The 72,089-nt window shown below is 39.8% G+C and overlaps 2 protein-coding genes across 8 annotated transcripts; one reads left to right on the top strand and one right to left on the bottom strand.

Moving 5' to 3' along the window:
* Positions 1-6,378: 6,378 nt before the first annotated feature.
* On the bottom strand, positions 6,379-19,999 carry LOC121641450 (B-cell receptor CD22-like). 5 transcript variants are annotated; one of them, XM_041987577.1, is made up of 11 exons: positions 19,985-19,999; positions 14,932-15,001; positions 14,410-14,769; positions 13,033-13,323; positions 11,205-11,456; positions 8,824-9,075; positions 8,446-8,715; positions 8,268-8,352; positions 6,971-7,060; positions 6,808-6,871; positions 6,379-6,729 (listed from the first exon to the last, which is right to left on the bottom strand). In XM_041987577.1, the coding sequence occupies exons 2-11, from the start codon at positions 14,978-14,980 to the stop codon at positions 6,694-6,696; spliced, it is 1,749 nt and encodes a 582-aa protein (XP_041843511.1). In that variant the 5' UTR covers positions 14,981-15,001; positions 19,985-19,999; the 3' UTR covers positions 6,379-6,693. The 5 variants fall into 5 exon arrangements, with proteins under 5 accessions (XP_041843511.1, XP_041843512.1, XP_041843510.1 ...); XM_041987578.1 differs by lacking the exon at positions 19,985-19,999 and adding an exon at positions 16,742-16,824 and having other exon boundaries at positions 6,971-7,057; XM_041987576.1 differs by lacking the exon at positions 19,985-19,999 and adding an exon at positions 16,742-16,824.
* An 11,303-nt stretch (positions 20,000-31,302) lies between these two features.
* LOC121641451 (sialic acid-binding Ig-like lectin 16) lies at positions 31,303-36,911 on the top strand. Of its 3 annotated transcripts, XM_041987584.1 has the most exons (15): positions 31,303-31,480; positions 31,917-31,972; positions 33,295-33,365; positions 33,513-33,586; positions 33,667-34,062; positions 34,139-34,435; positions 34,524-34,623; positions 34,765-34,800; positions 34,903-34,935; positions 35,046-35,087; positions 35,801-35,827; positions 35,980-36,015; positions 36,094-36,165; positions 36,278-36,305; positions 36,391-36,911. In XM_041987584.1, the coding sequence occupies exons 4-15, from the start codon at positions 33,541-33,543 to the stop codon at positions 36,451-36,453; spliced, it is 1,176 nt and encodes a 391-aa protein (XP_041843518.1). In that variant the 5' UTR covers positions 31,303-31,480; positions 31,917-31,972; positions 33,295-33,365; positions 33,513-33,540; the 3' UTR covers positions 36,454-36,911. The 3 variants fall into 3 exon arrangements, with proteins under 3 accessions (XP_041843518.1, XP_041843516.1, XP_041843517.1); XM_041987582.1 differs by lacking the exons at positions 31,303-31,480; positions 31,917-31,972 and having other exon boundaries at positions 33,319-33,414; XM_041987583.1 differs by lacking the exons at positions 31,303-31,480; positions 31,917-31,972; positions 35,801-35,827 and having other exon boundaries at positions 33,319-33,414.
* The last annotated feature ends 35,178 nt before the right edge of the window (positions 36,912-72,089 follow it).

A 72,089-nucleotide genomic window follows, 5' to 3' on the forward strand; every position in this document is an offset into this window, starting at 1 on the left:
CTCCATTTAAATAAAGGGAGGCCAGTGATGGAGGGGATCCAGGGAGGGACAATAACTGACTCTGTCCCAGCCACAGAAACTGTCCGCTTCATACAAGGTACATCACGTACTGCAATTCTACTGCACATGGAACACAATCAAATATAATATAGTGTCTGACTTTGGATAACCTTGCAGTGTCTGGGAACACAATTACACTTTTGGAGCCACCAGAAGATGATCCGGTTAGTACAGTGTCTCGAAATCACAGGCTTGGTATGTTCTGTGAAATCTTAATCCGAGTCCTCTCGCTGCATGTATACGGCAGGGGGAAGGCACATCTGCAGCTGCAGAATGCACGTCTGCAGATGAGGAGACTGTGTCAGTGGAGTCCAGAAGGCTTGAGGCATGTCAGTTTTATGGGATTGGCCTGCTTATTTATTCCATGAAGGATATGAAGTCAGTGATGTGGTGCTAATAGAAAATGTGTAGCAGGACCCGGATGCTGCACAGTCTCCTAAGCGGCCTGATAACATTGTGAGTATTGGCTAAAGTACATCTACGTTATGCACAAATCCTGCTGTGCTAACTGACATTTCCTTTACAGACTTCACAAACTGTCAGAACGCTTTATTCAGGGCACCTGGAGAGAGAGATGGAGCTGGCAGATGTTAAAAGCTGACTCAAAAAGAGCAAGCGCCAAGGAATGGAGCTGGATCTTGAGATTAAACGCCGGACACTCAGAAAACTGGACCTGGAAATCCAGTAACCGAAAATCTGTATCTCTCAATGACATAGTCATCTCCAAAGGCCAGGGGATGTGAGCTGTCCCTGAAGACTCGTTCACGTCTGAATGCTCTTCTGAGGATGCGGGCTTCCTCGTCCAGCACATCCTCCGAAAAAGGGCAAGCCATTATGAAGAGGGAACAGGTGAAGAGGAGTTGGACCTGAATATTCTACGTTGCCCTCGTCACGGATTTCTTTGAATACACCTTTGTAACCTCATCCGCTGTGTTTTGTAATCTCAATTAATGCAATAAAACACATATTTATAAAACCTCTGACAGCAATTTGACGAGCAGTCTTCATTAGCATAGCAATATAACACTTGGCCTGATGAAATCATGCACTTATGACCAAGTTGATATTGTGTGATGAAATCGTGATCCTGTATTTAAATAAAATGACTAAAAAAAAAAAAAAATTATATGCACTGCACTAGCACTACACGACAGCACCTGGGTCTAACTGGACTCAAAAGCGGTCTGACTAACACTTAATTATGACGTCCCATCTTGTTTGAATCCATGCTTGTGTTGTTCTTACTCTCAAATGTAAGTCGCTTTGGATAAAAGCGTCTGCTAAAGGACTGTAGAATAGAATAGAATAATAATACTACAACTCGAATCCATATAAAAAGGCTGTTGCGATTACGAACAGATTTCGATTAAATATACAGTGACTGTATATGTAATATTTTAATACTGGATAATTAAAATGACGCGCCATACTTAGGAAGACCATGGACATGCTGTAAAACACATTAATTCCTCATAGAATTGACGTTGGACATGCAGGTGACTCGCTAGGGTTAATCTTAGCCTGAGCAGTTAGCCTGGTCTGGAGCAGGCTAGCTGCAGCGGATAAATCACCACAGTAACTTGGCCGGGATTAGTTTGAGCTGCTTTCATGCAACCGACTTAGGGCTAAATTCAGCCAGGATAACCAACATATCCCGGCGTAATCCCTTATCTTGGTTTCGTGCAATACCCCTCTGGTCTGGGTATGACAAAGACTGATGCTTCTGGAGAAAAAGGCAAGCATCTTGTTTTTATATGTTTTGACTTTGACTTTGGCTCAAGTAGCCTGATGAAGCCCCATTTCGTCAAGGGATAGATGGCAGAGGAGCCTACTGAAAAAGAGAAAACAAAGATTTCTCTTAATGGACTGAGTACTTTTAAATAATACACACACAAACTTTGGACATTACAACATTTACTCAGTTAAGGATTAGGAAATGCATTCTTGGTTCACTTCACTTTTCTTTGTGACGTGACGGCAGTGATAGCGATAAATTTGCCCTGGACGTTAGCTACAGCTAAGTAGCTAGCTAACAGTAAAAGTCCGCAAAATGTTGTTTAGAAAGTTAAAAATAAATATATGCATCTTACCATTAATGGTGTGAGAGGTTGGTTGGAAGTGTATTTTAAAGTGCAGCTCGTAAATGCAGAAAGACATTCACAGTAAAGACCTGTGTTTGTGTGTGTGTGCGTGCAAGCGAGAGTTTCCCTACTAGCGTATTGGTTGAGGTTAAAAGGGGCGGGGTTAATTAGGATATATTCGAAACATTTAGATTAAACATTTAGATTTAGATTTAACATTTAACATTTAGATATAAGATTTAACATTTAGATATAAGATTTAACATTTAGATATAACATATAACATTTAGATTTAGATTTAAACATTTAGATTTAACATATAACATTTAGATTTAGATTTAAACATTTAGATTTAGATTTAACATTTAGATATAACATATAACATTTAGATTTAGATTTAAACATTTAGATTTAACATATAACATTTAGATTTAGATTTAAACATTTAGATTTAGATTTAACATTTAGATATAACATATAACATTTAGATTTAACATATAGCATTTAGATTTAGATTTAAAATTTAGATTTAGATGTTCTATTTGACCATTATACATGTGGTTAAAAGTTATGTTAAATGTAGGAAAATGTAAGAAAAATGTGCTAAATGTGAGAAAAGTGAGATAAATAGTGAAAATGTGTCAGCTACAACTTTTATACTGAATTTTTACACTTGGCGCCCCATATTCTGCACCATCATGCAAAAGCAGAACGAAGTGACATCAATGCTTGTGCAGCAGCATGTAACAGTTGTAATTGTGGAATGGCCCTTTAAGACTTCTCTTGGTCGTCTTCTAATGATGACGTCATCAAGATACTTCGAGAAGACAGGAGATCGTCTTGCGAACGCTTGGACTGCAGACGGACATTTTAGGGAGCTCGGCTCTTTTCCTTTCTTTTTCCCATTTGTTGTGACGGACGTGTTGTGTGGCGCTGTTTCATTTATGTATAATGAGACAGTAGCCGTCCAACCGGGCTTTATATGGTTGACGAATGTCCTTTTATTAAAGAGCACGCACTGTGGAAGCTTCAGTACCAGTGTCGCTGTGAGTTTGTCAACTTTGTGGCAGCTTTATCCGGCTAACTGAGCTAATTCCCGTACCACAACACGCTCTTCCCGTTACAAGCAGTTAGCATCCACTTTGCCTCAGCGTGATATCCCAGTGTTTGCTGGGGATCCGTTGCAGTGCATTTCTTTAACGACAGCATTTCAGCACTGTGTGGAGGAAAAAACTAACAGCTATCTGGATTGTTTATATTTTTTGGAACAATACACCAGAGGGCAGCCAAGGGAACTGGTGAGGAGCTGTATGCACATGCCACCACAGCAGGGTTACCAGAGAGCTAAAGGACTTTTATTTGAGCATTTTGGAAATGAACATAACATTGCCACTGCATACATGGACAAGGTTTTTGCCTGGCCAGTTATAAAATCAGAGGATGACAAGCACTGCAGGACTTAGCCTTGTTCTTACGTGGATGCTGTAATGCAGTGACTGAGCTGCAGTACTTGGAGGTGCTGAATGTTTCATCTCACATGCGGCAGATCATTATGAAGTGGCCTTATAAGCTGCGTGAAAGATGGAGAACAAAGGCTAAACAGTAATATTTCTGCATTTACTTTAGGAATGAAAACTAGAAAACCCATTTTTGGGAAAAGTTACAGAATATATAAAGAAGTAGCTGGGTGTGGTACACTTAAATCTACTGTTGTTTGTGTCTACTGTGACAAATTTCATAAACCTTTGCAGATCATGTTTATTGTTTGTCTTTCTTTTGCTGCTGCAGGAACAAACCAAGATAATTCCAATAAAAGTGAGTTAAAAAATACCTGAGAGTCTGAGTAGGAGAGGGGAACGGAGGAGGTGCTGAGTAGCTGTCATCTGCATACTGCTGATCAGTGGGACGTGTGTTGTTTATGGGTGTGTGTGTTTGACAGTATAATTACACAGGAAGATGAGGAGAAAGAAGGGAATTTCTGGGTCGAGAGATGACACACACACACATTACCAAGTCATTCTGTATGTTGAGTTTTAGTTGTCTAAATATTGATTTAACATAAGTACCTTGTGCGTGTGTATTTTCATTAAACCTATCTGTTTTCTTTTAATGAAAGTCCATGGTTAAAGCTCTAGAATCTGTGGCTATAATTATTCATCGTCATTATTCATAAATAAGTATGCAAATCAGAGCTACATCTCTGGTGTTTATAACAAACTTAACCCCCAAAAAATCACTTTAAAAGCAAGTTATGATTATTTATAAAGTACATGCACCATTAAAACAATGTTATGAGTGAGCTGACTGAGGCAAGATGGCCGCCAGCGCGCTACTAACAAAAAAACTAATAAAACAGAATGGACAACAGCTAGTCTAATTAACATTCAAACCAACACAAATGAAAACCTAGCTGACTGTACTGACTGCAAAACAAACAAAAAGCAACCGGAAACAGCACCGCTAACTAAAAGTATAACAAAAACCTAGTAGAGGGGGGCTTGCTTTTTTCGGTGTGCACCCCTGCCAAGAAACGCACCTCCCCTCAAGGAGCGTAGTGACAGCCAGTCACCTGTAGATGGCGTAGGTTCACTGTAGATTCACACCGTTTCTTACCATGAAAACTGATCAGCAGCATCTACAAGCTTGTTGATATAAATTTTTAAAAAATGAAAATAAAATTGTCTAACAGTAATATTTAGATGGTATTACATGGTCTGACTGTACTCCTAAAAGTAAATAATGCTGGGACCAACAGGGTCTGATTTATTGTCTGACAGACTGTGCACCCCCTTCTATTTCTGGGTGCATGGGTATAGGACTACTGTCTCCTTGCTATTTACAGCTTGTTTTATTAAAAAATAGAATATCAAGGCAAATTTAACCTGGCGAATTACTACCATAGTCCCTTCTCTTCTTACAAATTGCATGTCACAACATAAACACTGTTTTATTTTTTCTTTTTTTCTGCCAAAAATTAGGGTGGATCTATCCGTCCGCCCGCCCGCCCGTCCGTCCGTCCGTCCGCCCGCCCGCCCTATTTTTTAATTACACAAAACTCCCCTAAGCACCCTGTGTTGGACATTGATCCACCTTTAACATCCTGTTTTGAACATTTTTCACAATTCTAGTGACTTCTGGTAACTTCTGATGCATGCAGTACTTTTTCCACGTCTAACTATAAACAAATGGTTCACACAAAGTTCAGTATCCTCACATTTGCTTAACAGGAAAGTGGAAAGATGTTGTCACAGAGCTTTACACAAATTGCTGCTAAAGTGTTGGCATTGTCTATTCTTTTTCTAAACATTTCCTATCCTTTAGTTCTGTTTGAGGATACAGTTTGTGATACTCTGTGTGGAATGGTTATGGGAGTTTGTAGATTTTAAAATAATTTATATAAATAGGGAGTGCACAATAAACATGAAACTTATACAAGTAGGGGGCTTTATAGTTCGGTGACATGCTGAATCGTTGAGGTCTGATATTTACCCAAAGTTTAGCTAAATTTAGCCAAATGTGGTTTTCTGCTTCTCTTTGTCTTCCTGTCAGTTTTCGGTGAACACACTTTAAAGCACACATGTCCGTGGGGTTTTTCACTTCTGACTTAAACACCCACACAGTTTCAGTTACACTTCTATCACTAACTGCTAAGAAAATAAGACCACCGATGGGAAATATTGCGGGTCACCAACTTTAATCTTAACCTTAAAACGCTGCGACAGGCTGATACTTGAGGTTTTATCAAAAACGCGTCAGGCTAAAAGTGCACATGTCATAATGCTTTATTGTTTTACATCCATATCTCAATCTCAAGAAGCATACACTACTTTGTTTAATGAGCTTCAGGATGCATAAGGTTGTATGAAAATAATGCATTTAAGTGATGTTAATATTATACAATGATGGTTAATAGAAAGTTTCAGCTCAAGCTCACCCTGTCTCCATGCTCCAGGCACCAAACTAACACAGGTGAGCACACTCATTAATAACCTCAACACACCCACAGTGCCACTCACAACCACCGGTGGTGTCACTGCTTAAGTGCACACATACTTCAAGTGGGAAATAAATAACCCAACATATGGCTCCTACAGGAAATCTAAGACTTTATTCATAAATACATATATATTAATATTTAGATATAGTTTTAAAGTTTTACTCTAAAAGTTTTGAAGTATTAAAAAAATTGTCTTGATGATAACACAATCTTAAAAAAAAGAAAATTCAAAAGGCAGTGCAAGTTTTGTATTATTTGTTGTAACTTGGCGATACTATATAACAAACAATGACAAACATATATCCAGATTAAAGATTGTAATAGTATAATGGTCATTTTTCCATTGAATACTGTTCAAAAGAATAACAGCTACAAACAAATGTGTACAATAAAGATAGAATTGGGCATGAACAACATTTTATAAGATGAAGCAAATGTCATTTACAGGATAAGAAAAAATGTTTTACTGATATATTTGAAAATACAAGGATTCATTAAAACTGCCCTTACAAACACAGAAAACCCACAGAGGGACTGCAGATGGTCTTCCACGTCCTACACATTGCCGTATATAGCATCATCCCAATCACCCTGCAGAGAAAACAAGATGAACTCACTGTCTTCTTTAATGTTTGCATCCAAAGCCAGAGGAAAAAAAATTATCCTTACGTTGTCATAGGGATCAACATTGGCGTAAATTCCAGAACAAGGATCATCATCAGACATCTCTTTCCTGAGAACAAAAGGCAGACAGAAAACATAATTTATCTCCAATCATTTTCAGCCATGAAGAAAGTTTTGTTTATTCCAAAGTGAGGTGATTCTCTCAAACCTAGTTGTTGTTTCATAGCGAGGAAGCTCCAGAGCTCTTTCTGTCATCTTGGTGCTATTTAGTTCTTGCGTATCTGCTGACTTCCTCCTGCTGGCAGGATAAATGTGAATACCGATCAAGACTGAACTTTTCACAAAAACCCTGGTAATGCAAACTGTTCATCATGGTTAAGCATAGAAGCTAGCATTGAGCTCCACTATTCTCTTAGTATGATGTGGGCCCTGTAGATGATCTAACATTATCTTTAAAGTTTAGAAATTCATAAAAGAATACCTTCAGCTTTATGTCATACAACAACATTTGTACAGTTGTACAAAATATATGATATACCTACAATATATCAAAGTTAAAGGTCAGTTCATGTGACTTCATGAATTCAAAAATGCGTTCAGTAAATGTCTCATTCTTCTTCTGAACACATTATTCTGAAGATTATTGTAGTACAAAGGCAGTAACAAGATAACATTTACACAGCTGTGGCACTAAGCTTGTTGCTAAAAAAGATGCTAACTGTGATATCTTGCCATTGCAGGTGTCACTTCACACTAAAATGAAGCTTGCACTTTACATACACTAACCTCTCCAAGTGTGTTTTAAGGTCGTTGTTGTGGAACCAGTCTGTCCATTTAATCTGTGTGTGTGTGTGTGTGTGTGTGTGCAAGAGAAAAAGTTTAGGTTTGTTTGTGATTTGATTTGTTTCTGTGATAAACTTCGGTTGTGACCACTGGTGTTTTTAAGATGCAAAGAAAAGTAGTTTTTTTATTATGTGAAGAACATTTTGCTGCAGTCCTGCATGAACGTGCAATACAAATATTGATTGATTGATTGATTGATTGATTGATTGATTGATTGATTGATTATGCATCTGTGTAACGTTACGTCAGTGTTAAGTCTGGGGAAGTGACAGCAGACAGAAGATCATACAGGGAGGAAATCATGAGGGAAGAAAATTAATAATATAAGATTGTTCATGAGTCTTAAATCAAGAATCCCAGTTAACACTAAAGTCTTTTGAGTGCGAGTCCAAGTTGAGTTTCAAGTCACTGGAAATGTGATAAATACAACTCGAGTTCAAGTCCTAGACTCGAGTCCCCATCTCGACACCCCCATACTGTTCTTCTCTGTATTCATGACTTAAATGCACATATATGCTTATTATGATATTTTGCATTTACAAGCAATTTGTTTTTTTTTTAAATCATTCTTTTGTATTAAGGTTTGACTGTTCTTTAATGTCACTAAAAAGAGACAATTACTTTTTCCTTACCCCCAGTTGACAGATGTATTTTTCACTTACCATTTTATAACAATCCCCACTGCTACCAAAAGTATCACTACAATCATGCCTGCTCCAGTGGAGATGAAAATAATCAGCATCATTCCTGTTCAAACAGAAATCACACGATGCTTTCATTGTGTCTCTATGTAGATTTTAGAGGTGCCTCTGTTTTGCGTTCTTTAATTTTTGTTCATACCGTCAGTAGGTAAACGTAGGGTGAGATTGGCTCTGCCTTGAGTGTTGTTGGCCACACACTGCACAAACGTAGAGGACTGCAATTCTGCCACCGGGACACTGATGGTAAAATAACCATTTTTCTCTTCTTTGGCACCCAGCAGAACTTTGTCAGCAAGTAAAAAACGGACCTCACTTGAAGGCTTGGAGTCCACAATACACTCACATTTTATGAGTGTAGAGTCTTTGTGCTCTAAGGAGCACAAAGACTCAGTTTTAATCTCAGGGACATCTGCAAGGACAAGGACAGTTATTCCAGAAGGCTGCATTGAGCTAGCCATTTATTTATTTATAATTATTATTAATGCCAATGTCTTTGTCATTATGTCTGTTTACTTACATAACACATTAAGCTGCACAGGGCTTGATTTGGCTTGTCCCTCTTCATTGATGGCAATACAATACATGGGTCCTGTGTGTCGGGAGACATTTGGCAGTATGCAGAGATTTCCCTGACAGTGCTTCCCATTGTTTTCATTATGCCACTCATAGCTGTTGACAGGAGGGTTAGCATCACCAGTGCAGGTCAGATTTACAGTTTCTCCTTCCTTTATATCTGACTTGTACTCAATCTTCACATTGACAGGGGCATCTGCACAAAAAAAAAACATTTATTAATGTTATGGTTTTTTCGCAAGGAGACTATCAGTTTTTTTTTAACATATTTTGACATGCTAACATTTGATCATCTTTAAAAGAAAGAAAAAAGATGAATATGGTTTACTTAAACAAGATTGCAGGGTATTTTTCAGTCTTTAATCAAAATAAAATATCATTCTTATTATGACTCCCTACTTCCATGAATTGTCACTTTTTGTGGTGGAAAGTTTGATGTACACAAGGATAGATAGATTTAATCTACACAAAATATTTTTTCAACAAAAAAATTACAGTCTGATAACCTTAATCAGTTAATGCTGAAATAACTACTGCTGTTGATGCATTTTCAAGAACAAAAGCAACAAATACAACGAATAATAAAAATCTGACTAACAGTGTGAATTTTAGTTGATCTATAGCCAGCAATGTATGATGCATGTTTCAGTGGACAGATAATTCATCACAATTTCCTTCCAATGTAAAATCAATGCTGCACTTTTTCTTCTTTTAACTTTTTCTTTAAACAATGATATGAATCCTTAGATATTAATTGATGTAAGATATTCTCAAAGTACTCAGCATGGTTGTCTGTCTGGTAGCCATACTGTCTTGCGCTTACACTGGCTGGCCAGCTAGTAGCAGTGTATGGAACAACTCTTTAGAGTCTAATGTACTAATTCATGTGCAAGTAGTCTATACTGTCAACAACCACAAATAATAATAATAATAATAATAATAATAATAATAATATTAATAAAAAGAAAATAGAAAGAAATACTTTTAAGTAGCTGTCCCCTAGGGCAGGGGGACAATTACTTAGAGAAGAAAGATTCAAGACTTGTGCAGTAGGGGGAGAGATTCCAGTTAGATATAGTTGTGCTCACCTCCACACATTGCAAAGGGTCTGGAACTAATCTCTTGAAAGGGGAATGGACTTAAAGTTAAAGGTCAGTTCATGTGAAATGTTTTTCTCACCCTAAAATTTCACTGTTTAATTAAACTTTGATATTACCTTTACTTTCATTCTCATAACAAAATGCTACCACTCAGTTTAGAATTTTAAAGTTAATTTTAAGAATTACTAATATTTATTAAAAGCCTTATCAATTGATAATTTCTGATATCTGATACTGGCTCAAATTTACTCAAAATACACAAAGAATTTGTTCCCTAAGGATACAGTAATCATTAAAAACATTTCTAAAAAATCTTTATCCATAATGAATTTCATCATTTTCAAAATTAAAAATGCTTAATTTTTGTTGCACCAATACCTGCCTATTAACTAAAACACTGCATATATTTAGTGCAATTTTCTTTAAAATAAATAAATAAACAAATAAGTAAGTATAAAATACCTTTCAGATTATTTTCCAAAGAAGAACAACAGTTTTTCTATACCTAGTGTCAAGGAATTTAAAGAACTCCTTCTTAGCAAAATGGTCAAAAATCCAAAATACCCAAGAGAGGAAGGTTTTCAGACATGTATCTTTTGCATTTAGCAAGACCTGTTAGGGATCAATATCATCTTGTAGCAATTGAAATAAAACATGATTGCAGTGGAGTAAATCAAGAGTGTGAAGTGGAGCTGTAGATACTGGCATGGCTCCAAAGTCTTGGGTCCTTCAAGGATACATTTAGGTCCGCCACTGTTAACCCTCTACATTATGCTTCCGGGGTCTAAATGTTTCTTGATAATGTTTGCAGATGACATACAGATTTATGCCCCTTTAGGTCAGGTCAGGTTTATTTATATAGCTCATTTCCAACAGGTCATGCTGCCCTAAGTGCTTTACAAACTGCAACACACCTTTAATGAAAAGGTAATTCTGTAACCAAACTGCTTAATTGTTTAAAGGTTTTAAAAAGCTTGGATGGAGTTGAACTGAAAATGAAGTGTGCACTCACAGTGGCTGTGTGCAAAACTTCAGCTTGACCTTCAGACTTTTTTTTTTTTTGTCAAAATTAATGATTCCCACTGAGGGGGCTGCAATAGGGGAGTTAAACTTCAAGAAATAGTAAATAGAAACTGCAAGTAATCATTCATCTAGTCGTTGAAAGTGATGTAGTTTCACTACAGATGTTCACAAGCTATTTTTTCCATTATGTCTGTTTACTTACATAACACATTAAGCTGCACAGGGCTTGATTTGGTTTGTCCCTCTTCATTGATGGCAATACAATACATGGGTCCTGTGTGTCGGGAGACATTTGGCAGTATGCAGAGATTTCCCTGACAGTGCTTCCCATTGTTTTCATTATGCCACTCATAGCTGTTGACAGGAGGGTTAGCATCACCAGTGCAGGTCAGATTTACAGTTTCTCCTTCCTTTATATCTGACTTATACTCAACCTTCAAATTGACAGGGGCATCTGCACAAAAAAAAAACATTTATTATTAATGTTATGGTTTCTGTAGGAGGTACACAACCATGGAAAGTACTTTGGGCTGCATTTATGTATGAAAAGTGCTCTATAAATAAAGACTGATTGATTGACAAGGAGACTATCAGTTTTTTTAAACATATTTTGACATGCTAACATTTGATCCTCTTTCAAAGAGAAAAAAAGATCAATATGGTTTACTTAAACAAGATTGCAGGGTATTTTTCAGTCTTTAATTAAAATAAAATATCATACTTAATATGTATCCCTACTTCCATGAATTGACACTTTTTGTAGTGGAAAGTTTGATGTACACAAGGATAGATAGATTTAATCTACACAAAATATTTTTATAACAAAAAAATTAAAGTCTGATAATCTTAATCAGTTAATGCTGAAATAACTACTGCTGTTGATGCATTTTCAAGAACAAAAGCAACAAATACAACGAATAATAAAAATCTGACTAACAGTGTGAATTTTAGTTGATCTATAGCCAGCAATGTATGATGCCTGTTTCAGTGGACAGATAATTCATTACAATTTCCTTCCAATATAAAATCAATGCTGTACTTTTTTTTCTTTTAACTTCTTTTAAACAATGATATGAATCCTTAGACGTTAATTGATGTAAGATATTCTCAAAGTACTCAGCATGGTTGTCTGTCTGGTAGCCACATTGTCTTGCGCTTACATTGGCTGGCCAGCTAGTAGCAGTGTATGGAACAACTCTTTAGAGTCTAATGTACTAATTCATGTGCAAGTAGTCTATACTGTCAACAACCACACACACACACACACACACACACACAAACACACACACACAAATGTCTGTCCCCTAGGGCAGGGGGACAATTACTTGGAGAAGAAAGATTCAAGACTTGTGCAGTAGGGGGAGAGATTCCAGTTAGATATAGTTGTGCTCACCTCCACACATTGCAAAGGGTCTGGAACTAATCTCTTGAAAGGGGAATGGACTTTATTCTGCTCCATAGTTGCCCTGGGTAACAGGTAGCAGGCAGGGTAGGCTCAACAACAAACTTTTGTTTTTCCTGCTTAAAGAGAGGGTGGCTTCTCTTCACATTAGTTCAGGGAACGGGCTTTGTCAGTTGTTTCTGTATATTTAAGTAATTGTCAGGGAGTGGCTGCCTTCATCCCAGACTGAGTTGACAGACAACATACAAATAACATAAAGCTGTTTCCCAGAGTGATGCAGATGGAAACATGATGACATTTAATCCTGTGACTGTGAATGAGCCTAGCTCAAGAAGCTGCCATGGTTTTGCTGTATTTAAATATTGGTTTGTGGGTAAATTAAAAGAACTAAAATCAGCATATACTCTATATGTTGCCTCGTTTTTTTTTTTTTGTGTTTGTTTGTTTGTTTTTTGCCTCAATGTGGTTCAGGCTTACATTTTGCTTTCTTTGTCCTTGTTTATGCTTCCTTGGTTTAACGTGTTGTATTGTAGCTCTGATTTTGATAGATGAATTTATGACAATTGATTAATCTCAATACTGAGACTCTGTGAAGCACAAATTTTTAACATCATTGACAAACACTTACACTTTACTTTAAGGGTCTTGGACTCATGCTCCTTATATCCTCCGTTGTATGTCACGTTACATTGTAAAGGCTTGTTGTTGTCAGTGTGGGTCGGGCGAAATGTCAGAGTCGATGTGTTGTTCCACTGGCCATCACCAACCTGCTGTGACTGGAAATGCAGCTCTCCGGTGTGACTCCAGTTGAAAAGAGGAGGAGAGGCAGGGCAGGAGTGAAGGACAGAGCAGGAAGCAGACACACTTTGACCCACCTTTAGCTCCTCTTTCACAGAAAAACTGATGGGGTTTGGCTTATCTGTGTCCACAAGAGAGATCACAATAAGCAGTCAGAATGAGAAAGAGTCTACTTGCAACACATATGAGGGAGAGCACTTTGCACCAGAAGATGATAATATTGTATGCAACCATGGATTCACATTTGTAAAAAAAAGAATATGAGAAATACATTTAAAGAACTATTAGTTACTGATAAGAACACATTTGATATCTCATGCTCATTTGTGCCATTGTTTTAGATCACTAACTAAACTAAATGCAAAGCTAGTACCGTAGTTTAAAGATTCCTAATTTTGTTTTTGTAAAATTTTAGTCATTCAGCTTCTATTAATCCTGTGTGCTTGATGGTAGCTGGATGTCTTTACTTAGTTTTTCAAGATGTTTCACCTTTCAGGTTTATAAGTTTCAGACTAAAAAAAAAAACTGGGACATTTAAGTCATCACAGTTGTTGAAGGAACAGAACACACTGATGACCAACCCTTGAATCAGTCGTCATTGACATGTTGAGTGTTGTAATAAAAATATGTTTATTGGATAGATGACCGGCGACAATGACCTAAGTGGCCCACAACTGGGTGATTGGGTCAGTGATACTTTAACTACTCTCAAAGTGTAAATGTCCCAGCAACAGCTTATGTGCCTGAAACTCCCCACCAGTCAGACAGAACTGAATCAGCCTTTTTGAGGTTTGAAACATCTTCAAGAACCACAGAAGGCATCCAGTTGCCTTTTATTTAGGTGTTTATTTAGGTTTACCATTACATGAATGATAGAGAATCTACATAGCCATTTTTAAGAATATTCAAACTGAGAGGCATTTCCTGTTAACATCATTTAAATATGCAAAGACAATATTCAGTCAACTCAGTTAACAAAAAAGCATAAATGAGGAACAAAGTATTACTACAGTAGAAAGTAACCATAACCAGTTAAAAATTTCACTTGTGATATTTTATACTCATAACCTAAATTTTCACAAGAGATCTTTACGAAAAAACAGAAATAAACACAGATGAACATCAGAGCTACTAAGGTTCTTACCAGTGACTTACAGTGCTTTTATGTGTTCTTTTAATTCTTGTTAGTGGGAGATGTTCTACTCACGGATCATTGAAATGGACACTTTATCCTTGAAAGAATAGCTGTCATAGCCTTTAATTTCAATCCTGAAATAAAAAGGCCCAGTGTCATCAGCTTTAAGAGGCTCAATCTTCAAAGAACAGTTCTTCTGACGGGGATCTCCCACCAGTTTCACCCGGCTCTGATAGCGCTGATGGATCTGAGCCTCTGTTGAGTGAAAAATGATGTTTCCTTCCTGATCCTTCCAAATTCCTATATATTCACTGATTGTATTTTTTGTATCTGGGTAATTATATGAGCAGGGGATCACCACGCATGACCCTGGAAGACCTTTGACTGAAGATGCCATCTGAGCTGTCCAAGATGAGGCTTTAGTTTCAATAACTGTAATGAAATTGAGAAACATTAAGACAAGGACACAGGAAGAGACCTGCTTGCGAAGTGACAAAAAATGAACAGATAATAAACCTCAGAAAAAGGAAAATGTCTACCGTCATATCTTGTAAAGATTACAATTTAATTTACTTTACACTGACTGCACCATACCTTTGAAGCAAATGCAGGTGAAAAACAAAGGCCATTCAAAAGCACGCATCTTCTCTTCTTAGAGTCCAGGCTGCAGAGTGACAAAAAAGGAGCATGCTGTCATATATCTCGTGACAGAGGATTTGGGAAGTTTTCGTTCCTACTTTTAATGTATTCTGCAGCCACTCTGATACATGCACAAATCTGGCTTTCTATTCAGTGTGTGTCTGGTTGAGGGTGTCTGATCAATAGAACATCAACAGAAAGAGCCAATGCGACAAATATTTACTGTTAACTGACCCTCCCTTGGATAAACATCAGATGCCCTGTCAGAAAACCACCACCAAATGTGACGACTGAAGTTAAACAGCCAACATTGCTGAAGAAACTGATAAAACTGATGATCTGGCTAAAAACACATTTTTCCTTTTATCATTGAAGTGTGTGTTTGTGCAGCAGTGATAAAAGTCAGCATCACCCAAAGTAAACACCTGCTGATAAAATACATCATTGGCTGTTTGTTTTACAAGCTTTCTTCACTTTTTTACATTAGATGATCACTTTAGTTGTAATATTCAGTTAAATCTAGACCTAAAAATAACAGCCATAACAGAGGAATGATGGATGTATGGGGCTATGTATGTGTTAATTGCATTAAAAATATTAACACATTTAGTTACATAAATTAGTTACCGCCTTTAACGCGCTATTTTTGACACACACACACAAATATATATATAAATAGATGGACTACTAGAACACAAAAATAATACCATTTACTATCAATACCTTTTTATATTGTGTTGTGTTATGTTATATAACGATGTACTGGACATAACGAGCCCAATTTTAAGACAAGCAGGCTTATGACAAAATGGGAAGCTCCACTTAATTATGCTAAATCAATCTACCTTAAACATTTCAACAGTTCATACAACAAAGCACAATTAAAATAGCATTTTAATAATAAAAAACTTGAAATCAGTGCCGTCAATTCTACTAATTTCTGAAGAGCAAAATGGTCTTTGTGGTTATATGAAAATAGCCCTTTATGTTTTATATAGCTTAAAGTTACTGGCGCAAAAGAAAAACACAAAAGAAACAAAAAGGATTTTTTCACCCAGTGACAGTGCAAAAAAACAGAAAAATATACAGTATCCATGTAATGAGGGCATTTATTGAGTCATCCTCAATAAATTTCACACAAAACCTAAATTAGTCCACACAAAACCTTCTTAAAAATTGTATAGTGAAAAGAAAAATCATAATAACCAGAAAAACAAATTTGACAAAACCTTGGAAAAGGAAAATACATAATAAATAATCCAAGACAAATTAATTCTTTAACATCTGGATCTTACTGATTTTTTAATCATACACAGATTATATTTTGTAGAACCAAGACAGCTGCTCATATACACAATGTTGGTCACATTTCCAGCTGACAAGGACTAGACTACCGAATGTTGGCTGAGATACTGTCCCTGAGAAATGAGTGCTTGGCTTGCATGTGGTGTTGTAAATTGCATAGTCCCTCGATGACATGCTCAAGCATGACAATAACGCATACAACTTCTATCTTCTCAAGGGAACTGTTAGCAAAATCTTTAAATAAATAAAACTTCTCCTTTAGTACAATATAAAAAGCACAGCTGTACTCTAACTACTTCTGGTTTCAGTTTTGTCTACTTGCGCAGCTTTTAGTTTTTCTGCTGCTGTGAAGTCACTAAAAAGTTATACAAAGTTATCACAAAACATTCAGCCTATATATTTTTACTTAATGTGAAGTATTTTTAAAGATGCATTCAAAGGAAAGTTACAACAACCATACCTTAAAGTGAATGTTTCACAAAGCAGAGATGTACACAATAGATTTTCTTCACTCACTTAATGCTAACATGACACTCAGTCAACGTGCATGAGTTCTGCTTATGCTGTGAATAGTGTACTTCTCACCCAGTGTCATCTGACTTCCTGTTCATGAATTCGCACTCTTCACACCTACACGCTTGGTGGCTAACTATAATCTTATATAATCTAAAGTGTTACAATAGCACAGAGCAACTGTATGAAGTTTCTCATTCAAACAGCACAAATGAGAAGATCGTCTTGCTGCATTGTTCTGAAGATCAAAATGTCCACAGTGAGTTCAGTCTTTCATGGACCCTGGTCTTCAACAAAGGCAGGGTTAAGAATTTCTCCTCTGGTTGTGAAATTGCCACTCTCTTGGCCAGCCAGGTCAACATAACGGATCTTTTGAGTAAGGTGAATCTTTTTAACAGATAAACTTTGTTTTCTTTTGACACGCCAGAGATCCTCCTCACATTGTGTCAAGAAGCCCTTCAGCTTGATTGTGTCCTCTCTCTGATGCCCCCATGACATTTTCTTGGGAGTGGAAGAAATGAAACCAGTGGATGCTGAGTTACCCATTAAATGTAAACTCCAAAATGCAAAGAGCAAATCTGTAAATGAAAGTGAAATAAACCAAAAACTTTAGTCATTATGGAAAATGTGCAAACATATATAGGTTTAACTGAGGAATCCACATAAGTAATTTTACCTGGTAACTACAACAAGTCACACTGATGTCCTCTCGCTGCTGATTTAAGGTTTAATGCTAGCATTTTAAAGACAGTCCTGCAGGCCGACCGAGGCCCTGACCTCTTCTCACATCAAAGGGACAAGTAATCAAATCTAAAGATTAAACAAAGCGGTAACAATAGGAGTTAATCAGGGTTGATTAAAGGATCAAATGGACATTTATCTGTATTAATCAGCCACATGGAAGTTGCTGCATAAAGTTTGTCATTACCCTAAAGGGATTTGAAACCTTGATGAAAGAATTCAATAGAAGGCAGTTTAAGAGGTCAGTTTTTTCTGTTCTGTTGATTTGATTTCTCATACCAAAGTTTATGTCGCCAACATTGCTGATTGCAATACAAAAATGTCAATGAGAGACATCTTAGAGCAGGCATGTCAAACTGGTCCAGCAAAGGGCCGTGTGGCTGCAGGTTTTTGTTCCAGCCAGCCAAGAGCACACAGTTTGACCAATCAGCTGTCTGAAGACTGAGATCAGTTGATTGAATCAGTCAAATCTGGTGTGCTGCTGCTTGGTTGGAACAAAAACCTGCAGCCACACGGCCCTTTGCTGGACCAGTTTGACATGCCTGTCTTAGAGTATAAACATTTTGCAAAAACTGCAGTTACTTTACATCTCTGTCAATGGTCATGAATATTTTATTCATTTGTTACCAGGTAAGGGGGAGCCAGGACAAAAGGTCAGAAAGGGGAGTTAACATCAACTCCCCCCAGAGATTGGGGATGCCTATGTGGAACAGCAGCAGGCACAGAGCATCATGTACAGCATCAGGTATTCCAGGATCCATATACTGTACGTGGCATTGAGTCATAAGCTTTCTGGTAATCAGTCCAGGCAGTGCGCAGGTTTGTTTGTCTGGTTTTGCAGTCCCGAGCGACAGTTCTCTCAACCAGCAGCTGGTGTTTTGCCCCTCTGGTACCTTTACCCATGCCTTTCTGTGTCTCTGTCATGTATCGATCCATGTGCCCACTTATCTTAGCTGATGATGTCTGACAGGAGCTTCAATGTTGTGGAGAGACAGGACAGACAGCCTATTGTTGGATGAGACTGTTCTCTTCTGGGGATCCTTCACTATTAGGATTGTCCATCTCTTGGTCAGCCATTCAGGGTGGGTCCAATCCCTGAGCAGCTCATGGAGTGAAGTTAACGTCTTTAACCAGTAGGTGTGAATCATGTTCAGGTCAGGTGCTTTCCAATTCTTTACACCAGAAAGTCTTTGTTGGATGTCTGCCACCGTGATGGTTACTGGACTTTGTTCAGAGTGGGAGCTGTGGTCCACTCTTAGTTCTCTTAACCACTGTGCTTCACTGTTATGTGATGCCTCCTTCACCCATATGTTTTTTCCAGTATTGTTCAGTCTCCAGCCTTGTTGGGTTAGCATGTATGGTATTACCCTACCAATGGGAGTACAGTTTAGCTGGGTTAGTGGAGAACAGCTGGTTTATTTTCCTGGCCTCTGTTTCTCTTGTGTATCTCAGTCGTGCAGCCAGTGCTTGGAGTCTGTTTGGCAGTTTCCAGAGCCTCAGGCATGGCTGTACCTCTTTGGTACCCCTTTTGTTGTTGTACCCTTCTGGAGTTCTGACAGTTGTCTAATTTCCCTCTGAGTTTCCTTGATTTTGGCTTGATTTCCTCCATGGTGATTAACAGGCTCTCATCTTTCTGTGTTTCTTGTGCATCTATTACTATCATTAACTACTGAGAAGAATTTATTAATTGCTTCCATGTGACAGATGTTTATTTACACACCTTGACTCAATTTTTTGTAGAATCTGCAGATCAGTCCACTTGGCTAAGTAAACTTTTTGACCAAGTTGAAAAAAACTTATTTATTTAAACATGCTAGTTTGACTCTATAATCATCAGCTCTATCACTGTGGGCAGTATAAGAAAGCAGCAAAAGTCTGTTGTTCATGTAACTGTGCCCCAGATAAAGAAGAAGAAGAAAAAGAACAGAACAGAAAGTAGAACATTTTTAGATTTTTTAAAAGAGAACTTCCTTATATGCTATTAAGAAAACATGTCTAAAGGTTAGCTGCAGAATGTGTGAAAATGTGAGAGAATGTAGACCCACTGGTGTGTTAATGTTTGAACACACAAACTGTGATTTTCCAGTGACTTCTAACAAAAATGCTAACTATGACTGCCTGTAACCGTCCAGTTCAGACAATAGTGGTTATGTTTAGTATAGGACAAAGTAAGGATATCCCATTCCCTTCCTTCAGACATGTCACAGATTCATGAAAATCATGCACCAAAAGTCTAATCACCAAGCATAATTGTGTCAAACACCAATCGTCATATTTCCATTTCATTTTAACTCATCTCTCAATCAGTGAGTTGACTGATTAAATGTTAGAATACTATAGTTTTACTCTGCCTGATGTGTTTCTTTTTTGCCTGAATAATTAGGAGAATGTTTTTCTTCATCCAACTCCCAAATTTCTTTGAAGCTTTAGAGCGTCTCACTTTCATCACCTGAAAAGCAGAGGCCACCAGTTTTCCTCCAAACGTAGCCTCTTGTAGCCTGAGGGTTGCCAGTTCGATCATTGGCCTCTTGAGCTTATGTCGAGGTGTCCCTGAACAAGACACTGAACCCCAAATTGCTCCTGATGGGTCGTGGTTAGTGCCTTGCATGGCAGCTTCATCACATCAGTGTGTGAATGTGTATGTGAATGGGTGAATGTGATATATGAATGTTATCATTCAAGGTACATAAAAACGCTATAAATACAGACCATTTACCATTTAGCATGATGCTATTCCATGCACCCCAAATGTCGCCGGTTCAAGCCTCAGCTGGGGGGAGGTTTGAACCTGGGGGTGGTGGCCTTTCTGTGTGGAGTTTGCATGTTCTCCCTGTGTATGCGTGGGTTCTCTCCAGGTTCTACGGCTTCCTCCCACCGTCCAAAGACATGCATGTTAGGTTAATTGGTTATCCTAAATTCTCCCTAGGAGTGAGTGTTTGTGTGAATGGTTGTTTGTCCATATCTGTGTTGGCCCTGCGACAGACTGGTGACCTGTGTCTGAATAATATGTCTGATAATGAATGAAGTTGGGCTTATCTTAAACCTGAGAGGAAAATGGCTAACGCAGTACATTAAAACATACCTAAAGTAGCCGATTCAGAAAAAAACGTAAGCCTAAACCACAGTGTTCTGGCCAAACCCTTTGCCATGCAAAAAAATAAAAAAAGTCTCCAATAAACAACAGCAATGTCAACAAAACTAAATAAAAGTATAACACGCTAAAGCTTTCATTGGAATTAAAAGATTTAATAGCAGCCTGGTTCGGCAATTTTTATTCAGATAACAAAGTATTACCATCCAAGATCCATCCTGCCCCAGGTTTTTGGCCACTCTGTGCATTTAAATAAGATTCCTGTCTAGTAAACAACAGCTATAAATTAAGGCTGTCAAAAATAATGTGTTAACAGTGGTAACTAATTCTAATTAATTGCTTTAAAGTTTTTAATGCATTTCGTGCATGCCCAGCACGACAAGCCCCATTCATCTGTTATTTCTTTGTCACGACAATGGGACATAGAGGTGACTAGAGGCAAGACAAAACAAGATGAGCTGGCTGGCTCTATGTACGGATCTATGTATAAAAAGAACATTGATGGAACAACTAATAAATAAAAAGTGATTAACATGAGTGGCAAAGAGTTTCACTTTCACAGAAGCTGCTCAAGTTTAAAGTACCATGCCAACACTAAGCATGCGTTGTCATGAGTCTCTGGACACCATTCTCTGCCCTTCTGTTTTTTCCCTTTTTTCCCTCCATGTGCTGTGTTTTGTGTGTATGTGTGTGCGTGTGTGTGTGGGCGTGGCTGTCCCAACAGATTCCTAAAGCGCAGCTGTTATTCATCAACTCATCACACAAGCAGTGTATCTACCGCAGTCATTCGATGCCAGATTGTTCAAACACGTGGTATATCTGGTTTAGTATATTTTGGGAATTTTGCCTTGTTTGTGTTACCTAATGTGTGTATTGTCCCTACAGAAACCCCTGCTGAAGCCTATATATTTCGTATTCCAAACACTGTTAGACTTACCTCACCTCCCTGTCCTGAGCCACGCCTGCATCCACAGCATTGTCTAGATCAGAGGTCCCCAACTCGGGCCCTCAAGGCCCACTATCCTGCAGGTCTTAGATGTCTCCCTGCTGCAACACACCAGATTTAAATTAATAGCTTAGCAGAGTTGTGCAGAGTTTGTCAGAGAGCTGTTCAATTTGTATCAGGTGTGTTGTAGCATCTAAGACCTGCAGGATAGTGGGCCTTGAGGGCCAGGGTTGGGGACCTCTGCTCTAGATCAACCTGAAGAGCTGAAAGATCTTTTGTCTGCCCACTTACCATTCCTACCATCCAACCAGTTTCACCAGACTGTTCCTTCCCGTATATAAAACCTTTTCTCTCACAGCTCTAGATTTCTGTCTGCTCTTTGGGTCCGCAATCTTGCCCTTGTGAAATTTGTTTGTTGAGCCTTCAAGTTCAATTAGTGACTTGCTCTTTCTGTTGATAAAATACAGGAAAAACAGGCATTTTCAGGCATAGCTGTGAATGGTGATTGCAAGCTGTGGTTAATCTGACTAAAATATTAGCATTTGACAGCCCTACTATAAATATATTAAATCAAATTACTTTTCCAATTTAATGTGCATTGTTGTTATATCTAGAGTGATTGCTCATTAGACCCACAATACACCTTTTGAAGGTGTTTTTTTTATCACAAATGTGAAAAAGGATAGGGTCCACAATTTTTGGGCCTTTTGATTGAGGGATATACAGGTTTTCATCATAAAATTAGAATATCATGAAAAAGTTGATTTATTTCAGTAATTCCATTCAGAAAGTGAAACTTGTATAAAGTAGACATCCATTTCTCGCGGACTGACATATTTCAAATGTTTCTTTTAATTTGGATGATTATAACTGAAAGCTAATGAAAACCCCAAATTGAGTATCTCAGAAAATTTCAATACTGTGGAGAGGTTCAATATTGAAGACACCTGCTGCCACACTCTAATTAGATAATTAACTCAAAACACTTGCAAAGGCCTTTAAATGGTCTCTCAGTCTAGTTCTGTTGGCTACACAATCATGGGGAACACTGCTGACCTGACAGTTGTTCAAAAGATGACCATTGACACCCTGCACAAGGAGGGCAAGACACAAAAGGTCCTTGCTAAAGAGGCTGGCTGTTCACAGACCTGTGTCCAAGCACAATAATAGCGAGCCAAAGGGAAGGAAAAGATGTGGTAGAAAAAAGTGTACAAGCAATGGGGACAACCGCACCCTGGAGAGGGTTGTGAAACAAAACCCACTCAAAAATGTGGGGGAGATTCACAGAGTGAACTGCAGCTGGAGTCAATGCTTCAAGAACCACCATGAATGGACAGATACAAGACATGGGTTTCAGCTGTCACATTCTTTGTGTCAAACCACGCTTGAAGAAGAGACCGCGTCAGAAGTGACTTGCCTGGGCTAAAGATATAAAGGACTGGACTGCTGCTGAGTGGTCCAGTCCAAGTTGGGTTCTCTGATGAAAGGAAATTTTGCATGTCCTTTGGAGATCAAAGTCCCAGAGTCTGGAGAAAGAAAGAAGAGGCACAGAATCCATGTTGCTTGAGGTCGAGTGTAAAGTTTCCACAGTCAGTGATGGTTTGGGGTGCCATGTCATCTGCTGGTGTTGGTCCACTGTGTTTTCTTAGGTCCACGGTGAATGCAGCCATCTACCAGGAAGTTTTAGAGCAAGGATCTCCAACTCTGGTCCTTGTGAGCTACTGTCCTGCAGGTTTTGGATTTTACCCTGATGCAATACACCTGACTCAAATCAATGGGTCATTAACAGGCTTGTGCAGAGGTGTGTTGTAGTAAGAGACATCTAAAACCTGCAGGACAGTAGCTCACGAGGACTGGAGTTGGAGACCCCTGTTTTAGAGCAATTCATCCTTCCCTCCGCTGACCAACTTTATGGAGATGCAGATTTCATTTTCCAACAGGACTTGGCACCTGCACACAGTGCCAAAGTTACCAGGACCTGGTTTAAGGACCATGATGTCCCTGTTCTTAATTGGCCAGCAAACTCGCCTGACCTTAACCCCACAGAAAATCTATGGGGTATTGCGAAAAGGAAGATGTGATACGCCAGACCTAACAATGCAGAAGAGCTGAAAGCAACTATCAGAGCAACATGGGCTCTCATAACACCTGAGCAGTGCCACAGACTGATGGACTCTACGCCGCGCCGCACTGCTGCAGTAATTCAGGCAAAAGGAGCCCCAACTAAGTATTGAGTGCTTTACATGCTCATACTTTTCAAGCTCATACTTTTCTGTTGGCCAACATTTGTAGAAACCTTTTTTTTTTTTTTTTTACCCTGTCCTGTCCAGCATCCTAACATACAGAACGGTGGTCTGTTTGCTATATTTTGCTTGACAGATTTGTTCTGCCAAGGGAGACATGTTATATGCATGGCTGCCCTTGATATTTTTATTATTTTTATTGTAATCTTATTTTCTTTAGTCTTTATATGTTAGTGCCAAACCTGACAGGGAGATAGAGGAAGAGGGACAAAAAGGGAGAAAAGGACAAGATTAAAATATGGAAATAACAGTTTTCTAGGCTGCCTAAAACACGCCACAAAAGACAATATAAACTACCACAGTACTACATTATACATAAAGAAAATAGGATAATGATGATATGAAAACGTACAGTAGTCATCAACCGTACCTGCAAAGAAATGTACCAACACACAAACATCAGCAACATCTAGTCAGAAGAGGATGGAGAGACGAGCACGTTTATGAGCACGCATGTGTGAACGTGCGTGTGTGACCATGCAACAAGGAAGAAATGTGTGCTTGCAAGGGGGCCGTGATCACGCTGCACCCCGAAGCATCAGCGGGGTACTGGGGGAGCCCAAGGCCCAAAAGGCCCAGCAGGTCCACAGAGCACCAAGTCCAGGACAGCAAAAGCAGACAGAGCAGCGGCCCACTCAGACCAGAGCAGTGGGGCCCCCAGACCAGAGCCCACCGGAGGGGCGACGGTAAGCAGGCCCAGCGAGTGTTGGGCGCCACGGTGCAGCCCGCACAGAGGGCAGGCACCCCACAGGCCCAAGGGCCACCCATTCCCCCCAGCACAGCCCCGCCCAGGAACCCACCGGGACCCAACCGCCCCAGGTAAAACCACCGCCGGCCACGCCAACCCAACACCAAGGTTAGGCACCCCAGGGACAAGAACATGTCCACATGTGCCTGTCCCCCTGAGGCCCTGGGTTGATGTCTAGGTTGTGATTAAAATCTAGTGGGGCAGGCAGTCGCAGGGGTCCACCGGGATGGTGGTCCCGCAATGGGGACCCCTCACCAAACCCACCGACTCCACCCGCCCCACAGAGAGGGGCTCGGGGAGGGGCACAACCAGGAAAAGAGATCTCTCTGCCAGGCAGCCAACTACTCAGCTGGCCGCTGTAGGCGCCTATGCCTTCCCAACGAACCAGTACCCCCATGCCACCACACCAAGGGACCAGAGAGCCCCAGGTTGCACACAAATATCGTGGTTGGGCCCAAGGCACACGCCCCCACCCACCTCGACAGCCCCCTGCGGGAGGGGAGAGCGCGAGAAGGAGAGCAGACTCCACCCCCATGAGCCCTGATCCCTCCCACTGCCCACCAGCACCCCCACCGCCCCCTTCTCCCTACCCCTCCCTTCATCCCTATGGACACATCGTAATCCCAAGGGTACCTGCCTGACATCGGATCAGCCCGACCCCGATGGCATGCCCAGGGTGACCAAGCCCCTCCAAGGCCCAGGTAGGGTCTCCTGAGCTGGAGGTAGCCCCCGGTCCCCCCACCGTCTGGCACCTACCTCAGCAACCCGACCACCCAGCTCCAGGCCCACCCCCAGGGAGAACCAGCCCCCAGGCCACCAAGGCCCCGGATCCGGTCAGGCACACAGTCTCCCACTTAATGACCCTCCCGATCACCGACCCAAAGAAACGGCCATAGCTGATGGACCCCCAAGGCCCCTTAGCCAGCCCCAGCCCCGACCCCCACGGAACAACTAGGCCTCAGCACCCCTTCTCACAACGTGATGTGACAAATCAGCGAGGTCCAGGGAGACTGAGAGTTAACTGATTGATGTTAAATGGATGCCGATGCAGTCTCTAGATTGATGTGATCCAACAGGAGATTTCTGTAATGGTTATTATTTAGCTTGATTTTAGGCTTCCAGTTCACTAAAATAGTTTTCTTTGCAATACATAGGGCTGTGAGGACCATGTGTGCTTTGCTAGTGTCTATATTGATGTCACTTAGGTCACCCAGTAAGCAAAGTTTAGGATATGCAGGAATGTTACATGTAATATATATATATATATATATATATATATATATATAATTATATTATTATTGTTATTTTTATCTTTTACATTTTTCTCTGTTAGCTTGGGGCATGTTTGTTTTCAGTAGCGCGCCATGTTGATCCTGTCAAGTCTCGCGTTACAGCATTCTCAGCCTCCCTCCGTAGAAATTTTTTTTTTTTTGTATTGGTCTTAAGTGATATTCTTTTCTTGGATATTAAATTTGGGGTTTTCATTAGTTTTCAGTTATAATCATCAAAATGAAGGGAGATAAACATTTGAAATATGTCAGTATGTGAGGAATGAATGTCTACATTATATAAGTTTTACTTTTTGAATGGAATTACTGAAATAAATCAACTTTTTCATGATATTCTAATTTTATGACGAGCATCTGTAAACTTGATGTCCTATTTAATATTCGCTGTTTTTCCTCCGTCTCATACAGAGACTCAAATTTCTGTTAACAACCACAGAAAGCAGAAAATAAGCTAGTCAAACAACAAAAACAAACATGTCTATGGTGATGAAATAAACAGATCATTGTCATGTGGAAAATTGTATGTATCTAATAAATAAACACACAACGCTGAAAAATTAATGCTATTCTTTTAAAAAACATCAAAAACCTTATGTAAAATTAAATACAACTGAAAGTGGACTATTTTTAGAGCTTTCCTGTGATCGGAACACTGATTAAATATTTTCTACCCGATATCAACCAATCTGTCACTTTGTGGTCAGTTTAGGATGTTTTTTCAACATCTGCAATGTCTGTGTTTATTTTTTAGACTACATGGCTGTCCTGTATTTTAAAAGATCTCTGGTCACCTCCAACCTGCAGTGCCATCCACAGAAAGGTCAAAGAAAGGAAGAGCAAAGTGGAGTACACCCTCAGTAAGTTATGCTAGCTTTTGACACTTTACGAAAATATGAAACACATAATTTATACAAAATTAATATTATATACAGATTAAAAAATACCTCAGGACTATATTGCATTGTTTTGTTTTGTATATATAAACTACTCACAAAAAGTTAGGCATATTCTGCTTTTGTATGATGTCAGAATAAACCTAAAATGCACTATAACCTTCACAGGTGAATTGATTTGATCTTGTTTAAATTTCTGAAAGCACATGTACTACATTATAATGTTTAAGTATTTATTCTACAACATAATGTTCTCTAACAAGATGATTAATTTAAAATAAAAAAAAAAGCCCGCCCGGATGCCTTCTGGTTAAACACCCTGGAGACCACGATGCCCACCAATTAACCCTTCTCATCCCCCACCCACTACCCCTAACCCTAGAGCTGGGTGTTATAGGAAAATAAATTATCAGATACTGTTTTTTATATTGGTTGATATCAATATTAAGAAATATTTCTTCCTGGTTAAAAACACAGGTGTTAAACAACTAACTGTGCTGTTGCCTCCACTATTTGTGAAAATTCCAACAGAAATAGTTCATCTTTCCTGCTCCTGCCTCCAAACTGAGTGTCCTTTTTTTTTTATTTTTTTTATTTTTTTTTTTGCCAAAGCTTGTAGTAAATCATTCACGGCTAAACAGGCTGTATTTCAGAACTAATATTCTCTGCACCCACATGATGGGCTGAGAGTACTTTTGCAAGAAATGGCAAAAATTGTGCTGAAAATCTTTCTTTAATTAAAAATTGCAAACTTCCTGTTTGATTTAGCCTATGCCTACAAAAGGCTTTTTTTGTTTGTTGTTGTTTTGAATGTCTCGATAGGTTACACGTGTGTCAAATTTTATCCATGTTTCAGACTTTGTGTATCTGGTTTTTTAATTATTGTTGTCTTAACTGTGTTTGTTGGTGATAGAAATGATTTTGCTGAGCTGTTAGCTGAGATTCGGGACTTACTGTGGATACCACACATATTTATAGTTCAGACCTGACGCTACACCGGAAACAAGATGTTAACCCCTTAACTCCCGGTAGCAGAGGCTGCAGGTGCAGAGGTGAAGCTAAACAGTCAAGCTAATGAAAGAGTAAAGAAATTATAGGCCAGAAATCTGGATAATGAAGCACTGAAGGTGCATGGATGGAAGTTATTGTGCATATTGTGAATATTTCTCTCTCATCACCATCTAGAAGCTGTGAGATTCTAATCCTGCGTTCTGTCTGTTCACCTGATGCTGATATTCATCACATATTGTTCCTTCTGTGTTTAGAAGGAAGCAGATTCACAGCTTTAAAATCATCCTGGTGACTTTTTACCTTTTAGTTAGTAAATTCTGAACATTTCATCCTTCTTTCTCATAAATATTTGATTTTATAAATATATATGAAGAAATATTTTAACTGTTACTGTTTAAAGAGAAAACTGCTGCTAAACCTGTTCCCTCAGCCAGCTAAATAAAACTCCTTTAGAGCTGCAAATGTTACGAGACCTTTTCAAAAAGGCAACTTAATATATATTTTTAATGAAGAGCCACCATAGGATATTTGTTATTTTTGAAGAACCACATTTTTATTTCCATTTTTAGATTTTAAAATGAAGAAAAAAAAAACCTTGATAAAAAGAGGACAGACAGAGTTTCTTCTAAGGGATGTCGATATTTGTGGAAAATGATGTAAAGTAAAAGAAAAAAAAGTGCCTGGTTTTCAACCTAATGACAAGAAAGATAGATTTAAAAAATACTTCAGCCACGTATTTAGAGGCATTGTGGAAGGTTCAGAAAGCTCCAGAGTCGCAGGTTGGAGACCCCTGATGTAGTGTTTGTAAACCAAAATTTCCTGCATCTTTTTATATAGCATTATGCCTTCTTTTAAATTAAAGAGACATTTTGCGCATAACAATGCGATTAATCACGGTTAAAACTTTTAATCGTTGCCCAGCACTACTTTTTACACCACTTCTCCGCTCTCTTCACTCCCGAAGCACGTTTCCCTCCGTGTGCACGTTCACTCACGCTCATGCACACACTGAGCTGGCTGAACCACACACACAGCAGTTAGACACATCCCATAACACATAGATGAATCATGACTGCAGCATCAACAAAGGGGTTTGGTGGAAGCGACAAAACGATATATGGACATATTTTAACTATAACCCATCATAATTTTTATGGCAGACCAGGTCAAGTTGAGCATGTGTTCCTCATCCATTGATCATATTTTGGGCATGTGTGTGTTCAGGGTGGAGTATTACACTTCAGAAAATTCTCTGAAATAAATCCAGAGTTACCAAAGTAAGAATGTTGTTGCTCTTTGCTTTTTTGGAGTAATTGATTCCAGTATTTGCTGTTGATTGGGAAACCTTTTAAGTCTAAAACCATTCCTTTTAATTTTGTAATTATTGATGAAAATAACCAAACATCAAGCTCACAATGTGTTGCTATATGTTGAACTTATAGATCAGCTATTTTCTCGTGTGACATTTTTGTATGATGAAGTATGGCATCAATTCATGAAAAAAGCTAAAATATAAAAGGTTTCTGCCCAACAGCAGTTAAGTACAGCATGGAAGCATTGCATCCCGGTTGATGGGAAAGTCTCTGCTAAAGCTATGATTCTGGTAAAGGATCTGGTTATTATGCAAAAGCATTATGAATTGCAATACTTGTTATAATCTGTCATCCTTAATTCCACTTTTTAACACATATTATTGACTTAAATTAATTTGTTAAAAGACTAATACTTTTTTTATTTGACTAAAACTAGACTAAAACCTTTGAGTTTTCGTTGACTAAAACTAATAAGCATTTTTCGACTAAAACTAAGACTAAAACTGAGATGCCTGCCAAAAACAAAACTGTTTGGAACATTTGAGTGTGCAACTTTGCACTCAAATGTGCACAAGCCCATGAAATATAAAGAATAGTTAGGCTCCCAAAACAACAATTCAATAAGGGGAAGATGGAAGAATAACATTCCTGCTGGGTAGTTCAGTTGGCAGGGTGTTGGTCTCCAATGCAGGAAACCTGAATTCAAACCCCCCCCAATTTGGTCCTCGGGCACACAGGAGTCCAAGGATAAGTCAGGTGAGTTGGGCCCGGGAAGGGGAAGGCAGGAAAGTCCAACTGAGTGGTAACCAGGTCCGACGGGGAGTGAGTGTGGAGCTGGAGTATATATGGCCCAAGAGTCTGATTAGCTGCAGGTGTGGGTCATTAGAATTCTGACTGCCGTGATGTGTGTCAGGTGTGTTCGTGGCAGGGCCTGGTGCAACACTCCTGTACCCCTCTTCAATATTTCTAAATCTAAAACTAATACACTATCTTATCAATACTTCCCATAATAACATTAATAACAATAAGGCACACACTTGCATAAAATAATACCGAACAAACATTGTCTAACGAACATGAAAAGCAGAAGATAGCTACAGGCATTAAATCACATCAGCAGAATGCTCACCCCCCCCCCACACACACACAAGCTGACTCCAGAAACTGTCTCACTGCACATGCACAGACAGACAAACTCCATCCCTATATTTCATATCAGTACAGATGAAGCAGGTGATATGTGCATGCTTTTGTAACACGGTGAAATAAGTTCTTTCCCAGTTTTCCACCCGTATCACACAGAGAAACTCATTTTCACTAGTACGTCCCTAACAACTCATGTCTTATGATTTGAGAGTCTGTTCTCTACCAAAATCTGCTTAGTTAACTTAGTCCACTATCTGTTACCAGTTAAGCTTCCTTCTTTTTCTACCTTAAAGTTTTCTCTACTTCAAGTTATAAGCTCTTTTTCTGTTTTCTTCTTCTTTCTACCTTTATTTTCACAAAACTCCCTAAAATGTCTCTAATTCTCTCATTCCCCCTTAGTTTATGTGTCTCCAACACATCAACTGCTTAATTTAGCAGAGCTATTACCTCTCAGTATTCTATTACACACTGCTTCACATACACTGCTCCACACATCCCACACACACAGGAATCTTTACAGAAGTGCACAGCCATCTCACAGCCTCTCCAGACAGATCCACACAGTCATACTCGCCCTCTCTGGACCTGCTGGTGCGCGCTGAGAACTGAAGAGAAGCTGGACACTGGATCTGCCTTGTTCGGTGACGCATTATGTTGTGGAGTACTTTCTGGCTCTTGATGCCATTGTGTGGTTTATTTTGTGGAAGCAGATGTTGTGGAGAAATAGTCTGTGATGGCATTTTGTAGTTTACTGTCCTTGATAACATTCCATAGTTTTGTGAAGCCATCGTCTGGTTGATAACTTCTCCTCTCTTCTCGGTGCTGTGCTGTTGTTTCCCTTTGGTGTCCTTGGTGTCTTCATAGCCGTTTCTGTGATATGGTGACTTCATCATATGAAGATCTTCTCATCTGGATCATACTATTTTGTAGTAAATTACTTTAAGCTTATGATGTGACAAAAATACTTTCAGGTAAAAGAAGAGCTCCGGACATCAGCTTTATGTAAAAATAATGATGGTTTATTACAAAATGTGACATCATAAACAGATATGCATCTCTGTGAGGTCTCTGAAGCCAATCGTAGAAAAACCCCCCAGACCAGATGTGGCCTGTGGTCTTATACTCTTTAGACAAAGACATTTCTTAGTAATGAATACGGGATGTTCCTGTGTGAGTCCAGTCTCTAGGACAGAGAACCTTATACGGTAAGAACCCGAGTGTGTCTTATGAAACGTGTGCTTCTCCAAATTTCATGTTTATATCCTGTGCTGGGAACTTTTCTATAGGCAGAGTACAATCCTTTAAGACAGACCCTTATCAGGAAACAATCTAAGTGTGTCTTACACAATGCTATGTTTAGATACTCCTAGAAGCCTATAAGTCTGTCCATGCGTGGATTCTAAGGCAAATAACAGTCTGCTTACAGCTGCAATTAAGTATAGTCCTAATCTATGTCTTTTTAAGTAATTTTAATTATGTATCAAATGTTGAGAATAAGACACTTCAGGCCTACTCACCACCTTTATTGTTCAGGCCTAAATAGTACACAATTTGCATAAGTAGGGATGGGTTTTAAGATAGACCACGCCCTGCTTTTTGCATCATCAACTCAACTACTGCAGCCCCTATATCTGCTTTCAGATTTCAGAAGCAGACGACTCAAATCTCTCAGACCAGCAAGACAAAAGCCTCAGAAGGTAGGATTGTAGAAATGTTAATTACATATGAACAAATTAACATTTGTGATAAAGTATGATTGATTACATTTTTACCTATTTCTTACATGTGTTTATGCTTTTCTGATATTTAGATTTGATCTGACTATTGGATGAGTGATTAGATTTATTCAGTGGATGAAATTTAAAATGTCTCTAAGAATAAATGACAAAGAAAGTTAAAATAAATCATTCCTGAACAGTTAAAAAGAAATCTCTGTACACACAAAATGTGTTAAAATGTTAAATAATAAGAAAATGTAAAATGTGAAAAAATAACAACCAGGTTAAATAGACAATAAAAATGATAATTCCCCAAAGTATGAAATGTACGATTACTGCAGCAAAAATATTTATGCATGTGATGATAGTTTATTGCTATTTGCATGAACTAGGTTTTGAAAGAACTTGTGAATGCCACAGCTTTCTTGGTTCTTTAACTGATTTAACAACAAGGGACTTTTATTTAAGGAAGTAAACAGTTCTTTCAAACTGATTTTCCACAAAGACAGTGCCTTTATCTGTGGTGCTATATACTGAGCTGTGATAGAAGGAAGTGCCCTTCACTGCTGTATTATTTCACTGTTGTGCTGAGAATGGATGTGCTTTAGGATGTAACCACTGTTAAAGATTTGCAGATTTGTTCTCACGTTTGCCGTTCTCTCCTGACTCTCTCAAGCTTGTCCAACCACCACAGCTTGCACTACATGCTGTCTCTCCCTTCCCAAATTGAATGTGGCATAAACAGCCAAGTCAGGAAGTATCCAAAGAGTAGTGGTTTTAATTAAAGTTAAATGATTTCACAACCCATGAAGAAGAGTGATCCTAAGAATACTTAGGCAGAAACGCTGAAATTAAATGAGGGGAGTATTTGACCAATAAGAAATGTTCGGTGCCGTTAAGATTTGAATCAGAAGTGACACCAAGATATTTAAACTCAGTGACAATTTCAATAGATTCATTTTAGGTTTTGATACACAGTTTACAAAAATAGTGGGAAGGTGAAGAATTTTCAGTTAATAATGATTCAAAACACACACTTAAGCAACCAAAGTAAAATGTTTTTCACATTAAGTTTAATTCATCAAAAAATAAATAAAATTAATTGGATAAGAGAACATACATATATTTTTCAATAAAGAAATTGTCGTAGATTAAATACTTACACTGTTTTGAATAATTTCACATTTTATATTTGAAAGCAGTGTAATTTATTTTTGATTAAAAGTTATAATAACCACTGTTTTTTTCTTTTTATTTATTTATTCTTTATGTGTACACCAAACTACTGGTCACCTGTCCAGGTTGTACCCTACCCCTCGCCTAGCAACAACTGGGATTAGCTCCAACCCCACCCTGTGATTGGAAAAAGCAAGTATGGATGAATGAATACCAAACATTACTGTGTATTACTTATTCATGTTGTGAGTGGAAAAAAAAAATCACTTTTGTCAGTTCTGTTACTTCAATGTAACTGATTTAATTTCTTTATATTAAAAAATTTTATATGAACATTTCACAGAGTATTACACCAACACCACTTCAGAGGAATGGACAAAAAAAGAAATATAATGATATTCTGTCTGCTTATGGCAGGTAAATAAGTTTTTTCATTTTACTTCCAGTCTTCTTGCACACACTCATGACTTACCTATTCTCACTTCTGTCCTTTTCAGCTACATGCTGCCCTGTGTTTAGTGCAGAGTGGAAGGCCACTGTTGTAAAACAGCTTAAGGCCCTGGTTTCTTCCTGTGTTGTGGTTCCCTGTTCGTTCACCCATACTGGAGGAGAGCTGCCTGCTTCCAAACTCAGAGGCATTTGGCATCGTTCGGACGTAAAGACGCAAAATATATACCATGAGGATCCTACAAAGATCTTGGACAGCTTTAAGGGCAGAACCCAGATCTTAGGACAGCTGGGTCAGGGCAACTGCACCCTAGAAATAATTGAAATTAAAGATCATGACAACGGCCCTTTTTGTTTCCGGATTGAACTAGTGAAGACACCTGAGGACCCACCCACTAAAGAGAAGTTCTCCTTTGTTGAAGATTGTGTTGATTTAAAAATGCACCGTATGTGGCCAACTCACCATAAAAATCACAGCATGTTTTCATAATTTGCCTCCTAACTTATCTTTTTCATTTAAAGATGATGAGATAAAACCTGAACTGCATCAACCGAAGACACCTGTTCAAGGAAAACCTTTTACTATCACCTGTTCAGTCCATCATACCTGTCCCTCACACAAACCTAAACTCTCATGGACACGAGGAAAAGCAGACGAGATCAGTGAGATTCAAACAAACATGAATTTTGGCAACTGGAGGACAGAGTCCATCCTGACGTTCATTCCTGAGGAGAAGGATGACCACACTGATCTCACCTGCACAGCTGCATTTAATGGAGGATTGAAATCCTCCACAACCATCACTCTCTATATAAAACGTGAGACTTTTTTCTCTGTTTTTCTCTTTGTAGTCCAGTTTGATTCATTGTGTAATGCTGTATAAATGAAAACTGGCTCTGTTTGCAGGCACAGAAAACTATAATCACATAATCATTCCTGTAACAGTGGCAGTTGGTACTGCTATGATCTTTGGACTTCTCTGCATTTTTATGGTGAAAAAATACAAGTGAGTAAATAGTAACTGACTGAGTAAATCAAATAATTAACAACTATTAAAAGAAAATATGTTTTGTTCACATCCTGACTGTAATAATACAGTTATAACAGTTATACAATTTATAACAGTATTTTTTTTTTCCTGCTAAAGGGAACGCATTGCAGAGCTGCAGAGTCGAGATGGCAGGTAAAAGAAATGTGTGAAACATACTAAATTCATCTTGTATAATGTCATATGAGTCTATTTTTTAAAAAAATGAAACATAATCAAATGTTCTGTGAAATTCAGCATGTGGAATCGGATGTCCAGATTGTCCCGCAGGTGAAGAAAAATGTATTTTATATTATTGTAAATCATTAATCTTAGATAGCTGAAAAACACTTGTCATAGTAACATTGATCTAATTCATGAATTATTCTATAAATGTTTAGGTTTCGTCCTAATGGCCCAGGACCATCTCAGTCTGACCAAAGGCAAGAGACAATTTAAGGATCATTTCTATAAAACACATTTTGTCACTACTCCTCCGGCAGCTTTAAACATACGCAATGTCAATATGCTTTTATATATGTGTGTGTATATGTACGTGTATATGTGTGCTTGTGCATAGGTATGTATGTAGATCTGTGTTGTGTGTATATCGTGTATATGTATTGGTATGTGTACATACAGTACATAGATGTGTATGGGTATATATGTGTGTAATTATTTCCAAGAACTGTTTGTTTTTGTCTCTGTTTCTGTTTATGTATTCTGCCGCTGACACTTTTCGTCTGCTCTTCTTGTGTACTACTGCTACGGCTGTTTTTGAACTGCAAACCGGGGACAAATCAAGTTTTTTTTTATTGAATTGAATTGCGCTGAATCTATTTTGCATTTATGTGTGCAAGTAGGATCCCTTGTTTATATCAGTGGTGAGGAACCCTGGTCCTCAAGGGCCCCAGTCCTGAAAGATTTAGATGTTTCCCTGCTTCAGCACGTCTGATTCAAATGAACGAGTCACCGAGCAGAACTTGAAAAGCTGTTGGATCCATTGATTTGCATCAGTTTGTTGGAGCAGGGAAACCTGCAGGACAGTGGCCTTTGAGAACCAGGATTCCTCACCCCTGCTTTAGATTAAGCTTTTTTTTTATTTATATGCCCTTAAACATTTCCATAGTTTCTGTTCTCTTTTTTTTGTTTACAGACGGTCTATTTGGAGTAGATTTTCGAAGTAAGAGTGCAGCCCAGTCTTTTCTGAGAAGAACTCTTTGTATTTCTTGAATGTCTTCACAGTTCAATTTAGCTGCTGCTAACATATTGTATTACACAATAATACAATATATATATATATATATTATTTTAATTTTTTTGTTGTTGTTACAGAAGACCAAAAGGGGACACAGTGGAATTTGGTAACAGGTAAGTTTATTAAATATCAACAATTTAAAGAGATCACAGCTGTTTCCAAATTGTAACTACATTTATTTATATTTACAGTCCCAATAATGTGAACGAAAAGTCCTCTGGCGAACGAAAAGTCTTCAAGCCTCGTATTCCATCTCCAAAAAGGTACATAGTAACTCAGACTGAATTTAACTACTATACATTACCATTTGTGCTACAGCAATGTCTTAAGTCACTGTTTCTTTTCTTTTTTGCTTTTGGTGTTAATGGACCGTAGCCAGCCAAAGTCCTGCAATTACAGAGAGGTATAATAATTTGTCAGTGATTTAGTCTATGGAATCATATATCAGCCCAATAACCATTTTTGATAATTACCTTTATTTCTTGCAGGACCTTGATGATGGTGACGACTATATGAATACTGCAGATTTAAGTGTCTATGGAAACATATGAGAAGGTTTCAGAGAGAGTTTATGATCAACACAAACAAGTCTACTGTTATCATGCTCGCAATCATCACTTGTGATCAGCTGCCTTCATTCAAAGATAATTACAAGGCAAAAAATAATACCTGTGCTATACTACCAAGGGTTAGCCTACAGTTATACTTAAAATGATTAATATGTTAAGCTATTATTTAATCCCAAAATTCATATTTTGTGTTATGATTTTTTTATATAAAAAAAAAATTCTGTCTGCTGTTATTTGCATAAAATTAAATACTTATTTGAAAGTAATAAGACTTTTGCGTGTGTGTGTGTCAGGGGCTTGAGTAAAAGGGCTAATCAAAAGCTAAATATAAATTCCTCTTTAACATTTTAGTGGCTTAACTGGGAGTTGTGTTGTTCTGTTCCTCAGCAGATCTAAACAGCTCACTGAAAGACATTTTTTTTTCCCCAGTGGGTGTCCAAATTCAGTCCTCGAGTCCCACTGTCCTGCAGGTTTTCAATGTGTCCCTACTCCAACACATCTGATTCAAATTAAATGAATCCAACAACCTATGAAGTTCTGCACAATGACCTTTAATTTGTTAGGAAACTCATCGTTCATGAGAAAAAATGTTAATAAAATCTTTAGATGACCAAGGGACCAGCATCCCTGATCTTGACAGATCCAACTATCCATATAGAGGGCATTGAGGACAGTGGGTCAATGCCTCACACATACAGCTTGATATGATCTATGTAAAGGAGATGACTGATGATGGCCCCATTCCTAAATTGGTATCCATAGCCAGTTTTGTTGCTTAACTGGCTGAGGAGTTCAGGCCTATACAAAACAGCAGGAGGGACAGCGCATTTCCTTGGTATATACCACATTTGATGCGCCCAATAAAGGGTTTAATAGACATAAAAATTATTACATTGTGCTTGATTTGTCATAAAATGCGTCTGTGAAAACTTTTATATAGCTGAGATCAAACTCAAGGTCAAGTTATAGGATAGCTATGAGCTGGCCTTTGAGCACTTGGTATTAATGAAACTATGTTTAAATGGAATCACACCAGTTGTGATATCCATAAGTGTCAGTGTCACATTCCTAAAGCAAGCTGTTTTAGTGGCACATTTTGTACTCCTCAAACAGCTTTTGATAGCCATCATATTTTGCATGTATGTGTGCAAGTAGGATGCCTTGGTGTTGCTTTAGAGAAAACCTACTTAGTGAGCCTTAAAACATTTGCATACTTTCTGTTCTTCTTTTTGGTACAGATGGTTTATTTGGAGTCGATTTTTCAAGGGTAAGATATTAAAAGACTTCACTGGCTCAGCCCAGTCTTTTCTAAGAAGCTTTGTGGGGCATGATGGAATTTGGTCATAGTTAAGTTTGTTATACTAACAAACTCACTGGCCACTTTAATAGGTTATTATTGTTACTTCTTGTCAGTGCAAAATGGCTAATTGTCCAATCACACTGCAACATCTCAGTGTATTTAAGCATGTAGACATGGTCATGATGACTTGCTGAAGTTCAAACTGACCATCGCAATGGGGAGTAAAAGGTACTGAAGTGGTGTGGTTCCTGGTGGCAGACAGCTGGTATGATGGTATGGTGTTTCAGAAACTGCTGGAGATTTTTACACACACTAGGTTTACAAAGAATGGTCTGAAAAAGAGAAAATATCCAGTGAGCGTTACTTGTCTGGGTGGAAATGCCGAATCAGATTTGTGCAATTGTTACAAACCCCCATCAATCAATATATACAGAATACCATTTCTGTCCATATCTTTATGACCACAGCTACCCATCTTCACTGTATTGTAATGGTCTCCATAGTAAACAGATCTCAATCTAATACAGCACCTTAGCACCTTTGGGATGTGGTGGAACATGGGATTCTTATTATAGATATTCAGCCAACAAATTTACAATAACTGTCATCACACCATTATGATATAATAACTGTGTAATGATATCATGTTAATTTAGACCCAAATGTCTGAGGAATGTTTTTAACACTTTGTTGAATCGATGCCACAAAGAAATAAGGCAGTTCTGAAGGGAAATGGGAGTCCAACACAGTACCAGCAGTCAATGAGCGTTTATGTACTAAAAAGAAATATTCTTGTCTGACAATGAGAAACACGCAAAACATTTAAATTGAAGTAAGACAGTAGATGTTATTTAAACTAAATTTCTTAATTTTCATATTAAAACATACCAGGAATCATTTTTCAACTTTTCCATTTTCTTCTGCATCAGAAAGAAATGAGCTAGTTTTGGCCTGCAAACACCCCGGCCCTTCATGAGTCAAAGTCAGCAAACACTTGTGTGGAAGCAAGCCTGTATTACAGTAACCAAGTGACAATGTCGATCTGTCTATCTTGATGCTAGTGTTGTATCCTCTGTCCCTAGTGTGGCCATGTTGTAGAAGAAGAAGTGAAAAGAGGAAGTCACTTAATTTATACACACACACACACAGCAAGAATAAACTTGTCATGGAAGAGGATAAGGGAGGAGGTGTTGGGGTAACGTGTGGAAAATGTGATAATAATGATGCTAATGATTTGTTAAAATGCCTCTTTTCTTTAGTATGAATGACCTACAGTAATTTCAGCTGAATCATAATGACTTGCTTACTATAATCTCCTGCTCTCCATCTGTTAAATATAAAGACAAATACATGCAGTAAGTGATTAATAAACTGATAAATATAAAACATTAGCATATACCAAAGGTCTTTGATAGAGTGAGAGGAATTAATTAAAGTTACCTGATAGCTTTATCAGAATAAGTTAAGTCCCTCTTTCTTTTATTACAGATCACAAGCAGCTGCTATTTGGTGAGAGAAGCACACACTGTACAGAACAGCAGTCTGTCACATTATCCTTTCAAAGCAGCTTTTACTACACTTTTCTTGAGATAAATTCTGTGTATTGATGTGTTTTGAAGCACGCTTACAGTTTCATTTCTTCTTTTTTCTGCAGTTTACTTGGAATAGAGATGTAGATAAAGAGATGTGATGTTTCACTTATTAAAGGAGATGACTGCAATGACTATGCTTAGAAAAGGCTTTGCACAAAGTATTATTAGTATGTGTGTAATTATGAGTCATGATGGCTTAGTTGGTAAAATTTTCCTTATGAGTCCTTTTGTGTGTCTGTAAGGGTGTGTGTGTGGTTTTTATCAGAACTAGTTCAATATATATTTTGTGTTTCTCTCTGCGTAGTGATGTGAATTTTTGTTCACTGTCCCAATCTTGAGCAGAAAGTCCCCCATTTTATTACTTTACTTCAGGGGTGTCGAGACCTGCAAGTTTTAGTTTCCCTGCCTCAGCACACCTGATTAAAATTAAGTAGCTCTCTTTAAAAACTCGTCAAGTACACCCCAAACATGTCAATATTTTAATCTGATTCAGCTGTGCTGCAGCAGGAAACATCCAAAGCCTGCAGGATGCCCCCTTTTGGACACCAACTTTGGCCACCCCTTCTTTACTTTATCTGAACGTTATTAAAAGATAGAATATACATACATTGCAGTGTAACTATATTTATTGCTAGTGATTTTTATGTCTTTATATTTACCCTCTTAGATTGTAATGCTGATCTTGTTCGTACCTTGGATGTTTGTTATGGTGAAAAACTGAAGTATGAGCAGCCACACAGTTAGTTTTAAGTACATTGCAGGTGTTTATATAGCCTGTCTATTTGTAGAGACAGTTAATCAACTCAGGTGTGTTTCTAATGGAGGATGTCTGTGAGGAAAATTAACAGGCATGAAGATGAACTCAAAATCGAGGCCAGTTTTGAAGGTGAATGCGGTCCTCTACTTGGAACATCTGTGTGTTGAAAGACATCATGACTAATGTGACACAAACACACACACAATGTGAAAATGATACCATGTCAGCGATCATCACTCATAATTGAAAAGTTAAATCATTTTAAATAAAGTTAAATGTATTAATAAAGCACATTTTATATATGAAGTAGCACAGTGCTTTACATAATAAAAAGCAACTATTTATGCATATAAAACACCCAAGTATAAAACAAAAAATGCTCACACACATGATTCTTTATTATTATTTTCTTTTATTTTTTTTACTTGTCCTGTCCAAAATCATAGCAAATACAATAATGGCTTCTGTGCTGCGCCAAACAAATTTGCTTTATATATATATATATATATATATATATATATATATATATATATATATATATATGTATATATGTATATATGTATATGTAGCGCTTCTGTTAACCGTGTACCAGGTCAGCGCACCAAGTTCATAATGTTTTATTTTCTTTTGTTTTATATACACCTCTTGCTAACATAAATCAGACATTAAAATCACATTTATTTAAACACACAAATAATCAGAACACTGAAACAGTAATAAAGTTAGATGAAATAGTAAGCTGTTTAGCTCACTCAGTTCGTATGAATTAAACTAAAGTGTATGAGGGGCCGTTTGAGACATTATTCAGAATTACCCTCTCACAGACACATGTGAAATTTAAGTCATTCACACATTATACTGAAACCTCTCATATATCATACTGAAATCATTCACACATTATAGTAAAACCTCTTATACACTATACTGAAATTTCCTCTCGCATAATATACTGAAATGCTCTCACATACTATACTGAAATGCTCTGGTGGCTTCGGGTCTCCGGTTGTCTCCTGGGTGGGGATCTCGGCTGCTCCACTGTTGGGTCGGCTGGGGGTTCCGATCTGGGCGGGTGGCATTGGGTGGGCCCCGGGGTGGGGCTGCCTCGTGGCGGTGGGGGGTGGCTGCCGGGGTGCCTGGGTCGGTGTCCGTCGGCCCCTGGCCGGGTGGCCGGTCGGGCCCGGGGTGGGCCGGGTGGGGGCCCCGGGCTCTGGGGCGTCGGGTCTCACCCCGCTCCTGGGGGTGGGGGGTCTGCCGCTGCTGGGGGGGGGGCTGGGCCCCTCCGGATGTGCCGTGCCGGGGGCTGGTTGGTCCGTGCCCTGGTGCTTGGTCGCAGCCCCAGAACCTGGGTGGGGGTGTGTGTATATATAGGTGTGTGTGTGTGTGTGTGTCTGTAGGTATGTGTGTGTGTGGGTGGGTGTAGAGGGATGTGTGTGCTGTACGTGTGTGTAGGTGTGTATGAAGGTCTGGGTGTGTGCGTCTATGTGTGTGTGTGTGAGGGGTGTGCGGGTGTATGTGTGGAGGTCTATGTGGGATGTATGTGTGTGTGTGTGAAGGTGTGTATATGTGAGTGAGTGCATGTGGAGGTCGATGTGTGTGGAGGAGTGAAGGTGTGGGTGGAGGCGTGAGTATGTATGGAGGTGTTTGTGTGTATATGCAGGTATGTATGTGAGTGTGTGTGTAGTGGTGTATGTGTATGGAGGGGTATGAGAGTGTGTGTGTATGTGGGCGTGTGTGTATGAAAGTTTCCATGTGTGGGTATGGAGGCACCGGTGTGTGTTTTTATCGGTATGTGCCTGAGGTGTGTGTGTGGAGGTATGTGCACGTTTTGAGGTGTTTGTGTATAGAGGTGTGTGTGAGGGTGTGTGAGTGGCTGGAGGGAAAAAAAAAAAAAAAAAAAAAAGGGTGTGTGTGTTTGCAGGGGTTAGGACGTGTCCTCTGGGGGGCGCCCTGGCCGGGTGTCGGGGGCGTGGGCCTGGGGTTCCCTTCCTTCGCCTCGCCCCCCTCCCACTCAGAAAGAGGAAAGTGGCCCCTTGGGCTGGTGGCTGGCCCCTGGGGGGGTTCGTGGCGTGCCTGGGTTGGGTGGCTGCTCCGGGCCTGTGACGCCCTTCGGGGCCGGCGGAGGACGGGGGCGCCCTAAGCCGCTGGCGGGTTGTCTTCCAGGGGGGAGGTTCACTCCCCTCTGGACCTACATCTCCTGACCCCTCCCCTCCCCCACTCTTCACTACATACACAGGTAGGGCTGTGGGAGGTGTGCTTGTTGCGCTGGGCGGGGCAGGGGGGTCATCATAGTGGCCCCACTGCTTCGCCAAGCGGCAGCATGCCTCCCAGCTTTTAATTCCACTTAGTCACTGAGCACAAATAACATTTGCAACATACAAACACGTTTTGGGGGGCGGAACATGCGAGGTCAGGTGGGTGGGACTGCTCAGGTGGCCCCACCCCCTCCTCAATGCAGTTACTGCCCCCCAATTTTAACTCTTTTAATTGCAAACAGCACATAATATATTCCCTCGCTAGTGGGGGAGGGAAGGGGGATGGGGTCTTTAAGCGCCTCTGTCTCCATGGATGGCCCGGGGGCGGGGCGGGCCGGGTGGCCTGTCGCATTGGCCCGGGGCGTGGGCGGGCTGTCCCGGGGGATTCTGGCTGCTGGCCCTGGGGGGAAGGTGCTGTTTTGGGGGTGGGGAGTGGGGGGCTGGGGCGATGTGGGGGGGTGGGGGCCTGGCTCATGTCTCCTCGCCTCCTGGCTGAGGCTGTCCCCCCGGGACATAAGGTGGCGGGAGGATGATGGTGAAAGGATGGTGTTTGTGTGGGAGGAAGGTGTATGTGAGGGAGGATGGTGTATGGGTAGGAGAATGGTGTGAGGATGGGTAGTGGAAGGATAGTGTGTGTGTGTGTGTGGGAGGATGGGGTATGTGTGGGAGGATGAATGGTGGAAGGATGATGTATGTGTGGGAGGATGGGGTATGTGTGGGAGGATGGATGGCGGAAGGATGGTGTGTGTGTGGGAGGATGGATGGTGTATGAGAGGGAGGATGGTGTATGGGTAGGAGAATGGTGTATGTGTGGGAGGATGGGTAGTGGAAGGATAGTGTGTGTGTGTGTGGGAGAATGGGGTATGTGAAGGTGGATGTATGGTGTAGAAGAGGGAGGATGGTGTATGTGTGGGAGAATGGTGTATGTGTGGGAGGATGGGTAGTGGAAGGATAGTGTGTGTGTGTGTGGGAGGATGGGGTATGTGAAGGTGGATGTATGGTGTATGAGAGGGAGGATGGTGTATGTGTGGGAGGATGGATGGTGGAAGGATGATGTATGTGTGGGAAGATGGGGTATGTGTGGGAGAATGTATGGTGGAAGGATGGTGTGTGTGTGGGAGGATGGACGGTGGAAGGATGGTGTGTGTGTGTGGGAGGAAAGAGTATGTGAGGGATGGATGGTGTATGCGTGGGAGGATGAATGGAGGAGTGGAAGGAGAGTGTGCGTGTGTGTGTTTGTTTGTGTGTGTGTTGGTCTGGGGGGGGGCAGGACTAGTTCTCGGGGTGTGCGGCTGGGCACTGGGGTGTGGGGCTGGCCTCTGGCGGTGGCCGTCTGGGCGGGCCGGGTCCCCCCGGGTGGCGTGCTGGCCCTCGGCCTGTGGGGGTGGGGGGTGTCCCTGCGCTCCTGGGCCCGGGCCCTCTGCCCCGTCTGTCCCGGGCGGCCGGTACTCGGGGGGGTCGGGGACTGCTGGCCTCGGCCTGCCGGGGCCGGTGCCCTGTGTCCGCGGGGGGGCTCCTGCTGGGGTCTCCTGCTGCTGTCTTCCTGGGCGGACGAGTGGTCGTCTCTGTGGACCGGTCGGGGTCTGTTGCCTACGGGGGGGCTGGTGGCCTGGGTCTCGGGACCGCTGGCCTGACTCTGGCCTCTGTTCAGGTGAGGTGGCATCTGCATGATCACTCTGCATGGTCACTCCTTCCTGAACGTCTCCACTCCGTATATTCGGTATGTTGACATAGTCTCTGCGTCGCCGTGTAGCCGAGTCCTCCAGCACATCCACACAGGTTTCTCTGCGCGTGTTCTTGAATACAGCAGTTTCACTCATATCTATTATCATATTTTTTTTCCTCAATATACCTTTTCTCTCTATTCTTATAATTATTCTTAAAATTTTTTTATTATTTCTGTTATTATTATTGTTATTATTACTCTTATTATTATTATTACTATTATTATTATTATTATTATTGTGATTATTATTATTGTTACTATTATCAACTAGTTGTGTAATGACCTACTGGCTAGGATGATCTTAAATATATATGTTGTAAGTAGTATGGATTACATGGTCTTTTGTATGATGTCTGAAGTCCCCACCTGCACTCCCCACACCCTTTCTGTCCCTCTCCCTCCTCTCCCTCTTCTCTCTCCTTTCTTTTCTCTCTCTCTCTCTCTGTCCCCTCCGGTCGAGTCCAGCATTAAGAGTTTGATTTAATAAAGTTTTTCATGTCATCAAGAGGGACTTTATACATGTAGTATAAATCCCTGCTTGATAGAGTAAAATTGCCCGGCATCAGACGGCAGCCACACATTCATTCTGTTTGCAACGATGCTGGACAAGACAGGTGTAAAAAAAAAAAAAAAAAAAAAAAAAAAAAAAAAAAAAAAAATTAATGTATTTTCTAAAATAATTTAGCTCTATTTGTCTCTACCAGTACTCTGTGTTTTACTTAATCTGCTTCCCCAGAAAAACCAGTAATGTTCATGGTTCCAACTGCTGGTTCAACTGTAACTGTCTCATGTTCTGTAAGTCACACATGTCCATCTCATCATGGAGTGTCCCTAATATCACCAGTGAGGTCTCAGACATTTTGCTGTCACAAGGGATCTGTCAGAGGACGTCCACCACCACGGTCATTTTTGCTGGAGGAGACAGAGCCCAAAGCCTCACCTCTACTGCCATCTTCTGGCGTGAGAAGCAACAAGCAGCACATCCACACTAATTTTGAGTGTTCAGTTCCTGTTTGCCATGCAAGTATTTTACATAATGAATTGGGGAGTTTTCTCACTGTTTACAAAACCTTCTGCACCATCAAGAACAATGATGTACCAGTTTAGGAACTCTGCTCTACACGCTGAAGAAAAGCCACCACCAGGAATTTTTTTATTTTAATTTTTTTTGCCAGACCTTGTAAATGCTATTAAAACAATGTCAGGGGTCGACAGTCACGGACAGTAGCCACAGTTACATTGTCACCCTAATGGAAGAAAAGTTTTCTTGTTAGATTCTAAAGACCAGGAGAGTTTACTGGACCTGAGAACATTGGGGGCTGAGCCCACACCCTCATAGAGGAATCTCTGTGAACCAATGCAGTAAAAAAGTCTTTTAATTTAAGCTTTCTTGAGCGGTGTGTCACCTTGTTTAAAGCCAAATACTGTAATATGTGCCTCAGTAAGTATTTATTTGCAAGCTTAAACGCGACAATGTAAACAAGATCTCTAAAATTTATAGTAAACTTTTACTTTTCCAGACATCTGCTGTTTATCTCGAAAATTTGCTCTTTAGTGCACAATTTCTGTAACAAAAGGATGAACATGAACTGTTTTCAATCACTTGCAATTTTCAGAATAAAGATCACGCTATACTCTGCTGTACCTCTCTATCATCTCATCTGATCTGTCTCTTCCTTCTTCCCCTTGGGCTTCATTACTTGTTTTCCTTCCATCATTTCCCTTCTTTCCTTCTTTCACTAGCTGATTTTCATCTTTACTGCTACTACTTTCTCAGCCTAGTTTAAACTAGTGGTATACTCTTCCCAGTCTCGAACGCCCCAGTCTTGGAGCAACACACATACAAGAACTACCAACCTCATTAATACATAAAGTAAACACCCACACATAGGTGAGATCATGAAAGACATGAAAGACTTTTGAAAGGTTTTGTATTACAAATATAAATGTATTGTGAGCAACATAAAATGTAAAACCATTTTAAAACTCTAGGGTATGAATGAATTTGAGGATGATTGTATTTGTATAAAACAGGTTGAAACCTATCTTAATGTAATGTCCTATAGAGGATTTGTTTTCACATTACTACAAGCCAACAATATATTTATTATATCATCATATCACACTCAACAGGATGAAACTGTAAAGACTCTGCCCTGATTATACATAAACATAATTAGCCTCAGATCATCAATTAAGTAGTTCAAAACAAATATACTGTAAATGATGATGACTGATGTGTGTGTGTTTACTATCTATGTTTTTAAAAAGGTCAGATGCTACCCAGTACAGCTGCATCATTGGAACTGAAATTGCAGAGTTGCAAATTGGTCATAAAACGTGTGCAGAAAGCTAAAAAACAGGAGATGAAATCAGGATAAGAAAGAAGAACAGAGCAGGAAAAGACAGCAGAGGTGCCATCCAGGATCACATGTAAGAGAATAAGATGCATGTTATTTGTTCTTCTATATTAATTATATAATCAAACTTAGCCCTCTTGTTTTATATTTTCTGCTTTTAGTGGATGTGGTGTATTCCCTGGACCAGTGATCAGAGGTGCCTCCAATCAGTAGCTGACTGTGAGTGATATTAATGATAATTGTTGATATAGTTGATTTTGTTATTTTGCTTCATTAAACCATATTATTTTAATCCACTGTTTTTTGTCTGCTTTAAGGTGATACGAATTTGAAAGCTGAGATGCTGTATCATTGTTCTTAAAAAAACACATGCTAAAAAAAAATCCATCAGTAATCTGGGTCAAGTCCTGGATCTTCTTCAGTCCTACTTTTCTTGCAGTCCGCCCCTGTATCAGACTCACCTGGAGGATTCATCAGATGGACAACCTGCTCCGTAGGTGACCCACATCTTAAAATGATGCCACAACAGCTGGAAATTTCCTTTACAAACTGTAGAAGGTACAGTAGGCTATGTGATAAAATTTTATTCCTCAGTGTACCACTTCCCCCTTTACCACCGCACCATGAGGATGCGCATGTTGATGCGCTCATGGGACCAGACTGCAGTCCAAGTTCAGTATATAATGACATTGTTATTGCCATTGAACGTTGTTATACACACAAACATAAAAGCCTGCTGAGAAATGGTCCGTATTTATATAGCGCTTTACTGTACCTGGAATGATACCCAAAGCGCTTTACATTATACATCACATTCACCCATTCACACACACATTCACACACTGATGGCGGAAGCTGCCATGCAAGGCGCTCGACCACGACCCATCAGGAGCAATTAGGGGTTCGGTGTCTTGCCCAAGGACACCTCAACATGAACCCGACTTGGCCGAGGATCGAACCGGCAACCCTCGGGTTACGAGACGACCGCTCTACCTTGCTGAGCCACGCTGCCCCTAAAAAAGGTTGAAGTTATTAGCAATAACAATGTCATAGCACACTAGAAACATACACAGGGCTGTCAAATGATTTCTTTTTATCAGATTAATCACAGCTTAATCATGATTAATCACTAATCACTATGCCTGAATTTTTCCCGTTTTTACTGTATTGCATCAACAAAACGAGCCAATGTTACAAATATTTACTGTTAACTGACCTTCCCTTGGGTAAATGTCAGATGTCCAAGGGTCTGTAAATGCAGCATGTAATGTACTTCTATATGTTGTTCTGCATCATCTCTACCATGTTCTAGATCATCCAGCGCCCTTGGGAACAGAAAGAGAAAGTAGCGGCCATACTGGGGTAGGTGAAAGTGAACCTATTTTCCCCATTGTGCCAGTCAACATTAAGTCTAAGAAAAGCAACGAGACAATCCAAGTTTAAGTATTTCTAGACCAAGGAAGTGCAGCAACCTTTTGCACTGATGAGGTTATGCAACAGCTTAACCTACACAGATGAAAGACTTACATCTTACTTACCACAAAGAACAAGCACCCATATCCTATTAGGATATGGAGAAAATTACATCGACCTGCCACCAGTGTACACCTAGCACAGCATACCAGTTAAGAGAGAAAATATACCTAATCAGAAAGACATAGGTAACCGGCCTTACATGCGTGAAGTTTGTATCTCATCTATAGAAGCAAAAGTCGGCCTGTTTATAGGCACCAATGCTCATAAGGCCGTGGAACTACAACAGATCCTAAACAGTCAAGGATGTGGACCCTATGCTGTAAGAACGTCCCTAGGACGGGTCGTTAATGGTCCCATCAGAGCCAAAGAAACACACCACCGAATAGAAAATCACACGGTTAACCGTATTTCGGTGTCCAAAGTGGAAAATATGCTGACTCAAATGTACAACGCAGATTTTCCAGAAAAGCAGTATGATGACAAATGAGAGATATCACGTGAAGACCACGAGTTCATGGAATCAGCTCAGCAGAGTTGGCTGATGGTCACTACTGCTATTTCATAAAAAAAACAAAAAAACATGACACCATCACAGTGGAGGTCTGTGAAAACAGCTGACAACCTGGCAGATCACAACGCATCGAAGGGTCTAAAGGCAGAAAGTCTTCTCCAAAGTAAAAACTAGATTCAGGGACCTGAATACCTATTGGGACAAGTCTGCGACTGGCCAGAATGGCCAGACCTAATTCAGAACATAGCTGAGGAAGACACGGAAATCAAAATTTCAGCCAAAGTGTCTCTCATACAGATCTCCACAACAGACACAATAACTCCTTTTATACAGCCCTTTTTGAGCTGGTATAAACTAAAAAAGGCAACAGCTTGGATCATACCTTTCAAAGAGATCCTGCTAAGACTTAAAGACAGGAGAAAACAACTTCAGCAAGAGTTAAAACAGTCGCAAGTGCATCGCTACAGCAAGAAATGAACACTTACAAGTGTAACCCAGGTAGTCCAAATCCCCCTCCTGGGTTATTTTTTTTTTATCACATTAGGTCAAGCTAAATTAAAAGTTTTATCTGTTGTAATCAGGTTAAAGTAATTTCTTAATCTGACCACAAGGTGTCATAGAGAGGTATCACTCCCTATATAAAAAAGTTCACCTTAAAGGTCCCATATTATGCAAAATTAACTTTTTAATGGTTTTGGAACAGTCATACTGGTCCCCCCGCATGTGTAGGAGACCCGTAAGTGTGAAACTCTTTCAGGCGCTCTCTCTCCCCCCTGCTCCACCTCTAGGGAAGTAAGCGCTGAAATGAGCTTGTTTGAAAGCGTTTACGTTATGACGTCATAAGGGACAATAACCACTCCCCACAGAGCGATGGACCCGTCTACCGGCTCTCAAAGCCCGCCCTCTAAAAATCACCTAGCGCCCAGTGTTTTTCCCTCTTCGGCAACCCTCGTTAGCGGACATGGCTAAGCGACAGAAGCACTGTTCTGTTTGTGGCTGCATAAATGAACACGAAAACGTTTTTTTTACTTCCATCCACTGAACCCACGAGGACTGAGTGGATTAATTTTATTTTTGGAGGAAATGTACCCGGAAAACTTCCAAAGGTTTTGCATGTCTGTGGCCAGCATTTCAAAGAGGACTGTTTCCACAACATGGGGGCATGGAAAGCAGGCTTCGCCAACCGTTTGAAGCTGAAGCCAGGTTCAATACCAACTGTCCGTGACACAGCTGGAGAGGTAAGAGCTGGCAGTTATTTTATCGTTTCGGCCTTATTAGTCTGATAGCTTGAAAATATATTAACCTGTCAATCACCTCATGACGGGCGATGCGATGGGCGGAGCCAACAGCTGAGCTGCTCCACCAGGGTTCCGCCCACCATAAACGGCACATTTCTGAAGCTGCTAAAAAGAGGGAGGTGAAGAGAAGCCGCTGCACTCAAACTGAGGGTCGATTTGTCCATACCATGGCGGAAATATTTCATTTAGATATTAATGAATGGTCTCAGATTGGGAATAAAGTGTATAATATGGGACCTTTAAATTCTCCACTAAGAACCTGTTCCTTTAAATAAGGTGGGCAATTAGTTATGTTATGTTTTAGCATGAGAAAATGAGATGGGAGTGGTCATCTCACCTATAAACGCTCTTTGTCCTACTCCCTGCTACGTGCCCTGCCTGCTGCAGCGTGAGTGATTTGAGAGAGGACGATCGAGCTGGTTTTGGAAAAGAGTCTAAGATACAAGACAAGAAAGTCTACCCGGGAAATATAAATGGTTGGATAAATGACAACTTAGAGCTGTGATTCAAAATAGAACTACATGAACAACTGAATTTTGGAAAACATACCCTGGTGAGTTACTGCAGCAATGCTGCTGTGCATTGGCATGCTAAAAACGTTAGCATATAAGGAAACATTAGCAGAATGTTGAACGAGGTAAAATCATTTGTATCACTACCTTGCACTTTAATCAAAACCAGTCAGGATAAGATGTGAGCAAGCGTAAACACGATGACCATACAGTGTTTATCAGTAGTCTGTTTATAATATATTGTGTGATTTACTGTATGTGACATGTCCTAAAGCACTTGTGCTGCCTGCTAAACGCCACGCACGTGCTCAGTTAGCATGCAAAACAAAAAGCTTATCAATTTTACTCAATGGAAAAATAAAGGAATAAAACAGTTAGAACATATAATAGAAAATGGAAACTTCTTATCATTTAATATTCTCACTTCACAATATGGAATCAGTAGCAAAACATTTTTAGAATATCACCAGCTTAAATCTATTATATGTAAAAAATATACCATTAATCAATTAAACTTACAGCTACCTATTAGGGTGGCAGAATTCATGAATCTCAATGCCCCAAAGCTATTATCAAAAACATATAGACTATTATCTAAACTAGAAGACTCAATCTGTCTTCCAACTTCAAAATGGGAGGGTGACTTATCCAGTAACTTTAATAAAGATAAATGGTCACAAATATGTTTAAACACCTTTAAAATGACTAAAAATTCAAATATGCAACTAATACAATTCAAAATTCTGCATAGAACTCATTATACAGGACAAAGGATGTTCAGGATGGGTCTGTCACAATCAAACATCTGCACACACTGCAATGAAAACACACCAGACAACTACCTCCATGCCTTGTGGTCCTGCACACCTGTCCGCAGGTTCTGGCTTAAGGTATGTGTGGACATGTCAACATGGTTTAAATGTAATATTCCTACAATCCCCGCACTATGTCTACTAGGTGACTTGGGTGACATTAATATGGCAATTAACTCTGCACACATGATACGCACAGCATTATGCATCGCAAAAAAAACTATCCTTGTGAACTGGAAAAACAAAAATAATCTGTGTATTCAGCAGTTTAGGAATCTCTTAGTTGACCACATCAGTAGTGAGACAATGTCTGCCTCCTCAAAGAACTATTCGGCTGAATCTCATTCCTTCTGGTCCCCTGTGCTTAGTTCCATCAATTAGTGTAGGTGGAGGACTGTGACCTCGTTGCTATGGGGGTTTGAGAAATGGCCAGGAGTGACTGGTGGTTGCGGGTTCTTTGTGGTTGCCCGTGATGCGGGACCGGGCTGCTCTGCGGTGGGGGTGGCTCTGAGTCTGGCCCCGTCGGGGGCTGTGGGGGCCAGCGGTTGGAGTCGCCTCGTGGCGGGGGGTGAGGCCACTGGTGGTGCCTGGGTTGGTGGGCGTCGGTCCTGGGCCGGGTGGCCGGGCTATTCTGGGGCGGGCTGGGCGGGGGTTCTGGGCTCTGGTGCCCGGGGGTGGTCCTCCTCCCTCCGGGGTGGTGGGCTCCATATGTGCCTGGGGTCTGGGCCTGCCCGGATGTGCTGCCGTGGTGTGGGTTGGTGCATGCCCTGGTGTCTGGTTGACACCCTGGGACCCAGGGTATGGCCCGGGGGCAGGGGGGGTGTAGGGGTTTGAAGGAGGGCTGAGTGGGATTCGGGGGATTATAGGGGTAGGTGCTGGGGTGTGAGACAGGGATGCTTGTATGTTGTGTGTGTGTGTCTATACTTTGGATGTTTGTGTGAATGGGGGGGGTGTTTGTGTGCGTGCGTATGCATGTGTTAGGATGAGTGGGGGTGTGTCTGGGGAGTGAGAGTGGGAGGGTTGGATGCTGTGCGAGTGTTTATATTTTTTGGGTGGGGCTGAGAGGGCATATGTGAGTTAGGATGAGTGGGAGTGTGCAAGGAAATAGGTGTGTGCATGTGTTTCTGTGTGTGGTTGGGGCGGGGTTAAGTGCACTTGTGGGGGGGGGCCTGGGCGGGCCTGGGGGTGGTGGGCCGTGGGTCTGCCGCTGTCCCCATCCTCTCATTCCCCGTTAGGGGTGTGGGAGGGTGGGAACTTTCTGGGGTGGGTGGCGGCTCACTGGCTGCAGTCCCTGAATGGCCCAATCGTGGGGGGTGGCCTCTCCTGGCCTGTCTTGCCCTGGGGGGCCTCCTGAGGAGCAGGGGTGCCTAATGCCACTAAAGGCTCATCATCCAGAGGGAAGTTCGCTCTGGACGTACATCCCCGGACCCCTCTTACTTCCCGCTCTCGCTGTCTCACACACACACACACACGTAGGGAGTTGGGAGGCATGGAGCCATGCGGGGTGGAACGGAGGAGACCATTCAGTGGTCTCCTTGGATGCACCCCGTGGCTGCTCGCCTCTCAGTTTTAATTGCACCGAGACACCAAAACACAAGAAACACAACACACAAACAACACCTGGGGGGCATGGCATGCGGTGCATGGCGGGCGGGGCCACTTAGGTGGCCCGGCTCGCGGCTCATTGCAGTCACTGCCCCTCAATTTTAATTGCACACAACACACACTACATAAACAGTCAGGAGCGGGGAGGGGCAGGGTATTGGGGACCTCTTGCACCCCTGCTCCTCCTGTGTGTGGCTGGGGGCGGGCAGGGGGGGGTGGTTGCCCCGGGGCCGGGTCCCGGGGTGGCTGCGCTGGTGGGCTGCTGGCTCTATGGGGGTTGGGTCAAGGGGGGGTGCTTGGGGCTCGCTGTCCGCTGGTCCGCCTGGGGTGTCCCCCACGGGGCATGGTGGGTGGGTTGTGTGTGACGTGATTGTGTGGTGGTGAGTGATTGTGGGTGCGGCACGGGGGAGGGTGTGAGTGTGGGGTTATATGGGGTGTAGGTTGAAGTAGATGGGGAGTGGGGGGAGGGGGCCGATAGCACCCTGGTTCCCGGGGTGTGCGGCTGGAACATCGGGGTGTGTGCTGGCCTACGCCGGGTGGCTGTCTGGGGGGGCCTGGTCCTTCTGGGCATGTTGCCCCGGGACCGTGGGGGGCTTTTGCTGGGGCTCTCCTCTGCCACCCTTCGGGTGGGGCTGGAGTCGTCTTTGTGGTGGGGTGGCATGGGTTGGTGCTCCGGGTCTGCTGCTGAGGGCCCGGCCCAGGCCCTGGTCTGCCTCTGGCCTCCGTGGAGGCGAGGTCGCATTTGCATGATCTCACTCACCACTCTTCATCACTGATCACTCCTTGTTTCTCATGCTCTGCATGCTGACACAGTCACTGAGTTGTCTAGTGGGTTTTTAATACTAAGCGATAATTATAAAAAAAAATTTTTTGTATTTTTCCTGTGAGTTAGTATCTGGTCGCTGTTATGTCTTTTTGATTTGGTTATTATTTAAAAACTCTTAATGACTGGCAGCCCTGTTTTTTTTTTTTTTTTTTTCTGTGTGTGTGTTTCTGCTTTTGTAAAAGTTGTAGGAAATTTTCTGGTGTGTTCATGTACAGGTGTAACAGTTTGTTGGCTGGTGATGGTGTGGATTGAAGGGTCATTTCCTTCTGTCTGTGATCTTTTTGTCTCCTTTCTTCTGTCCCTTTTGCTCTTTTTGCTATTTTCCATCTTTTTCTGTCCCCTCCGGTCAGGTCCAGCAAGATTACATAGATTCCGTGATTCAAAGTAAATAAATAAATAAATTAATCACATTACCAAGAGGAGCCTTACCCATAGGCCTCCCCTTGGCAGAGCAAATTTGTTCAGCACGATACAGCAACCAGATTATCATTTTGCTTGATATGATGCTGGACAGGACAAGTAAAAAAAAAAAAAGCATGCATTTTGTTTTCCACTGTTAAGCCTGGTGTAAGTAAATATACAGTCATGGACAAAATTGTTGGTACCCTTCGGTTAATGAAAGAAAATATCACAATGGTCACAGAAATAACTTGAATCTGACAAAAGTAATAATAAATAAAAATTCTATGAAATTTAACCAATGAAAATCAGGCACTGCTTTTCAACCATGTTTCAACAGAATTATTAAAAAAAATAAACTCATGAAACAGGCCTGGACAAAAATGATGGTACCCTTAACTTAATATTTTGTTGCACAACCTTTTGAGGCAATCACTGCAATCAAACAATTCCTGTAACTGTCAGTGAGACTTCTGCACCTCTCAGCAGGTATTTTGGTCCACTCCTCATTAGCAAACTGCTCCAGTTGTCTCAGGTTTGAAGGAAGCCTTTTCCAGACGGCATGTTTCAGCTCCTCCCAAAGATGCTCAATACGATTTAGGTCAGGGCTCATAGAAGGCCACTTTAGAATAGTCCAATGTTTCGTTCTTAGCCATTCTTGGGTGATTTTAGCTGTGTTTTGGGTCATTGTCCTGTTGCAAGACCCATAACCTGCGACTGAGACCAAGCTTTCTGACACTGGCCAGCACATTTCTCTCTAGAATCTCTTGATAGTCTTGAGATTTCATTGTACCGGCACAGATTCAAGACACCCTGTGCCAGATGCAGCAAAGCAGCCCCAGAACATAACAGAGCCTCCTCCATGTTTCAAAGTAGGGACGGTGTTCTTTTCTTCATATGCTTCATTTTTCCATCTGTAAACATAGAGCTGATGAGCCTTGGCAAAAAGTTCCATTTTAGTCTCATCTGTCCATAGGACATTCTCCCAGAAGCTTTGTGGCTTGTCAACATGTAGTTTGGCTTTTTTATGATTTGTTTTCAACAATGGTGTCCTCCTTGGTCGTCTCCCATTAAGTCCACTTTGGCTCAAACAACGACGGATGGTGCGATCTGACACTGATGTTCCTTGAGCTTGAAGTTGACCTTTATTCTCTTTAAAAGTTTTTCTGGGCTCTTTTGTTACCGTTCGTATTATCCGTCTGTTTGATTTGTCATCAGTTTTCCTCCTGCGGCCACGTCCAGGGAGGTTGGCTACAGTCCCATGGATCTTAAATTTCTGAATAATATGTGCAACTGTAGTCACAGGAACATCAAGCTGCTTGGAGATGGTCTTATGGCCTTTACCTTTAACATGCTTATCTATAATTTTCTTTCTAATCTCCTGAGACAACTCTTTCCTTTGCTTCCTCTGGTCCATATTGAGTGTGGTACACACCATGTCACCAAACAGCACAGTGACTACCTGTAGCTTATATATAGGCCCATTGACTGGTTACAAGATCGTAGACACCTGTAAAGCTAATTAGTGGACACACCTTGGATTAGCACGTCCCTTTGGTCACATTATTTTCAGTCTTTTGTAGGGGTACCATCATTTTTGTCCAGGCCTGTTTCATGAGTTTATTTTTTTAAATAATTCTGTTGAAACATGGTTGAAAAGCAATGTCTGACTTTCATTGGTTAAATTTCATAGAATTTTTATTTATTATTACTTTTGTGAGATTCAAGTTATTTCTGTGACCATTGTGATATTTTCTTTCATTAACCGAAGGGTACCAACAAATTTGTCCATGACTGTATATCTTTGTAGTTATATCAAGCTGCTGGAGTATAACATTGATTTTATTTCATTTCAATTGTGGGTTAAGAGAACATGGTTAATAATAAAACGGTTACATAAGTTCATGTTGGTAATGACTGCAGTAGTTGTGGTTTGAAATGACATTTATTATGGACTTCGGGAAAGGTAAATTTTCTGCGCATTTGTGCAGGCTGGTTTTTTTTGTGGAGTCTTCAGCTGGTCTTTTACTCTGGTCCATTCATCATCTTCTACTCTGGTCATCTACATCCTTCCCTTGTCTGGTCAACTTACTCCCCTTCATCAAAGGACCCATCCACATCACCACCATCCATCCGTGCCGCAACAGCGTCCCTGGACATTCTTTGTGAGAGAGGGTGGTAGGACAGTCTGAATGCACTCAGTTTAGTTTCATTAATTAATTTCCTTTTTCCTTTTTGTTGAACTTTGAACACATTTTTTCCCTTGTTGTTTCCTTTTATTTATACTTCCTATATTTCCCTGAGATCTCAGAGGGTTGATTTTGTCATGTTCAAGGTTGTAAGTGGTGAAAATTGGTAAGCAAGCCCAGGGGCAGACCTGGGCCATATATATATATATATATATTATTTTGTGACCATTGTCACTGACATTTTGTTTTTTTGTAATACATTCTCCTTATTTTTACCTGTAATTGGTGGTTCTTGTGTTATTTGGCGTGGTTATCACAGGTTTACTTTAACAGTTGAGACAGGTAAACGGCAGCCAATCTCCTCATTGAACCTAGATTAGCAGTCACCCCCTTGCTCTAATCGATAATTATCACTTTCTGAGAGTGACAGAGGCAAGGGAGGGCTACACAAGCAAACCTTAAAGGCCCAAATTCTAACAGCAGAAGATGTTGCAAAGGTCGAGTTGGAACTAATACAACTCCATCAAAGGCAGAAGTTTTCACAAAAAATAAAGACTCTGCAAGAAGGACACAGCTGTGTTGGTAAAGGCTGTCACATTTTTAAGCTAGATCCATTCTTGGATGAAGGAGTGCTGAGAGTAGGAAGTCGTCTCTGCAAAGCAGCTATGCCATTCGAGGCCAAACATCCAGCCATTTTGTACAAAGACGACTGGATCTCTAAACTCATTCTCTGCCACATTCATGAAGAAATTGGGCACTCAGGAAAAAATTATGTTCTTGCAAGGCTGAGACAGAAGTATTGGACACCTAGAGCCTGTTCATTAATACAAAGAATAGTCTCAGAATGCAACACCTGCAGAAAGCTGCATGCTAAGGCTGGTGAACAAAAAATGGCAGGTTTACCAAAGGATCGACTGCTGCCAGACAAGCCGCCTTTCACAAACACTGGTGTGGACTATTTTGGCCCATTTGAAGTCAGCAGGAGTCACACTAAACTAAAAAGATATGGCGTGATCTTCACACACCTGACAAGCAGAGCATTCACCAGGAAGTTGCATGCACCCTGGATACAAGCTCATGCATAAACATTCTCCACTGCTTTGTAAGTAGAAGAGGACAGGCGTCCATTATTCGCTCCGATAATGGTACCAACTTTACAGGAGCTGAAAGAGAGCTGTGGGAAGCACTACAGAACCTGGATCAGAACAAAATCCACGAAGCCATGTTAAAAAGAGAAGTTGCATGGATATTCAACACCCCTGGAGCATCGCATCACAGAGGAATATGGGAACGTCAAATAAGAACAGTCAGAAGAGTTCTCAGGTCTTTATTAAGACAAGTAGATGATGAGGGTCTGACAACAGTGCTGTGTGAAGTAGAGAGCATAATCAATGAAATACCTATAACCATAGTCACAAATGACCCCAACGACCTCGAGGCTTTAACCGCCAGATCATGTCAGTGATGGCACAGTGCTGTGAAAGCAGCCTGCAGGCTTATTGTGTTTCATCAGTCCAGGAGAGATGAGAATGAGGATTTTAACGGTGAAAAACAACATTAACGTAATAATAACTGATTTAATATTTATTTCTTTCGTAAGTGACCATGGTAAAAGCGGGATAATGCCCAAAGAGGTGTCCATTATCACAAATTAATGGATGACGCGGAGACAGGCAATATCCCTTACATATTTGTAACATTGGCTCATTCTCTTGATACAATACAGTAAAAACAGGCAAATTTTAGGCATAGTCGCGAATGGTGATTAATTTGTAAGCTCTAATTAATTTGACTGATATATATATACATATATATATATATACACATACATACATACATACACACACACACATATATATATATATATATATATATGTATGTATTATAATCTTTAACCTTTGCTAGTGTGTTGTGGTGTAGTCTGTCTTTAAATTCTGGTCTTGAATCCTCTTTCATGTTCAAGTCATTATCCTCCTTGTGTTGGTCTCTCATCTCAGTCCTGCATTTGAATCATATCTCCATGTATCACAAAAATCTTGTTTTATGTTGTTTAAGGTTTTTTGTGTTTGTTGTTGTTTTGTTTTTTATGTTTGTTTTATGGTCTATTCTCTGGTCGTTTAGGTGTTTTTTTTCCCATTGTCTGCTTTTATTTGTTTTTTTACAATTTGTATTTTCCTCCTCTGCTTTTAGCCACTTTTTTGTTTGTTTGTTTTTATTATCTTTGTGCCTTTGGATCCTAACTCCATGTATCAAAGAATTCCTGTTCTGTGTTGTTCAAGGCTATTTGTGTTGTTGTTGTTTGTTTTTTATGTTCATTTTATGGTCTATTCTCTGGTGTTGTTTTCCATTGTCTGCTTTTGTTTTGTTGTTTGTTTGTATGTATTTTTTTTTTACTATTTGTATTTTCCTCCTCTCTTTTAGCTACTCTGTTATGTTCTATTCTCTGTTTTCTTTTTGTTTTTTTTTATGGTCATTGTATTTTGCTTGCTGTGTATTTCTTGGATTTTTGTTGTAGTCTGTCTTTAGATTCTGGTCTTGAATCCTGTTTCATGTCCAAGAGATTATCCCCCTTGTGTTGTTCTCTGCATTTGGATCCTACCTGCCAGGGTATCCAAATTTTGTATTTTTTATTTTGTAGGTTTTCCCTTGTGTTTTCTGTTTTGCTTCCTTCTTCCTGTCATTAATTGTGTGAATGCTGTTAACACTATAGTTTTCCTGTTTTTATTTATTATTTTCTATTATTCTTCTACCGTTTTTCGTCACGTTATAACTTCAGCTAACTTCAGCCGATTTCAACAATTCTGGTATCATAACGTTCAGCTCGTTCCCAGGCTTTGCTAGCTTGGCCGTCTTCTCTGCTTCAACACTGTGATGCTGTGTTGGTTAACTGAATTGTGGACCTGCTGTTGGCTACATTTGCAATCTTTATGGTGGAAAATGTCAAGATTTGAAAATGGCATTGCAATGCCCCATTTCATTTAGGCAATTTATTATTGTTAAGGCCTAAATATTAGACACAGTGAGCATCTAAATTTAACATATGTATGTGTGAGTCCTGCTGGATGCTTTCTATAAATAGTCATTGTAATTACTAGACTGTAATTATCCTTTCTAATGATAATTATAAACATATCTATTATTCTTATAATATATAATAGCAACTGACACAAAATACTGTAAATATGTATAGACACACACACACACACACAAATATATATGGTGCAATTCTCGCGAACACGGACCCGCATGAGACTCCTAGCGGCAGAAACTTGTTTTTACAAATCTACCAAGTTAAGGTTTTAATTTTTTAGTTCTACCTTACTAAATAACTATATTTGTTTAACATGGATATATTATTGTTTTTAGATGATAGAAACATGACAGTTAAAAGTAATTTAAATTGCTCGTAAATTACTTCCTACTGGGCGGTCTTTTTGGTGGGGCCGGTTGTGACGCAGCAGAAATTAACGGCAATTTTTTTTTCTTCTTCTTCTTCTTTGTCGAGTGAACTAAACACTTTTCAACCGTTACACTGATTAATTCTAAATTCGGGCCAAAACGGAAATAACATAATAATAATAATAATAATAATAATAATAAAATAATTATAATAATAATATTAATAATAATAATAATAATAATAACTTCCTTTGTACTGGGCGGTCTTTTCGGTGGGGCTGGTTGTGATGCAGCGGGAAATAATAATAATAATTTTTTTTTTTTTTCCCCCCCGTGCAAACTAAACACTTTTCAACTGTTAGACTGATTAATTCTAAATTCGGGCCAAAACGGAAATAACATAATAATAATAATAATAATAATAATAATAATAATAATATTAATAATAAAAATAACAATAATAATAATAACTTCCTCCGTACTGGGCAATTTTTTTTTTTTTTGAGAGAGAGAGAGAGCTAACTAGGAGGGCAGGTTGGCTGTAACCACACAGTCTAGTCCAGAGATAGCGAGCAATTATTCTTCTGCCGAGATAAATAAAACTCATTTAGAGCTGCTAAGGTCACGAGACCTTTAGAAAAATGACAACTTTTTAATTTTTGATAACTATCTACTATAGGAAATTTGTTATTTTTAAAGGAACCACATTTTTATTCCTCTTTTTAGGCTTTAAAATAAAGAAAAACATAAAACTTGCAAAAAACAGGATAGACAGACTTTTTTCTATGGGATGTAGAAATTTGTGGAAAACGATTTAAGAACAAATTAATAAAAAGTCCATAGTTTCCAAACTAATTACAAGAAAATTACATTTAAATATATTATTGGTACTTTTAGTCTCATTATGTTGTGGAAATTCAACTTAAAAACATTCACACAATGAAAAATACTGCATAACTGCTAAAAACCTGCCTTCATTGAAGTTGCATTTAAAAACATTTGTTCTTCAGCATTATTATTATTATTATTATTATTATTATTATTACTCAACCATGAACTTAAATTCACAACTCTCTTCCAAATCTCTGTTTTTAAAATGCTTCCTCAAAGATTCATTTAATTTTGTTTCCTACCTGTGTGTCACCTTCATGTCATTACAGGATGGCGCTGCAAACAATTCTACAGACCGAAGCTTCTGTGCCCTATGCAAGACTGCCACCAATTCAAATTGATGTAGTGGCCACAAAGCAAAATATTCGAGTCCTTTCACGGGACTTCTCCAGTAATGGCGCCACACCCATTGTGACAAAAAAACAAAAAAAACAACAAAATGGCAGCAATAACAGATGGCAGCTCCACTGCCAAAATTGTGCTGTTCGAGGAATTCTCAGATGAGAGGAGAAACTATTTAATGAGGGGATATTCCCTTCGGGGAGACTGTCCCCCATATACCATACTTATTACCAAAAAAACACAGTTTATGCACAGTTCCCCTGTTCCTGTGGCAGAACACCTAGTCAAGGAAGCGGCTGCTCTCCTTGACCCGCCATCAAAACAAATTCACCTCAGGGACCTCGGCCAGTCAAACGGCTTTTTTACAGTGGAAGGAAGAGTCATAGAAGTAAGTTTTCAAACCAGCATTATAAAAGGCTGTGCACGTTACATTTAATCAACATCACCACTACTGTCTACTTAACTCTTCTTTGGGCAATGACCACATTTGTACACTTCATTGGACATACAAAATGCTTTTGCATGCAGTCCATGAAATCATAGAACCATACAGAGCTCTCCTCAACAACCATCAAAGATGAGGCTACATTTACGCTACTTCACTGAGACCAGTCTTAAGCATAAAAAATTGGAACGAAAAACTGTCAGTACTGTATTAGGAAAAAGTATCCCAGTATTAAAGTCTTTTAATATTTTACAACATTATAATATTCTTTTCTCAGTTTGAAAATTCATTTTTCCTGGTATTGCTGGGGTTTTTGGGCCATTAAGTGACTGTAAAAATAAGAAATGAGTACTTTTGTTTTTTTTGTTTGTGTGTGTATATATATATATATATATATATATATATATATATATATATATATATATATATATATAGATAGATAGATAGATAGATAGATTTTTTTTAATAATTGTTGTAATAATGCTTTATTGTTTATTTGGCTCTGATTGACATACTGTAATTGGATAAACACAATATGTATGAATGGTGTAATTAATGCTTTGATTTCTTTATACTTAGAGTTCAGCTCCCAAAAAAGTTGCAACAAAGAATGAAGAAATACCTCTCAAAAACATCAAGCTGCAACAAGTAGTCGCTAACGCTAACGGCTATCTTTAACATCATAAATATGTCTTCAGTTCTTGTTAAACAGCAAACGAATTCAAACAAACAAATGAGCCACCAGATTTATTTATCCTTCAACCATAGCGACAAAGTAAAGCTTATTTGGCTGAAGGCAGCTAGGGAGAAAGCAACCATATTCATTATTATCCCACTCATAGTAACTGGTCTTGTACAGTAAGCTAGCTATTAGCATTATTTGCTTTGTCTGAGGGATTCATTTTTTACTATGTGAAATGATTAACATTTTAACAGCTGTAAATGTCCTCTAAGATGTCCTGGGATGTTGATGAACTGTAAGCGATGTAAAATCAGTCAACGGACGATCGAAATTAATTACTATTTTAACAGTTTTAATCGAAACGAACCGGAAGTACATCCACTTCATTTTGTCACGCTAGCGGAGATTAATAGCTAATGTCACTCGGTTAAATGATTCATTTATTAACTATGAACACTTTTGGGTATATTCTAACATGTCCAGAGTTGTTGTTGAATGGTAAATGGTGTAAAATCAGCCAAAGAATGAACAAGAATGAAGAAATGAACAAGTATATTTTAAGTCTGAAGCTAGCTAACTGTTCGCGCTGCTAACGCTAACGGACTCCAACGGCTAATTTTAACATCATAAATATGTCTTCAGCTCATGCTAAATTTAAAAAGAATTAAAAAAACAACAACGAGCAACCAAATTTATTTATTCTTTAACCGTAGCGACAAAGTAAAGCTGATTTGGCTTAAGGCAGATGGGATGAAAGCAGCCAAATTCATTCTTTTCCCACTCATAGTTAACTAGGCTTGTACAGTATCTGTTCAACCAAACCTGTAGATAATTAGCTGTGCTTTGTCTGAGGGATTCACATACAGTTAACTGCTAATGCTATCCAGTCTGGGTGGACTAATCAGTCAGAAAACTCTCATTCTCAGTTTAAAGGTTTAATATGCACAGCTGGAAAGTTAATAATGTCATAACTGAGTTAACTACTAAGCTGACAGGGACCAAAGCATGCAGAGACGAGACGTTTTCTCTGGGGGCACAGACAGGTATGAAGATTTTTACTGAAATCAGAATAAACATAGATAACTGAAGGACTCTACAGTTTGACTGCAGCTGTGTCTTACAGCTGTTAGCCGTCTGTAAAGGTGAGACACATCAGTTTGGCAAGATGGAAAATTAATTACTGGTATTTATTACTGATTTTATGTCCGCATGACTTTTAACATACTAGTCTACATAAAAATGAAATGACTCCTTCAGTATTTTTATTTATTTATTTATTTATTTTTGTGGCCAGGTCATTATTCGGTAAGAACTGGTTTAGATCTGTTTGAACGGGATTATAATTCACCTGAACTGGACTGTATCATTAAAAATGCACTGAGAGGACCTGCTCATTATCTGGTGTTTTATAAATTAGCCGTATTGAACAGTTAAGAGTAAAATGCGTTTAAAATGTGGCATCCTCAGTATTGTGTGTGTGTACTGGAGTTCTGGCAGACTGACTTCTCTCAGCTCAGATAATAAACTGTTTTATCTGTTTTTCTCAGGCTAGAGAGAGAAACTCCTGGTGGTTTATCGACTGTTTGGTAAGTACAGACTGATTTAAAGCAGTGGTTCTCCCTGGGTGTTGTCACATGGTTTAGGAAAAAAAGGAAAATAATTGTAGACTGAGAAATGACTTAATAATCACCAGTTACATTATTTATTAATACATATTGTAATAGGTACAGTTATAAAATCAGCATCACAAGAAATTCAGTGTTCCTGAGGTTCCTGAATCTAAAACAACCAGAAGAAACCACAGCTTTGGAGTTAAATGTGATGGTAGAAATGTTCAGTTTAATGGATGATGTCTTAAAAAAATATGTTCTGATCAGTCAGCCTGTTAATTTTGTATGTTAAGATAATTTTTTACATCCTGGTATCACAAGTAAACCTACAAATCAGCTTAGATGTGGAAAACTCAGGGTGTGTAGTGGTCAGGAAGCTGGAAGCTGATCAGGTATTTTATAAAGTCGACCGTCTCCAGAGAGCAGAAGATGATCTCACACTAAAAGTCTCTGCTTTTACTCACATACTATCTCCTGCTTTGAGCTTTGACTGACATTTCTGTTTCACAACAAGCTGAAAACAAGCAGAGAGAATCACAGATTACAGGTTTTTACTGAAGAAGGTTCAGTTTTAGGAGGAGAGCCATGTTACAGGACAGAACGGGACAGAACGGAAGTTCAGAAGCTGGTGAGAAATAAAGATGCAGTCAGATTCATGATCCCACTAAGAGGAAGCCCCGCATACTGGGAAAGAACCTCCAAAAACCTTTTTGCTATGATCAGACAGTTGGGAACTCCTACGTTCTTTCTGACTCTTTCAGCTGCTGAATTCAGATGGCCTGAAGTAATAACAGCTATAAAGAGACAGCAAGGTGTGAACAAGTAGATTTTGAAGCGCTAAACTGGTCAGAAAAAAGTGGAATTCTCAGATCCAACCCTGTCACATCCATGCGTATGTTTGATAAGCGTGTTGAGGCACTGTTCAGAGACCTGCTTCTCTCTCCTTCACAACCTCTGGGAGAAATTATCGATTTTTTCTATAGACTAGAGTTTCAACACAGAGGAAGTCCACATATACATGCTCTCGTCTGGGTAAAGAATGCTATAGAACTTGATGTGAATGACGATCAGACTATCTGTGATTTCGTTGACAAATACATCTCAGCCCAGCTGCCTTACCCAGACATACAACCTGAACTGTACAGGAAAGTGAGTGAGTTGCAGAAACACAGTAGGAACCATACAAGAACCTGTTTCAAGAGTCTGAACTCTGGTTGTCGGTTTGGTTTCCCAAAGCGGCCCTGCAGAAAAACCATGATTGCGAGACCTGATGAAGATAGGTGACATTAACGCTGCCAAAGAGAAACTGAAACCTCTGATGGACCTGCTTAATGAACCTGAAATTGCTTCCTTGACTTTAGAACAGATCCTGGTTTGCTGCAACCTGACGTTCCCAGAATATGAAGGATGTCTTCAGTTGATGAACAAAAAGAATACCATCCACCTGAAATGTGATCCAAAAGACTGCTGGATTAATGGTTACAACCCACATCTGCTGAAAGCCTGAGATGCTAACATTGATGTTTCATACATTGTGAATGCATATTCCTGTGTGGAGTATCTCTGTAAATATATTACGAAACAGGAGACAAATCTTTCAAACTACTTGACAGATATGTTACAGAACACAGACAGAGATAATGTCAATGAATGTGATGAGATGCGAGCCGTCATGCAAGCTTACTCAAAGAAAAGAGAAGTCAGTGCTCAGGAGTGTGTGACTCGTGCATGTGGAATAAAAATGAAAAAATCTTCACGAAGTACAATTTTCGTTCCCACGGAAGAAAACTGCTGTAAAATTAGTCTTTCTATAGCATTCTTGGAGGATCTGCCACCAGAATCTTGTGACGTCTGGATGACAAGTTTGAGTGGCAAGTACAAAGCCAGACCTCAGAGACCACAGTATGAGGAGATGTGCTTGGCTGATTTTGCTGCTAACTGCAGGTTTGTCAAGAGTGAAAATGCTAAAAAGGATGATGTCTTCCCACTGCTCAATGGACTAGGATATGTTCAACTACATAAAAATGATAAACCTGCTATTATCAGATATTACCACTGTTCAAAGGAAAAGCATACTGAAGAATTTCGTGAGAGATTACTGAGACTGTGCCTTCCTCACAGATCAGAGCAGGATTTAAAAAAAAAACTTTTTACTCTTCTGGATGGGTCGTGCTACCAGGATCAAACCATTCTGTCTATGTGAAGAATATTGTCAAACACAACAGAGACAAGTATGAGAAACAAAGTGAGGCCATTGAAGAAGCAATGGAGGAGTTTGAGGAGAACAGAAATGTTGCGATCGATGAATGGTGTAATCTTGCTCCAGAATCTGAAGTTGTGAGGTTGGATTGTGACGAGGACCTGAGCAGGAAAATGTTCCTGACCTTTGTCCTCAGTCTGATGCTGCAACAGATCTCAGTGCAATCAGAGAAGCCCCTGCCATTGATCCAACTGTTCTCAGACAAATGTATCAGAACCTGAACCAGAAGCAGGCCTGTGTGTTCTATGCAATCAGAGACTGGTGCATTAAACGTGTCTGTTCTGTCAATCAAGAGTGTTAAGAAATTTATTGAGGTACTCATCAAGGGATGGCTTGGGTCTGTTACTTATTTTCATTTATATTCTTACTCTGTAATTATATTGACTATCTCTTATCTTTAAGCTCATATACTTACTGATAGAGTGCTTAAGCAACAATGAGACTCCTCACATCCCCCCATATGAAAAGAACACGTGGGGGGCTGACTAACAGGGTGTTGCCATTAAACAGCATGGAATGTTACCCCTAAGGGAAATTTCTGGGTCAACCGGAGTTCAGAGGAGATACCTTGCTTGTGTGTGTGTTTTCTTTGTCCCTGTTTTCCAGATCAAAAGAAGCCACTAAATGGTCATAAAGAGGGGGGTAGATATCTGCTTGACTGAAGCTGACCCTACTTCTGCAACTCCAGCATGAGTCAGCAAAACTGTGTATATTCAGACCTATATAAGGATTCCAGGATCAGTTAGAGGGAGTTCTGACTGTAACAGCAGCAGACTCCGTATTGTATTAGTCCAGGGGACAGACAATACGAATCCAGAATTCTGTATTTGCACATTTCTCATATCAATTGTAATTAATAAATTAGTTAACTGAGAGAAGTAGTCTGTCATATTTTGATCCATCAAAGAACACGCAGGAGAAGACCCTAAAGAGAAAGGTAGAAAGAAAATGTGTGGAACAGTACCGTATTAATTAGGAAAGTGGGAAATTAGTACCTGCCTATTTTAATACAATGGGAAGAAGTACCTGTTCTTTGTTACTTGTGCATTTTTAAGGTTTTCTCCAACAACTTGGTGACCTCCGACGTGATGGATCCGGTATAGCATAATTATTAAATGTTTTTGAATTTTATTTACTAAATTTTCTCTCAGCTGACATCAAATAGGATTTAAAGGACAATCATAATCATCCTCTACCCAGATCAGGCACTGAAAGACCGGTCATAAATGAAGGTAAGGACAAACCTTTTCTAAAAATTGTCCACATTGAGTACCTTAAATTTAAGTGCCTGATCAGGTAACAGATGGTTTTAGTTTTGGTATGAGAAATGGGGCTTTAAGAAGTTGAAGAATAATAGAATTAAAAGGAAAATAGCCGTAAATGGTCTGGGACCATAAGGATCTGGGATCCTGAATAAAGGAATAGAAGTATAAGAGTTAAAGAGAAACAGATAAGAGAAAAAGAGAATAAGTGAAAAGTGTAACATTTTAAGTGTAGAGTGAATGAGTGATTGGATGTAGTATTTAGAAGTTTTAAAAGTGTTATGGGACTGGGGATTTCAAGAAATTGACCACAGAAGATAACAGATCTTCTGTAGAAGCTTAAGAGATGAAACAGAAAAGGTCGGAGACCTTAAAGAGAGAAACTAAGTAAAGAGGAATAATGCTTTGTGGTTCTTCCTTATGTAGAAGGTTTAGCTTTGCATTGCTTCATGTTGGAAATGAATTTTCTAACATATTGGTTCTTTGAGCCGGATCCTAAATACTCATCCGAACCCAGTATGGAATCGCTGAGAGACTGAAGACTGTGCACAGCCAGGTCTGGGACCTGTAAAAAGACCTCTACCTCAATGTTAGGTGGGAGGCCAGTCATCTGGGGTTCTGAGTCTGGCGTCGGATGGTGACAGGAAATCTGCCATCAACAAGCGAGCAGTTGAGTATAAATTGTGTGATGAAATAAGTTTGTGTGATTGCCTCACAGTGAGAAAATCTTATAGTTAGACAAAACCGAGCTAGTGGGTTTTAAAGATAATGTTTGAATGTTTGAACCGGAGTAAAAAGGTTCTAAAAGATCAATTCTGTGCCAATAAGTTAAAAAAAAAAAGGCAAAATAGTGTGAGTGTGTGTGTGTGTGTGTGACTGGAGACTCACATTCCAAAGCAACAGGCAGAGTGGACCCCTCGTTGGTGGTTGAAAAGGTGAATAGGTTGTGAGAAATCTCATGAGAAATTAAAATAGGTTTTTGTTTTAGTAAAAACTAAATTAGAAGGAGATGCTAAATTTATGCATGGAAAGATTCAGATAATGTAAAATAATTTGATCTGTCTGAGGAAATGTTTTGCTCCACTCCAGAAACTTAATACATACACAAGGAATCTTCCTGAAGTTGAAGCTGATTGTCTGATTGAAAAGAAAGACACACTGTGCTTTTTACTTATATACATACATCTAAAGATACATTTACATTATCAAGTCTGTGAGAGAAAATATATGCAACTCTTCTTGGAGAGACATACACACACTCTGCTGGATAATTATTAACCCTATTTTCTTTTCTTCTCTCCTCCCTCTCCCTTGTCCCTGTCTGAGACTTCCTTTCTTGAAATTCTTCACAGGCTGCAAATCCGATTCGACTCAGCTCATCCGTTGGAATAAAAGTCAGTAAAGACCCACTAAAAAAAAAGAATAATAATCACCACCATCTCCTATGAACTGAGACTGATACCCACCCCAGCCTGCTTCACCTGATGCTCTACATGATTCAAGAGAAGAAACAAAGACATCTGATCATCAGCAATTACCACCAGAGTTCCTCTGCTTTGAGTGTCAAAGAGACTGAAACCAGATGTTTGATGGATGTGTAAACTTTGCTTTGGATGGTAGGACACCATCCTCCACAGCGCTCCTGATCATGTGCTTTGTTCAGAGGACAAGAAGACCAAACCAAGACAAGAAACTAACTGTGAGCTCTGTAGTCCAGTTTCGTGGAGGCGTGGCCACTGGACTTTGCAGAGGCGAACAGAGAGGTGGGTGCTGGGGACCTGAAGTCATGAGATTATCCATTTCTACTGACTAGAGACAGAATATACATGTGGTGAAAGGGTCATTGGCCATAATAAAAAAGGCAGTTTGCCATCTGGCTGATCCACGACAGAGCTGACTCGGAGATGGAAGCAGTCATGTGACCAGTCGACACGATGATGGTGAGACTATTCTGATTTCATACTATAAATAATTAATGGTTTGATGCAAAACTTTGTTAATATACTGAAGATAAATAGATCTACATCATTTATGGAAAGAAAGTGCTAAAGAGTAAACAGAAGAAAGCTTCATTTCTAGACATTTCACACACATAAGACTAGTTCAGAACTGTGAAAAGAGATACACATACACACACACACACACACACACACACACACACACACACACACACACACACACACACACAAGCTCACTGCAACGAAGTATCTGCTTGCTACTGACCCACATAACGTTACTAACCCTGTGTTGTTTTCACGATTTACAAAGAAGAGAATATGTTTAGTGAGCTGGAGGCAACAACATTTCCTCAGTCATCCAACGCTGATTCACACCTTTGACAAAAAATAGATAAAAAATAAAAACAAGATGGGAAATAATTTTTTATTTTGATCCCTTCAGATACATTATTATAGTGACTCACTGACGCATGAATTTATATTTCCTCCAGATTACCCCGTCTAATTGCTGCTCAAGGATCTGATAAGATGGTATTTCTCTCATTTATATGTCTTGACAAATGGGAGAAAGTAAATCCTGTTTCTGCCAGAGGTTTGAATGCCAACATACTGATCCTTATGTGCATTCACATAAATACTGCAGTTTTCCCTGGTTGGTTCTGTGTGGTGATGCAAATTTCCTGAAAAAGTGTGTGCGTGATTTGCACTAAAACTGTTCGTGTGTCTCTGGGTCCTGATTATTTTAAGTTTGTTAACAATTGGCTTAAGTTAAGGTTTTGATAATCCTGGTATTGTGTTTAGAATTCATATTGAATAATAACTGAATCTGAAACAGCTTTTAGGGATATAGACTTAAGGCCTGATCTATTTCAGTCAAGTGCACTAAGGATCCAAAATCTGTCTGAAAACGGATGAATCAAAAAATGATTTGCTTGGAAGAAAATTGTTACAGCCACCGCTTATTGCTGGCAGCTGCGGCTCAATCTGCCGCTGATTGTCTGATCTGGAAGCGCTGCCTGGAATGGCTGGAGCCGGCACACTTCTGTCTCCGCTCCTCTGATTGGTCCAGGCATGACCAATCAGGCTGCAGCTTATTAAGAGCTGAGGCTGAAAAGGCTGCAGCCGAGGCCGGTCTGGACGGGAGGCTGGATTAGCACAGGCCGCTTTCCCTCACTTAGTCTTTGTGTGTTCGTGGTAGGAACGTGGCTGCTTAGCACAGGTGGCCTCGTTCCGAGTTATGGCAGATTTTGGTGGTAGCAAGGCCTACTGAGTGCTCGCTGTGCTTCGTGTTAGCGAATCTTTTGTGGGGCAGACCATTATTTGGACACAGCAGGAGGATTCTTGGCTGTGGTGTGTCCCATGTGGGGACTTTGGATGGTTCTGTTTTTAGTTTGGATTCACCTTAGTTTACGCACTCAGTTCAGTTCAGGCTCTGCTACACTTTAGTTTGTGTTTCTGCCACAGTGTTTATGTTTGATTTGGTGTTGGGCTAGATTAGTGTTTGGTTTTGGTTGTGACTTCCGTCACTTTAGTTTATGGATCTGCTGCTCTTTTGTTTGGTTTTAGCTTCACCGAGTCTCCGTACAGTCTTTTGGTTTTCACTCGGTGGTTGTTTTTTTGGTATAGGTTCTGGTATATTTCTTTTAGCAGGTCCGCTAACCCCAACACTTGTTTATTTTGTGTACTTTTTTTTGTTATAGGTTTTCACTCATAGTTCACGGGTTTCAATAAAATGGATTTATTTTACCTTTACCATCTGTCCCCATCATCATCTTTTGTTACACCCAATCAACAAAAATAAATTCCAAATACTTAGAGACAATGGAGATGAACGAATGTAAATTAGAGTAAACTAACAATACCAGAAATGTACGTTGATATAGAAATTATTTTTAGGTTATTATTTCTGTAATAATACAGGAAAGTGCTCTATAAAATAAATACAGAGAGGTACAGTAAGAAAGTAGAACCTATTTAATAACCATGGATATTTTAAATCTGATTCTCTTTTAAAAAGAGGGATTTGTAAAAGATTAAAAGAGAAAAAGCTGCTCGAGCAAATTTGGCTGATGGACGTATTATTGAAAGAATATTCAAATTGGTTTTAAGTCCATGTCATCTTGGAGTTCAAAGCATTGATAAGAGATCTCCAAAACAATTTATGTTTTCTAAATATTATAATGAATTTTAAGGATCCTTATAAAATGCAGGACAAATTTACCTGCTTTGATTTGGCCTTTCTGCGCAGAACCAGTGACGTGACTTTGACAAAGTTTTCTGACTCTGACCCCAACGTACAGACTGTTTCCTTTAACATTTTTTCTTCCAGCAGGTTCTCTTCCAGGATGCTGCTTCAGTTTCTTTCACAAAGGCTGATGTTTCATAATGCTGCTAACTCTGATTAACAAGACACATATTTATTTTTCTGAAAGGCAGGACTGATGGCATGGATCTGTCTATAGATGAAGAATCAACCCTAAATCTTTTTTATTATGTTTATTTCAAAAATGATATTGTTCTTATGACACTTTGAGCTAAACTTTTACAGGTGATGGGTCCATTTGAAGTGAGTGAAGTAACGTCACATTCAGTCAGACTAAAGGGTAAAGGTGAAACTTGGTATTATCTTAATCAGTGTGCTTGTTGACCTTCCGTCTATGGCTCTACTGATTCTTTGTTTACAGACTGTATCCTGGAATTTCATATGATTCAGAGCCCGACTGCATCTTGTAAGTTTTTGGAAAAATTCTTTCCCTTTAGCATCTGTTAAAGCTGTTCCTCCAGTCTTCACCCCCATTAAAGGTAATCACACCTTATTAGCTAGAACCAGTGATACTGGAATTAAGGTTGTATTATCTCCTTGTTTTGTTGTTTAACTACTGTTAATGTTTCTGACTGACATATGTGTAAACTAATGTTACTAGAGCTGACCTATGGTGATACTGTGGATGTCACCACCTGATGGGCATATTGCCTGGAAATTGGCTGTAAAGCTGCACAGGGCTCCTGGTCATGTCAATTACTCTTTTCCTGACTACCACTTCTATTTTAACTAACTATGCTCAGATTGGTAGTCTTCTCTCCCGCCATAAGAGATCCACATCAGCTGCATTCTCCATAACTCATAATCCTCCTGTCTACATGAATGCCGTTG

This window comes from Melanotaenia boesemani, chromosome 6 (assembly GCF_017639745.1).
Source record: "Melanotaenia boesemani isolate fMelBoe1 chromosome 6, fMelBoe1.pri, whole genome shotgun sequence".
Taxonomy (NCBI): domain Eukaryota; kingdom Metazoa; phylum Chordata; class Actinopteri; order Atheriniformes; family Melanotaeniidae; genus Melanotaenia; species Melanotaenia boesemani.

Coding starts and splice junctions, on each gene's coding strand:
- LOC121641450 (XM_041987577.1), bottom strand. CDS start 14,980: ATGCGTGCTTTTGAATGGCCTTTGTTTTTCACCTGCATTTGCTTCAAA. Junction 11,457..13,032: donor CAAGACCCTTAAAGTAAAGT/GTAAGTGTTTGT, acceptor TTTTTTGTGCAG/ATGCCCCTGTCAATTTGAAG. Junction 8,353..8,445: donor CCTACGTTTACCTACTGACG/GTATGAACAAAA, acceptor CTGTTTGAACAG/GAATGATGCTGATTATTTTC.
- LOC121641451 (XM_041987582.1), top strand. Junction 33,587..33,666: donor ATTCTGTCTGCTTATGGCAG/GTAAATAAGTTT, acceptor TGTCCTTTTCAG/CTACATGCTGCCCTGTGTTT. Junction 35,828..35,979: donor ATTTGGAGTAGATTTTCGAA/GTAAGAGTGCAG, acceptor TTGTTGTTACAG/AAGACCAAAAGGGGACACAG.